This window comes from Oreochromis niloticus, linkage group LG5 (genome assembly GCF_001858045.2).
Source record: "Oreochromis niloticus isolate F11D_XX linkage group LG5, O_niloticus_UMD_NMBU, whole genome shotgun sequence".
NCBI lineage: Eukaryota > Metazoa > Chordata > Actinopteri > Cichliformes > Cichlidae > Oreochromis > Oreochromis niloticus.
Genome location: NC_031970.2, coordinates 34,155,496 through 34,226,788, shown reverse-complemented (window position 1 = coordinate 34,226,788; position 71,293 = coordinate 34,155,496). Strand labels below are relative to the sequence as shown.

Here is a 71,293-nt window from a genome sequence, read left to right as displayed (position 1 = left end):
AACACCCATCCCCCAACCCGAGGATCACCACAACATAACCTAATAGACCTTCACCGTAGTTCACAGATTCGCTTTGTCTATGGTGTATTTCTGGGATTTTGAACAACCCAGGATTTAAATAATGAATACATAATGGGCTTGGATTTACAGCATTATAAATGAAATGTGCTCTATTTGGAAGCAGCCGGCCCCCTCCCCTTTCGACGGGTTGTGTGTGAGACTTTAAACTGTAAATTATAAATTTTAAATTGTTATTGATCCCTTTAGCCCTAGTTCTAAAGTGTATATTTATTTTCTTACTCTACTTATATTTATTGTTTGTTTACTTGCACCGCTGTAACTGGAGCCTCGCCGTCTCGTCTCTCTATATACTGTATATAGCGGAGATGACAATAAAGTTTACTTTGACTTCAGCAGCAAGCAGGCGCACCGAGGGCTCTCGCGCTCACTTTTCGCGTATAGAATTCCGAAAAAACATCGGTGCAATTTATAAGTCGGTATCATTATGCCTGGTGTTTTCGTATTTGTTTGTTTTTTGTTTGCTTGTTTGTTTTATTTTGCGAGTTGGTTATTAGATGCTGCTCCAGCCAGCCAGAGAATCCCCCGCCGCCACGCCCTCTCCTCCCTGTGCCGCAAGCAGCAGGCGCACCTCGCAAACGGAGGGCGCCCTTACTCCCCGCAAATGGCCGCAAGAACACCGATCGGTGCCTATGACATCCCCAAAATGCGCTGGCATGATGTCGGGGCAGCATGAGTACGAGCAACTTTTTTTTTTTTGCCGATGCCCGTTATGCCGCCGCCCTGGGGAACCGCCCATGTCGCCCATATCAAAAACCGCTACTGGCGCCACCTGATGGGTAAACTGCAGCGGTGGTGAAATTTACACCAAGGGCGTAGATTTGGTTTTGGCATTGGTGGGGACAGATGATTCAACCACTGACTGAACCCTGCCCTGTTTCTTTGTTTTTACTTTTTGTCTTTGCTTCTTGATAAAAAAAAAAAAAAAAAAAGGAGAAATATACTTGCCTACATATGGTATTCTACATTCCAAAGCCTCTTAGATTATAATGCTGTAATGGAAAGCTCTCTTTCAAAAGTATACAGTATGGTGTATGATTCACATACTGCTTAAACTTAAAAGTAGTCCCTATAGGTGCAAGATAGAAATTTTTCAATATAGATTAACAAGTTTGTATGACTTTATAGTTATAAGAACGATAATAAAGCTCATGTATATTGTAGTTGCAGAAAATAAAACAGACTGAAATAAAACAACAAAAACCCGAAAACCTGAATAACATGACAAGTGAAATAAATGAGTCAAGGAAATTGTATGATAGGAAAAAACGGAGTCACTATTTTAAAAAAAAGCTGTGAGTAGTGGTGAAGAATTTGCACAGCTGTGAGGCTGTAAGAGAAAATGCCACGTCATTTTGTAATGATGTGAGCTGCAGGAACAGTTAGGCGTGTCTGAATCAAACCAGCGGCTCTGTTAACAAAGTGAGGTGTGAGTGAAGTCATGTAAGGCTGTTCAAACAATAAAGCAAAGTTTAAAATCAATTCTATATTGAATAAGTCTAATGTAGCGGGAGTAATGTGGTCTTTGCTCTTCTCGTCTCTGGCAGCTAAAGTTTGAACAAGGCAGAAGGAATTAAAATAGTCCAAATATGATGAGGAAAAAAGCCTGTATCAGTCTGCCTGAGATTATCAAAAAAAAAAGTGAAAAAAGTTTATTCGTAAAAGGACAAATCCACTCAATGAAAGCTAACTGTCTCCCATGAGATAGCTGGTATTAGGATAAAAAATGTTGCAAGAAGTTCAGCTTTCAGGTTACTATTAAGGACATAAATATCTGCTAGTGACCATAGGAAGATGTGACACTGTCACACGATTAAAACTTGTAAGTTTTGCCACAGACAACAGACATTTCAGGATCAGAATACAATTAAATTAGAGAAAAATATCTTCAAATCACCACAAAGTCTATTTCATGGCACTTTGTAGCTATTGAGAAATGTCAGTTACAAATTTTGGATTGTGTAAGAGAATCACGAAAGGTTAGCCTTCAGCAAAATTAAACTAGACCCATCAGGCAGGATTAAGGACACACAGTGCCATTGACAGTACAATGGCAGTAAGAAACACACTTAAGTAGCTCTATATAGCATTATTATAACATTGACCTTTAGATGTCTTGACCTTGAAGGGGAGGGTCATAGGTCAAATGTGACATATTTGAAATCTGTAGACCTTGTAGACTTGTAGATCTGTAGACCAACCTTCAAGTTGACCTTGAAGACCTTTGTGGATGTAAGCCAATCACTAACATTATTATCTACACTGCTTAACTCTGTGTATTTGAAACTAATACCAAAACAAAACTGAAAAAAGTCTTAAATGTGTGATTAACAGGATCAAGATTCCGCCTTCGATGGTTTACACCAACCACTGAAGTAGATCTGTGCGGTCATGCCACTCTGGCCTCTGCAGCAGTGCTATTCCAACACATCAGTAAGATGCAACATTTACACATAAAAAGGTTTTTGAAAAAAAAAAGTGACATCATGGTGCAGTAGAAAAGGCCGCTGGAGCTATTTTTAAAGATGCCTGTAATGCACAATGCAGCTGACTGCAAGAAGGAGCAAAGAGGTGCTAGCATGTAACCGTGTAATGGATGTTTTCCTTCAGAAAATGTAAATCCCACCCTGGTGTTTGAGACCAAGAGTGGAGATCTGCACGTCACCAAGAAGGAGGAAGGGTACATCATGGACTTTCCTCTGAATCCCCCCACCCGAGTGGTAAAATAAACTTTTCCTGTTTAGTTACATGAACAATTTAATCAAATCCTGTAATGTAAAATAAACTAGTTCTTGTGTTTTATTAACAGTGTATGTAAAATGGCTTTCTTTCTGAACTCTTTTTATTTCAGGAACCCAACGACTTCAAAGACACCATCAAGGTCAGAAATCACATTTTTGTGAACAGTTTGTGAAAGTGTAACTACATTCCTGTGTGTGTATTCAGCTAAGTCTCTGCCTTTACATGTGTGACACAGGCGGCAGTCGGAAACCTCCCGGTTCAGGAAGTTTTATTTTGCTACAACACCAAGAAGCTGCTGATTCGACTGGCTGACAGCTGTGACATGTTGGTTAAAAAAAACTTTGCTTGTTGCCAAATTCAAATGAATCTCAATAGTGGTCCTACTGTTCATGGGATCTTAAACATTTGTTCAGCAACAACAATCAGTTATATTTCTCAGGTGCCCAGCTAGTGGGGCTTATTCATATGTTTAAAGCCCAAACAAATAATCAAGCAACTGCCCTTCTACACCCACTCATCACATTTTAGTAAATGTATATATGCTTTTTGTGTATTATCTCCAGCTCCGCGCTTACCAATCTGAAAGTTGACACTGTGGCTCTTGAGAATACTGAGAGAAGTGGAAGATTCTGCGCCGTCATCGTCACTATGAAAGGTAATCGGAGCTGTGCCTTTCGTAGAGTTGTAGACTTGCTGGATCGGACCACATGTAGTAATTCCATTACAATGAAGACGTAAACAGTAAAGAATAAACCAAAGGAAACAAAACATGAAGTGTTTAAGTGAGGTGTTGTCCCACCATGTACCATCAGAAAAGCTTCGATGCACCTCTGTTAGAGGGATGAACAGCAATCTGCCAAAAACATTCCCTCATTTGGTGTTTTAATGATGATGGTGATGAAGAGCACAGTCTGTGATTTCACTCATCATATAGGCCTTCACTTGGGTTGAGCTCTGGGGAAATGTTTGATCACAGGACAAATGGTGCGCTGATTTCTCCTTTGCCATCACCATCCTGTGGACTCGTTTGTTGCCCATTTTAATTTGTGTAACAACACTGACTGAATGTTTCTGCCAACAAACATTAAATATCAAACACTGCTAACATGTGGAAACAGGATCACCAGACTGCCAGCCAGGATATGACTTCTATTCGAGAGACTTTTCTCCATGGGTTGGAGTCCCTGAGGATCCTGTCACTGGTAAGATGATTCCTCTTTACTAGTATGTAATCTATAGACATTATTCCTCAAATAACATAATTCTGACCATGTTTGTGTGTCTAAAAACATTTACATATAAGCAGCTGGACTAAAGTGATTAAAGAGGATGCATTTACAGGTGTCTTATTAATGAGAGAAAGTGTTAAGCTATTCCTGCTGTGCATTCTTTGCTCTGGCAGGATCTAACCACACAGTCCTAGGTAGCTACTGGTCTGAAAAACTAGGAAAGAAGAAAATGCTGGGTACGTATTTTAACCTTCTCCGCCTTTTACTAATGTGTCATTTATCTGATAACAGATGTTGTGTTCCACTTTTATCCATTATTAATCTGCTTATTGTGTCTGTGCAGCTTACCAGTGCTCCAGTCGTGGTGGCGAGCTGGAACTTGAACTGAGAGATGATGGAAGAATCAACATAGCTGGACAGGCCATCACTATTCTGCAGGGAACAATCAAACTGTAGGCTGAGACATCCAAGAAGACAGTGTCTGATGTTCTATCACAACCGTTGTGTCCCTGCAGATAGACACTTTGTGGCTCTTGATTAAAAATGAGATGGCTCAAATAAAAAGAAAAAACACACTCAAGTCCTGACTGTTCTATTCTGAAATGATTCAGCTAACAAACATACTGTAGGCTTTTTTACAATTTCTATCATTTATTCATAACATTACAGCAAAAAAAGTTACAACCAAAAGATTTTAAAATGGTAAAAACAGAAACACAAGAACACAGCAGGTAAAATCCAAAGAGTCACGGTTAGCCTTGTGGTCGGTAGAATTTTTTGCTTTTTGCTTAATAATGAATGGGGTTCAATAAAATTAAGTACAGCTGATATGGACTAAACTGGTATAAATGATACTGTGCAGATTCGTTTTGATCCTAAATAACGTGTACATATTCCTGAAATTAAAAGTCATCATGATGACATTGTCTAAGGAGCGTGGAAAGAAAAGCGTCTGGACTTCTTTAAGTTGCTTGACGACGTTTCACCTTTTCACCTCTCATCCGAGAAGCTTCTTCAGTTCTAGGATCAAATGGTGGCAAGTCCCAGATTTGACCATTTCCCACCATTTGACCCTAGAACTGAAGAAGCTTCTTTGATGAGAGGTGAAACGTCTTCAAGCAACTTAAAGAAGTCCAGACGCTTTTCTTTCCAAGCTCCTTAGACTACGATGACGTGGATGACTGAGAACCTTCACAGACATCATGATGACATGTTTTTTTGACATGTTTTTTTGTATAATCCTTTCCTGCACATACAGGTTTTTACTGACAAAACAATGGAATAAACAATGGAATAATCTATATTAGTGAGGCCCACTAATATAGTCAAGTTCTTTTAAAGTTGACACTTCTGGTTACATACTATAGCTCTATCATAGGAAACAGGAAATGACACTACACCTAGAGCTGGAGAATGTTAACTTTTCTCACATATAGACGATGATGGATGTTGCCATATAGCCTTTTAGTTTGTTTTTATGCTGAAGACTGGGCGCGTTTCACACTGCCAGCAAACTTCCACAGGTATGTTCTCGCGAGATTTCGGGTTATAAACGTTGATTTGTTCTAGTGTTTTTATTGATACCTCCCACCCGCAGGGGCGCTCTTTCACATCACGAGACCTCCGTGCTGGTACTGGCAGAGCACGCGAAAGGAAACCCGCCATTGAAGACGTCTCACAACGTGAGAGTTTCGTTGTAGTGCACTCTTAAGAAAAGGTGCAATTTTTTTCAGCATATACCTACAGCTGGTATTTAGTTGTAGGAATGGCATACAGAGGACAAGGACAGAAGGTCCAGAAGGTTATGGTGCAGCCCATTGTATCCTTTTGTATTGCAGGACGACACTGCGCGGTTGAATTGGTTGCTACAATAGCTTAGCAGCTAGGCTAACATTTAGTCATTCGTAAACATTTGTAGTCACTCATGTGAGGAGAGGAGTTTTACAAGGCATGTAAGCTTTTGTGAAGACCAGTTTCACCCAGAGAAGTCACGCGGGTATGAAATATGTTTGCAGAAAAATGTGGTTTATTGAAATCCAGTCAGAAAACTAGTGTATAGACTTAGCCGCTTTAAGCCCGGCTCTGCTGTTCCGTGTTACAGCTGAACGCAAAAGAGGCTAATTTCTGCCTTCAAACTACTCAATATGATACCATAAGGAGGGTTTTAGGCCCACCAATCGATAGTTATTAACACCAAAATATAATATGATGTGGGAGAGTAAGGAAGTTACGGAATACTTAACTAACGAAAGTGTCTTGACAATTATTAGTTATAAAACCGGAATTACCTTCAGCTTCTCAAATGTTTTAAAAATATAATTAGTTAATTGTTAGTGGAACTTAATAGTGTTTTCTTTTATTTGCTATGGATCCACGTTTAAATGGTCTCTTATGGGAATGCCAGCATGTTATATTAGTGCTAATATTGTGTAAGAATTAAAATGACCAAAAATAAATGTAACTATATTTTAATTCTTTGTTAAACAGATTTTTATTTACAAAAGGATCAGGGGAAAATAATAAAGTTTGCCCTCAAGATATGAAGACCAAAAGCCAATTTTAAGCCAGGAAGAACCCCTGACCCAAACTCTGATTCTGAATCACATTTCCGATAACTTGGACTAAATGCGAATATAACCATTAACAATATATGTGCACATTTTAACTCTAAACATGTTGAACTCGAGTCTGTGTGTATGTCCTTGACTGTGGTTGTCAGAATCTCATTTTCAGGTACCTGCAAAATGTAAGTAGCTTGTAACTTTTTTGTGCTTACTTCTGATTAGTTTTGTTTTCTGGTAATTTTGAAGATAAAACTGTATGCAGTTTATTCTCCCTCTCATTCTCAGCGCTCACGGATCCAAGTTTGGTTGTATGAACAGGTGAACATGCGGATAGAAGGCTGCATTATTGTAAGTAACATATAACCTTTCTCCATGTTCTTGGTCAGTTTATCAAGCTTGATGTTCATGGGCAGTGTGCCATATTTTCCAAAAAACACGGTAATAACGACGGCCCACTAGCATGCGCTACCAAAAATAGTGCTTTGTTGTGTATCTGACGGACGAAAGCTAAACCAGTTCCACACCACTGAAGTTGCAGCATTTTTACAAACCAATTCTGGTTCATCCGTTTCATTCAACAATCCGCTTTCGCCCTTCTTATTCTCCGTAGCCGCCGTGCTTTTTCCGCCATGTGCGTATGAAAACAAAGGCACTGCACATGCGCGTTTTACCCAGATTCTATCATGATATTTCATTTTCTTATCGTTGTCCAACATTATACCGGTATTACCGTGAACAGTATGATATGGCCAAGCCCTACCTGTTATCAGTGTGGATGTCCAGGTACTTGTTCTCCTCCTCCACATTAGCATTCTGTCCCGGGATAGACACAGGTGGTATAGCCACCCGTTTTCTTCTGCAGTCTGTCATCTCTGTGGTCCTATTCACAATCAGAAACAGTGGATCCCTCTCTGACAACTCCACCAAATCATCCACTAGTGCTCTGTACTCCTGCTGCCCATCACTGATGCATCCAACCACTGCAGAATTATTAGTTTTGTAGGTGGCATGACTGAAAGTCTGAGGTGTGCAAGGTGAACAGGAGTGGAGATGGCTCAGTTCCCTGTGGAGCTCCTGTATGTCATCATTTTGACACCGAGCACTGCCCAGTTTCACATACTGTTTATCATATAATCAGTGATCCATGAGATGGCCAACTGTTTACTGACATTCCCTTTAGCCTTCTCTAAGTAGCAGTGGCTGAAATGTGTTATACGCACCAAAGAAATCAAAGAAGGTGATCTTCACCATGTGCGTGTTGCTATTGAGATGGAAATAAGCTCTCACTAGGAACAAACCTTTGTCACTTGCTGTTCCCCTGTATGGCCACATTATGTCCTAGCATGGCTTAAAATGATTCAGTCTAACTTGAAATGGCCTGATCTGTGAGTAGCGTTTCCACTCAGGCTGAACCTTCTGTGAGATCAGGCATGCACAAGTTCTAGTTAGTAAGTTCTAGTTGTCTTGTGTCTCATTGCCTTAGGGTTTCGATGAGTACATGAATCTGGTTCTAGACGATGCTGAGGAAGTCCACATGAAGACTAAGAACAGAAAACCATTGGGTAAGAGCGCACCACTTTTTGTAAAGCTGTTTTATTATTTTACAATTTTAGGAAGGATGTCTGTGAAAGGTAAGAATTAAAAAAAAATGTGTGTCATCAAGACATTGTTGCTTCTCAGGGATTTTTGAAAACACTTGTCCTGCATATCCCAGAAAGTGCAAACCCAATTCTGAAAATGCTGGGATGCTATGTAAAGTGTAATTAAAAACAATTACAGTGATTTGAAACAAAGAAGCAAAATACAAACACAAAACACATGTAAGAATTTCAAGACAATCGTCAGTCTGCTTTGGTGCATTTTTTTGTTTCGTGACGTACTAAATGTTTTCAAATGGTGAAAGTGCAGGCCAATTCTGTAGCTGCTACGACATTAGCAGCTACATTTGTGGATGGCACAGTGAGCTGTGTTCACAGACACTGATTTCTATGACAGAATCATGTCTGATTTTACTGCAGTGCTGCCTGAGGACCTGACCATAGGTGTCAATATATATACAAGTGATTTTATTCTGTTTTTAATTTAGAATTTACACAGCATCACAACTTTTTCACAGTTGGGATTGTAAGTGAAATCAACTCTTGGATTTTGAGGTGTGTGGGGGGGGGGGGGGGGGGTATAGGGGGCTGTAGGTGGTTGGTGAGAATTGCTCTGTTGTTGCATCATGCCCCTGGCTACTGATCCACTTTACACTGATGTTAGATTTCACATTGCCTTTATCCAGCGTTGATGGGGGGGCATGGTGCTTTGTCTGAAAGTGAACAGACACTTTGTGCCTCCCCTTGTCCATCATCTGGCAGTTCTGTTCAAATTTAGCTTTGATCTCTCCTTCATTCTTTTCTGTGTTGCCCAGGGAGGATCATGTTGAAAGGAGACAACATTACCTTGCTGCAGAGTGTGTCCAACTGAGGCGAGAATGGAGACATCTACAAACTTCAACTTTTGCAGAAGCAATTGGGGTTTTTTTTTTTCTTCAGAGATTAAGTGTTTGTGTTTATGACATGAATATTGTAATTGTTTCTTTCTACCACATGGATCTGTTTGGAGAATAAAGTTTTTTCTTCTTCTTACAGTTCTGTTAACTTTTTAGTGTTTCAGACTATGTGTTTTGGGTTAATGGACTGTACTGTCATCTAGTGGCAGACAGAACTATTGCAGTACACGTATATAGGTCAAATGCAGTACAACGGCGCAGTTGCATTTAATAGGTCTGTCTTGTAAGTGCAGGCGTTATTGTGTGTGAAATACAGAAAATGATCATGTGCTGCCTTGTGTGCTGTACATTTCTATGCTGTACATAGTATGAAAGCAGAGCTGCTACAAAGAAAATTAGGATGGCAGAATTTGGGTACATGCCCAAATTGTAAGTGCAGACTACTTAATGAATATGTACGTTTTGTAAGTCGTGTTTAGCTTGTTTATTTTATGTTAGCGTTACTAAATGCAGGGAGAGTATAAATTGAAACAATTTAAACAATGTGCTTTGTACAGTAAATGCTGTATTTACTGGTCTGATTAGCGAACGGCACAGATGCAGTATTAGATGCTGTGATTGTATCTTGAATGTTATGTTGAAAAGTTATAAAATCAGGTTATTAATTTACTGGAACCACACAAAGTTTAGCTTTTGGCCTCAGAAAATGAGCCTTAATGTAGGCAAATTGATTAACGTGATTACGTAGTGAGTCGCAACGCAACGTGTCCCTGTTCTGTTGACTGGGAAACCCCTAGCGCGGAGCTGCCAACGCCCGGCGTAAAGACACAAATAGAGGATACGGTATGGAAATTTTTTACTCTTTTCTTATTACTATATATTCTTTTGGTTAATGTTTTGGTCTAACTCTTGTCACTCTACTGTATAATGTGTATTCCTAACACGGATTGTAATTAGCACTTTATCAGTCTCATTCAGCAACAGCATCCGCTAAGCTTAGCACAGCTCGTTAGCTCGCAAGCTAATTTGGGAGGACAGTAGTTAGCTAGCGAAACAGGCAGGGTGTCTATCGTTAGACCGGTGTGTAAATCGACCTCCTAGAGTTACTTATAAAGCACATGCAGGTGTTTTTATTGGTGGTTTTGATGTTGTAATGATAAAATAAAACACCTCTTTGTTATTAAGATAAGATGGTGACGAACCTAAGAATTTACTAGTTGCGGTACGCGGTAAGTGGGTTAACAAACAGAATAAACGAGCATAACAAGAGTTTGGTTAAGTTATGATTTTGTAGACAGCATAGTCCCATCGTATAGATGGACAGCGTAATGTCTGGGTACTAAGGAAAAGATTCATAACACCGACCCTGTAAAAATAGGGGACCAGTTGTAAGTTTATCGTTTTAACGGCAGGCAGGAAATTAGGCCAGACTGAGGCCGAGGATGTGGCCGAAATATATGGCTATTGCTACCAAGCTAACAGACCTTTAAGTGGTAGTTATCTCTTAAGTGTGAGGTAAAATGTTTCATAATACGATATTTACATGCTGATCCTAACAGCTTGGCACACCACTCGCGGCTACGTAGTTAAACATGTTATAAACTCAGTGTACCAACGGAAGACAAAGTATAGTTTGAGATTTCGGGTCGGTGATGTCAGATCAAAAATACACATGATTGAGATCTGTTTTTGTCAAGAATCAGAGGGGAACATTCTTCCCCCCAACGTGCGGAAGTACGTACATGTATCAGTGGAAATTAGAAGGAAGTTATGACCAATCCTTAAGGAAATGCCGCCAACGTAACGATCATTACCGGTTTGTGTTTAAATGTACTGATATTTGATCATGTAGATGACATAAGTGTGTGCTTTAAAATAAATCCACACTGCTCATAGGATTAGCTGACCCGAACATACAAAATCACAAATTATACAGAGTTCATTTCAGTATGGCAGCTAAATATTTGGAAACTGTTATCAGGCTCAGTTGAGCCGCTTTCACTATTACTGTCACTAATACTAATACTGCAGCCCTTAGTGCTGGCTGGCCTACAAACACAAATGTGAGGATTAAGTCTGGCGGCATTAATGCAGCTGCAGTCATCCTTTGGTGTCCATTGCTGTTGGCTTACTACATTGTTACACTTAGATTTATATTTTTTACTTTTACAAGATGAGTTGAGGTTTTCATTCAGATTGATGGGACACACAGTAAAATACTTGTTCATACACTGCTGTGTTTCATGGATGTCACAGTGTTCATTGTACAGTGAAATTGACCATTCATTCACCAACCAAAGAATTGCTGAAGAGAGTGGTGGGCTTTCTCTTAGTCAGTAATTAGTTGACTTGGTCCTATGGTCCTAAGGCACAGTTTTCCTTGAAGATGTGCGTTGGAATGTTGTCAATTAGTGTTATGCTTGATTCATCTGCGAACATCTGTAATAAAAGTGTTCTTGGTTTTCGGAGACAGAAATCTGTTTGTCAGTTGTTGATAAACCAGTGGTGTGTACTCTTAAGTGGACTAGAACATGATCAGATAACGCCTGCTACTTGTCCATGGTGTCTGCAATAGTTTGCACATATATCTACGCAGGAGTGTAATCCCAGCCAAATGGAGTGTCTTCACTTTTAGGATCAAGATGTGGCATAATGCAGTTGCTTTATATATTGATTGTTTTGGGTCAACCTTGATAACATATGTACTCTGATGAATCAAGTTTTGCATGTCTGACTATTTACTTGTTCAGTAAGAGTGCTTCCTGGCTCAAAGCAGACCAGGGGTGACAGTCCAGGTAATCTTGATTAGTCTGGATGCATTTAAGGCAAAGAGTCTGTTTGACCTTACTTACAAGTCTGTGCATTTTCCGGTTATTATTGTAGGGTATGTGTTTTTACAAAATGATTTAAACTTGGAAAAAATCAAAGCCAACTTAGTCTCTGTTTTTTAGTCTTGTGTCCTGGTGATTTTATTTTGGAATGCCAGACTCTTTTTGGTGGCACCAAATTTTTGTTTATACTGGGAAAACTGCTGTGTAGCATTGTGACACACATGAAATAGTTATCACAGCATTAACAAATTCACATGAACAGACAAGCATTTATAGTTCAGCATTACAATTCAGTATTTTCAGGCAACTTGCGTATGGTCAACTTTTTTGTTTTTACATGTTAAAGTTCACATTATTCACATTATTTTATAAAATCCCTCCTAAAAGAACTGCCCTGTATTGCATCACACCTGGAACATTTCCAGCCGGAAGCGCCCATTGTTCAGTTTCCGGTAATGGTAGCTGCTCATATGATGCACTTGCGGTAATGGGTAAGCTCCATTAGCACGTACAGCTCCATTCAGTTAGATGTTTAACAGCTGTAATGTTGTTAAACGTTGTATTATAACAACGCACTGGATAGAAACATGTTGTATTTTGTGATAAGGTTTTTGTTAATAAGGGGAGATTTGACTTGCTCTCAGAAAATGGCACACATGTGGGGAAATGATTTTAGTTTAGAAATGTTCATTATTAGAAGTGGGCACCGTCATTTGATTGTGCTCTAATTGCTGGAATAAATCATTAAAGACTTACAAGGCATTTTAAACAATGACATATGCATTAGACATATGCAGTGGCATAGTGGTAGAAATCACATAAATCTGTAGCAGGCATTGCACTCATGATGACAGGGAAAAAAACTTACAGGTCTAATGTAAAAGCCTTTTTTGAAAAGGAGTGGCATGTTGAAGATATTTGGGCTGTTAGTTGGGCACCTGTTTTAGCAGGTTCTGTTTCTGTGTTAAACACTGTAGCATTTGGTGCCTGCAGTTTTGTCCCTCATGCTTCTCTCAATGACATCCCCACCCCCACACTGTGCTGCAGAGCTCTGCAGTGGCTTAGCACTGACAGACTGTAACTTACGGAGTGAAATGGGGGAATAGTGTTGCTTGTGTACTACATACAGTGCGTTGTCTCTAAAATCAGGCACACACTGAACAATGTTGTCAGACCAAGAAAGTAGTGCTGTGAGATTATACGCTACTTACCAAGAAACATGGAAAGACAGACAGCTTTAGAAATAAAAACAAAAAAGAAGGGCAGATGAAGTCAAGCAAAAACTGTAGTTAAAGCTACACATAGTCATTTAGAAGTGGTTTGAGGTGGATGATGATTGTTGAAGAACCATCAAATGACTGTCAATGAATATTGAATAGTTTTTTTGGTTGAGATTCTCATCCCTACATAGAACTTGATGTTATATATCTATGATAGCCTAATATATCAGGAGGGCCCCAATCTCCTATATGCCTGTCAGTGACTCAGTTAGCATAACAGCAAAGCATCAGCCCCATCAATTAATTTTCTTTGTTGGCTTAGTCTGGTTCCTTTTCATAAATCACTTGTTGGTAAGTTTTTATTTCACTTAAAGTTACATAACAAATTGTTTCCTAGAGTCTTCCTGTCCTCATTTTTATGCGCATTGTCTGCTCCACTCTTAGTGTGTTAGTGGGTGCAAACAAAGTGAAACTGAGAGCGGAGGAAAATGCAAATTAGAATGTCCATAATGACAACAAGTGAAGAATTCACACTTAGCTGGAAGAAAAGTAGTGCAAATACATTAGCTTAATAACATATATATAATGACCCAGTGTGCATCCTGTAATATGGACGTTCTGACATGTTAATATGGGTGTTGGTTTCAACAATAAAACACGTCAGTGTAGGTAGAGCCTTGGTGGTGTTCCTACTGGCTCAGTATCACAACTGAATTTAACAGATTTCTTGTTTCTTTTATTTGTGCAATTTGAGCTTTTCCTGTGATAACAGTCAGGAAGAACTTTGTCGGCTTTTGCATGTCATGGTTAGCTTTACTCTTGGAGTTGTGTTCACATCTACACTACATATATGTTTGATGTTTTAGTTTCTAATTTTGTATAACAAATTAAATAAATAAAATAAGATCATGAAGCCACCATTAGTGTTTTTGAGTCTGATCTGTTTCTTGGCCCATATGGGGAAGAGAGACTGCACCAGCTGATGTTTTCCCTTTTTTCCCAAATTTCCTTTCATGTTTCCTTCCTTCATTTGTGTGAAGCAGGCCTGCGCTGTGTCCAGTTGTTAAGCTGTACTGACCCTCAGTCCATTAACTGTAAAAAGCTCATTGGAGTCTTTCCAGTTTAATTCCTGTGTAGTTAGTGGAGGTTACTGGTTTTCACTTCACTTCCCGTGGCAAGTAAATCACGATTTGTAGTCAGAGTTTAGGTAAAAAGTTCTTAACCAACATTTTGTCCTTTACAAATAATGAAAAATGCCATCTGGTACTCAGCTTAGAAAAAAATAGCTAGTCCTTGGTCCATGCATTTTTCTCCTAATATGAGCTTACCTCAAACAAAATGTTCCTATCAGAAGTCCACATGTATAATGTAGAGTAAAATAATAATGATCGAAGGTGATATTTTTAAATTTATCTGTGGTATGTCTTTGGAAGTTGTTCAGCCAAAAAGTAAATTATTAAATGTGCCTGTTTTCTTTTCCAGATCTTGAATGAGTAGCAAAGACTGTAACACACAGCTATGCAGACCATTAAGTGTGTTGTAGTTGGTGATGGTGCCGTGGGTAAAACCTGCCTGCTCATTTCTTACACCACAAACAAGTTTCCCTCTGAATATGTACCTACGGTAAGTGCGTCAATCTCTACATTAGATTTTAAATGTTTTAGTTACCACATGTTCAGCGAACCACACACACGTGAGTTTATATTTGCTTGTTGCACAATTTACAGAAGATTCAGCTGGATTTTGGAGTTTGAGTACATACAACGCTGTTTGCATGTTTCCGTTGATCCTGCAGAGGTCTTAACAGGATGTTTGCTATTGTTGACTAATTGGCCTTGACCACTAAGTACGTGATCAAAGTTGTGTTCTATATGCAGCTTTACAAACACACAAAGTGAATCAGGTCTAAGAACCTGCTTGAAGATGGTTTATTTGAAGGATGTTGAATAAGAGTAATAGACGAGCATTTTGAATATATTATTTCTGAGCTCTGTAGTGTAAATAAATGTGTCTATAAATGTATCTTTAGTTCTATTGCGTTTTGAGTGGCTGAGCTGATTTTGGTCTGTGTGTTGCAGGTGTTTGATAACTATGCTGTAACTGTAATGATCGGAGGTGAGCCCTACACTCTGGGCTTGTTTGATACAGCAGGTATGTTACATTTCACTTTCTATTATAAAGTAGGAATCATGCTTTCAGAAGCAGCTTGTCTGTCTTCACACTGCAGCCACAGGGGAGTTTTAGTAAATGTGGAGTTTGTGTGATGTTTTCTTTCAGTCAGAGCTGTGCTTTCTGTTTTTGTTGCTCAGCCTCATTCTGCTGACAGTGACATCCTGCTCTGTCCAGTGTATGACTGTTGGCTTACGTGCCGACCAAACAATTAGAGTTAAATATAATTTGTGTGTGGCTTCTCCAGGTCAGGAAGATTACGACAGGTTACGACCTCTGAGTTATCCCCAGACAGATGTCTTCCTTGTCTGTTTCTCTGTCGTGTCCCCATCGTCCTTTGAAAATGTCAAAGAAAAGGTAAGTGTGACCTGTTCATTTTAGTTTTTTTCTGTTACTGTAAAAATGAACATGTTTTAACAGTTTGTTTCATACTGTATAATATATATACTGCATATTGTTTATTTTGTAAAAATGATGAATTATGGGTTGCTCAGATTTTACTGGCAGGTACAGTACTAATTAGCTGTTTGGTACAAAAAGTCAGAGGGAAGGGAACTTGGTTAAAAATGCAGTGCTTGTCTGAGGATGCAAATGCCTTAAAAAGGGGTTAAAATAAAGGGCTCTGTTCAAATTTCTAAAATAAACTTTACATTTTCCTATGTTTGTTTAATAAGAAAACCCCCCGGTATTCCGCACGTGTGGTATTGTGCTGACTCTTGTATTTGTCCATTTAGTGGGTTCCCGAGATCACCCACCACTGTCCAAAGACGCCTTTCCTTCTAGTTGGGACTCAGATCGACTTGCGAGATGATCCCTCCACTATAGAGAAGCTGGCTAAGAACAAGCAAAAGCCCATTACTCCGGAGACAGCCGAGAAGCTGGCAAGAGATCTCAAGGCTGTGAAATATGTGGAGTGCTCAGCCCTCACACAGGTACTGTATATACTTGGATATAAAAGATTTACAGTCACACACACACACTCTTGGAGATGAGTATGATTGATACTTCAGTGGCAAGAACTAAGAAAGTGGAGGAAAGAGGAACATGCCTGTACCCCCACTGTCCTGTGCATGTTTGTTCTGCATGCTGGTTTGATCTTGGTAATTGATGTAACTTGTGGGTTCACTGGTGTTGCTAGTTGGAAATGATCGTTGCTACAGTAAGCAGACCTTTATTTAGGTAAACTGTTACTTATTCAGCTGCACTGGTCTTGAGCATAGTCACATGGTAGATTAGCCAACTTTGCTTAACAGTGGGGTGGATTTTAAGTAAATGCACTAAATGTTAGAGTTTAGGATTCTGGGTGAGCACGCCTAAAGCGATTAAAGCGTAGGAAAGAGTGAGTTCATGTTTTGCAAACCTTTCCAGTATATAAGCTTGTTAAAGCCTAAGGGCTTCACACCAAATCATGGACCAGCAATCGCTCCTGGGATCAGGTGATGGTGTTTGCAGTAATAGAACAGGCACAAACACATTATTGTGTCAGCATTTTGACTAAATGGCAAAGTAAAATGTTTCTAGTTTATGAAGGCAAACCTGCTGCTAGTTAGCTGTTTGTTTGTTTGTTTTTTTGCACTGTTTCTAAAGAGGACCAAAGGTAGACAGTGGGCTTCATGTCAAATTTAGGAGCGTTTGACTTCTCTGGGGTAGATTTAATGTTGTATTATTGAGTGCTTGTGTTGATTAAATCAGTCAGTGCCTTTAAAGGCTTTACCTGCTCAGTTATGTCCCGAGTTTGTTTGTGTTGGTGTTGATGAATAACTGTTAGAAACTGAAGCACAGTAAGCATGACTCAGAGGAGCAGGTGACTTGGATCTCTGATTCTGAACAATAGTGTTGATAAAGCTGGGGTGCCCCCACCTCCCTGCTCTGCTCCTTCCTTCCTCTACTCCCCCCCTATCTCACTGGCACAAAAGTTGCATAGCTGCTGATGTCATTTCCTGTTTCCTGTTGGGGATCTCAACACCCAGGTCCCCAGCTCACTTTCAGCCCCCTGTTAAACAACTTCCTTGTCTTCATTCAGTGTTGACACGGCTGCACGGCACTCCTCGTCTTTATGCTATGAAACCTTCCTCCTCACTCTGCCATGTTCCTCTTCTTCTCCTCCTCTTCTTTGCTCTCTCTCTCTGTGTTTGCTCTGCTAATTGCACTCTTGTTCTCTTCCCTCTCTTCCTGTCGTCATAGCGAGGGCTGAAGAATGTTTTTGACGAAGCTATCCTAGCTGCCCTAGAGCCGCCCGAGACGCAAAGAAAGAGGAAATGTTGTTTATTTTAAACTTTCTGTGCCACATTGCTCATGTCTTCTTCCTGTCATTGCTGTTTATCCGTTTTTCCTTCCTTTACTCCACTTCTCTCCTCCTTCCCATCTTCTCTCTCTCTCTCTCTGCATTTGCTGCTTAAAACTCTCATCTGTCTCAATCTCAGCCATCTATTAACAAATGTACCAGTTTGATACTCACACTGCTGCTCTACTCTGCATTAAGATTGCGTTTCTAATCTTTGTTCTGTGGCTTGTTAAACTAACCAAAGGCCTTTCTGCACTTAAAAATACTTGTTGCCTTTTCTAATTTGGTTTACTAGGCATTATATATTCATATTTTTCTTCTGGATTAGTGTTACCACCTACATCATTTCACGTCCTAATTCTTGGACCACTCTGTGTCTTAAACTGTTTTCACACATGAACTCTGGACAGTCAAACACAGTTGTCCTTTCTGGAATGATAAATTCTGCACACAGATACCTCCTTCATTCTAACATGGCCTCAAACGCCACCACGCCTCTGAATTGAGCTCATTCTAAAAGATGAGATTAAACATTATTGTGTGTGTATTTAAGAGCCACTGAAAATTTATCGCAGTCAGTGACCACATTTTTTTTAAACGTGTCACTTTCTGTAGTCTATAGTGGTGCAGACACATAATGCTAGTGTGCTGAATGTGGTAGCACCAGCAGTTTTCTTTCCTTTTTAAAACACAAATGGAAAAAGAAGAGCAAAACTAGCTAGAAAATACAAACTGTAAGAACTCACACATCTGTGCAGTGCTGCTTACTCACTGCTGTCTGTAGACTCTTGACACAGTCTACAGACAACTTTCCACTTGCTATGTCAGAGTGCTACAGGTCATCCGTTTTACTTTGCATGTTGCTTGTTCGTAATTTCAAATCAAAGAGAAAGCAGAAATAAGCCTAACACCAATATTAAAATCATACAATAATAAAATGTGAATAAATAGCACAGCAAGAGCAGCAGCTGTGTACATTGCCAGTCATTCACACACTGTGTTGAAACAGCGGGGTCGGTAAAGCTGGTTCATTGTGACACTGTCTGAAAGGTTCGTGTGTGAAAACGTCTTGAGTTTTGCTCATTAACAAGACCTGTGTCTAACAATAGGTGGCTAGTGTCTAGAACAGGGGTGGGCAATCTCAGTCCACGAGGGCCGGTGTCCCTGCAGGTTTTAGATCTCACCTTGGGTCAGCACACCTGAATCACATGATGAGTTCGTTACCAGGCCTCTGGAGAACTTCAGGACACGTTGAGGAGCTAATTTAGCCATTTAAATCAGCTGTGTTGGTTCGAGGACACATCTAAAATCTGCAGGGACACCGGCCCTCGTGGACTGAGATTGCCCACCCCTGGTCTAGAAGGATATATCCTTTGTTTGGGATGGTCCTCGGCTCTCACTGCTCTGTGCGAGTAGTAGTCGGTGTGAAGGTGGTGGCTTTACAGGCTGAGATTGAGCTTACGCTCAACAGAGCTTCCATTTCTAATGCTAAAGTATTTTTTATACTTCTACAGTTATGTTTAACTTATCAGAATCTGGAGTGTGACTGTGGTTTCTCACGCAGGGCTTTTAACTGCTCAAGTCACCTATGGGAGTGTCTGACCTCAGCAGACATTGCTATGTGCTGCTGTCATGGTACTCTCATTGATCTATTTTATAGCTAAGTCACACTTGATGATACTTGTAAGCCGTGTTTAGTGACTTATTTGGCTTTCTCTACATATAACATCAGTGTGCCATTAACTGTGGTACAGATTGTGTTGTATTAGAAGTCTATATAATAATAAAAGCTATAATTGTGTGAAATGACTTGTGAACTGAATTAATAAAGGACAACTTCACTTGCGCTCCTCTGGCTTCCGTCTTTTTTCAGTGCCGTGTCAGAAGAATTTAGTAGCTTGGTCAGCTGAGATAGGCAGCGCAGTGCAGCTCTGGTTACCTCACATGACTGAGCTCATGACGCAAGCAGTTCTGCTCGGGCTAATACAAAGGTTCCCCTCTTGCGCTCGGCAAGTGCTTGGTTGTGGTCATGTGTTTGGAATCTGAACCAGTGAAGTCAAGAAAAAGGTTTTGTTTGCCGTTGTAATGTCAAGGGTTATGTCCTGTTTTTCCTCCACTTGCTTGTTTGACTTGCCTTTGATTTCAGCTGTCACAGGTCAGCTGCACTTTTCAGACATGCATGTGATTTGTGTTGTTGACACTTAATCCCTGATCTGGCTTACACAACTGAAAGCACCACAAGACATCGTTTCCTACACACAGACTTTACTTGGGAGGGTAGTCCAGGGATGCTGATGGCTAACTAAGTATAGTGTGTAACTTATTTTTTATTTACAATGTGATCTATTTAGTCACTGCTAAGCATGTAGACTAATAATATAAATTCTGCAATGCAATTGTTTGGTTCCGCAGTCAGATAAACTCCAACTAAACCATGCTGGACTGCAGCTGGTCAAAGTAGACTTTATTCTACTCAAAAGATGTGCTTGAGGGCCAATCTAACCTGACCTCACAGCAAGATGTAGCTCACTGAGGCCACAGAGCAAAACAAGGACTACAGTCAGCAGCTGCAGCTCTGCACAGGATCAGGAATTTAATGTAGAGGCAGCAATTTTTACTTATTATTGTCACAGAGAATGTGTGCTATTATTTGTTAAATTATTTTAGAAAGCACGGGTGCACCTCCCGCGTCATTTGTCTGATTCTGTGGGAAACACTACATGACAGTCTCCTGACTTGTTTATTGCAGATCCTACTTGGAAATTTTGCGTTGTTTTATTTTTTTCTTTGCATTCCCACCAGCTTCCCCTCTTTCTTATGAAACCCCTCTGAATTACCTTCAGTGCATTTTGATTTTTCACTGTTTTTTCCCCCCCAAGTTTAAGCCATTTCTGCCTTTTGTTGCAAGATCTTTTTTTTTTGTTTGTTTTAAATCTGTGTGTGTGTGTGTGTGTGTGTGTGTTTGCGCTGCTCCCTCATTCTGTTTGTATGTTTTTGTTCACAGAAAGGACTAAAGAATGTGTTTGATGAGGCGATATTGGCTGCATTGGAGCCCCCAGAGCCCAAGAAGAAACGCAAATGTGTGCTGCTATGAGAGGCTCCTACCTTTCCAAAGCACACACCCCCTTCACTCACGCATACACACACACACAGAAATACACACGTCTTTAAATACGTACATCCCTGCCTCTCCCAAACCCCCCTCCCTTGCTCTGCTAAGGCTGCTTGACAGCATTGTTTTCCTTGTGGAAGACTCGGAAGAAAACAGCCTACCAAGTTTCAGATAATTCTCTGCAATAATAACAACCAAGCTTCACCCCTGCGTCTGAGTTCGGGATAAAACATGAACGTGACATGGCCAAGAAGCCGGTGAGGGCTCAGACAGGGATCCAGATACCAAGCATACTCACAAGTAGAAATCCCTCTGTCGAGCTTTGGATAGCTGATTTCATCAGTTCAGTCAGTGTTGTGGCCTAATCGAGTTCTAGCTGCCCAGCTGTGTAGTCGTCTTCAGCCAATGTAAGGGTCTTGTGGACATAAGCCCAACCCCAGCCCCTCCCAGCTGCTTAATTAGCAGCTGCTCATGCTGCTGTTCCCGTCGCCTCAGTTGACGAGCACACTCGTTGCTCAGCCCCCCTCTATGTTCTCACTCAGCACTACCACAAGAGATGCTAACAGAGTAGTGTTGTTGTTTTTGTTTGCCAACACCTCTTTTATCCCTCAAACAGTCTGAGATATTTACTCGATGTTCCAAGTAGACGCGCTCTTAACCACTAGGACACCGTGGGGGTCTGACACAGCTCGGTAATTCAGTCAAGGCTCCATCAAACACGCAGTACCTCCACAGTACAGAGTAGCAGTCTTTTTAGAGTGTGGAAATCACTTGAAAAGCTAAAGGCATTCATTAGTAATGGGTCTCATAGTCGACCACAGGAATTGGCCTTTTAGATGGAGGAAACTTAAACAGTGTTAGCAGAACAAGTGGTTGTTCTTCATGCGTTGCCAGGGACCAAGTAGAATACTGTTTTCACATTGTCATCACCGTACACTGAGAACGGGTATAGCAGAGACAACTGTGTTAAATGACGAATGCTTATTGGCCAGACAACAGATGAGCGAATGTGAATTTTCCACCAGATTTCTGTGCCAGGTCAGAATTTGGTGCCTTCCTGTAGTGCGTTATATCCAGGCAGAGGTGTGAGGCCTGTTGTACCCGTTCACATTGTACGGTGCTGCATGTAGCTCGGCCTTGGTCTCTGTTCTAAATGATAGGTTTAACAGATGTAATTATAATGTAAGCTGGCACACAATGTTCATGTAGGCTCCAGGTGTTTTTACCAAAATCTGTTTTTCTTTATCATTTCTGTTTGTGCTGTTTTTTTAAAAAAAAATTTTAATTATTATTTCATTCATTCATATACACATATATATATATATATATATATATATATATGTGTGTATATGTATGAATAAAAAGGTTACTTTCACTCCTTTTACATTTTAGGGGTCGGAACTCATCTGAACTCTCACCCGCCAGTTTATACCAAGAAAACCTCTGATTGGTTTAGCTGAATAAAAACCTCCAGTGGCAGCAAGACTGTTTGGTAACGATTATTTGTGATTGGTTGGTTCTTGTTTTTCTTTACTGGTGGCTTAGAGTTGGGTTGATGTCCAGCCCAAGTCAGTAAAATTATTATTATAACCTGTTGTTGTTTTGGTGCAGAACCAAATGCTTTGTCTAAAGTCTTTGTTCTTTGTATATGCATTCTTTTCAAAAATATTAAACTTATACCTTAATTGCCTTTACCACTTTGTACTTGCTGTTCTTTTTTTTCCAGCCAGCAGGTGGTGCTGTCTAATCACATCTCCATCGTCTATAGCCTTCATTCGAAACTGATAAATGAAAATGTTGCAAAACGCCCACAAAAGTTCACTGAAATTTTTTTTTTCATTACAAAAACCTAAAGCGTCAATACAAAAACATATTAACTATGTTGATAGGTTTGAACAGATTTTCAGGATTGCATTGTCAGAATCTTTTAGTTTAGAGGTCCGTATGTTGGGAAGTTGTGTGTTTACCTGCTGAAAACTACTTCGCTGAGCATGTCACCATGTTATCCTGATGAGAGATGAAACCATTTTCCTACTCATGGACTCATGGCCCTTTTTTTACTATGTATCATTGGTGATGCTCTTAAATTGAGGGGGAAAATGTAAGTTGTTTCCATTACATACAGTATTCATCTCATTACATAAGTCTTACCTTACATGGTAGTAAAGTATAGCCCCTTGTATATTTGGAGGGTTCCCAGCATGCCAACTTCGATTAAGCTATTCTGTAATACTTGGCCAGTAATTAAAATACTGATCATTGTTAAACTGTCTAACCAGATTTTCATTCTTTTCAACATGAAAGTGCACTGTTACTCTAGTGACTCGATCCAGAGGCTCAGCCTCAAAGAGAGATCAACAAACCAACTTGACTAGGTAGGATTTTTTCTTTTTGTAAGATAACATATATTAATTGGAGCCTTTTTTGTTTCTTTTCTACAAACCAAGCATCCCCATTAAACCCCAGCGACTAACACCGTGTGACGTCACCTTGCTTGCGTGCACTAGAATTATCCATAGACTGTATAAAAAGATAGCTGTAGCTTCCAGATCTTACAAGTAAAACTTACATTCATTTTAATGGCCAGTAGAGGGCAACTTCTGTGAAAACAAGAATAATTCAAATTATATAAAAATCTAAAGGAAACAACCGTGGTTTTGTTCATATAGCACCAAATCTCAACAACAGTCACAAAGTGCTTTAGAAGGATACAACAGAAATATCCTTTATTTTCCCACATTGGGGAAATTCATGTGTTCCTGCAGCAAAGTGACAGGAAGATGGAGCATCCGGATTCATATTGTAAGGTATTATTTATATTGTAAAGACCTAAAGAGGAAACTCAAACAATCGGACGACCTCTTATGAGAAAGCACTTGGCAACAGTGGGAAAGAACAACTGTTTAACTGGAAGAAACCACCAACAGAAGCAGGCTCAAGAAGGTGTGGCCTCTGCAACAACTGGTTGGGTATGGGGGGAGGAAGACATGATAAGAGAGTGGTGTATAAACACAGAGAGACATAGTGGGTCAACATCCCTCTTAAGGGTTTAAATACATGAAACTCCACCATTTGATTGTAGAAGTTTCTTGGATGAGAGTTGAGATGTCTTCAAGAAACTTACAGAAATCCAGTCCCTTTCTTTTCAAGCTCCTTAGACTATCATTACCTGGATGACTGATCACCTATATCCAGGTACCCATGTCCTTTAAGTACAGTCCTTCAAAACTTCATCTAGCCAGCCAGGGCCATATTTTAAAGATGATTAAAACATAGTTAGAACGTTGCTATTTCTCGAATGTGATCTTTTATTTTCTATCAAACAAATCACTCGCCTTTCATCACACGCACACTCACGCAGGACCCGGCCGTGTGCTGATGTCAGATGGTGTTGAGAGATCGGTATTGTTTTCATACAGCTTGCACAGATGTCCCAAAATTCCTCAAATGACACCAAATGAGGGTAATCTCCCAAGTTTCATGACCTGGATCATCTGCCACAGACAGTTGGGAGGGATGTTACGCAGCAGCCCCCACCACCCCTCACCCTTGGATCGCCTATTCACCCTCATCCACCCCTGTGAGGCGTTCACACATTCCCTGAGTTTCTGCAGTGCTGTCTGTTAGCACCTTCTTCCACTAAAGAGACGCTGACAGCCATTAATTATCACACGGGCTGAACGAAGGGCATTCCTCTCTGCTGAAATATGCATGCAGACACACACGCAGATGCTCCTCAGCCCTCTGCATCCACACACACATGCTGAGAGACGCCACCTGGCCTCCACCGGTCTTCATTGCATTTGACAAATGAGTAAACGTTTTGTTCCAAGCAGTCGTCCGATCCCCGCCGAGCCTGGGACGAGCAGGCCGAGGCCGGGATGTAATAACCGCTCACCACACCAGCACGCATAAAAACACACGCAGCGCTGGCCTTCAGCTGCATATGCTGCACCCACTTTTATGAGACGATTTTATGATGATCTGCACAGATACTGATTTGTGATGAAAAGCACGCTGAGGATTTTAGCAGTTTATCGGAGCTAAGCGGTAAATCACCATTCCGACATCTCAGCTGTATACAGTATGAGGCCATGTGTGCGAAATGTGTGTGTGTGTGCGCATGGAAATAACTCTCCAGTGCTGGCTGAAGCCACAGGACTCAGTACTGAACGCTTGACAGTTTGTGTTGTTTCAGTGTCCGGAGCCGCTTCCAACACACAGAACACAATGTGGTTTTTTTATGTGGATGTTGGCTGGGGTACACCCCGAGGTGCAGGTTTGGTGTAATTGCTCTCCGGCAGGTAGAAGGGGGATGCTGAGAGAAAACTGAGGGTGGAGAGTGTGGGGTCTTTATTTTTACGCCAGCCGTGTTATAAATCATGTGGGGGAAGTGGCCCTCAGCACTTGGGTTTATTCCATCAAAAAGCTGTTTGTACTGGATAAAGAGATTGTCATCCTTGCTCAGTGCCAGACACTAACTGATGCAGCTTACAGTTACCCAGCATTGGGAGTGCTTGGCCACACCTAGAAAAATCACTGTGCAGTTAGTGTTGACCCCACTTACACTGAACCTCCCTCCTTATAGCACAGTACATTTTAGGGAATGTTGTAGGACTGTCTGAGAGAAATTGCTTAAATATAGGGATCTGCTAAAGGATGAAGAAGATAGGTTTTCATTCATTGAACTATCTCTTGTTCATTAGTAGGGGCAGAGTGATGCAGGTGATTGGCAGATAGGCTGGTGTCGCAGTCAGTTTATTAGTAAATCAATGTGCATAACTTCAGCTATGGCCATAAGCTTTGGGTAGAGACCAAAAGACAACCAGCTGATCCATGACTCATAGTGTTACCATTCATGCAGCCAGGAATCATTGCTGCTTCCCAAACTGAATGATTGGTACTCTGGATTCACAGTCCAAGAAAAAAAAAATGCAGTTAGTGTCTCATAAAGTGATTCAAAAACAGTTAACCAATGTGACACAGTAAAGTTTTCTCTTACACTCAGGTACAAATTTATTTTTTCTATCGATCGCTCACAGTTTTTTTCCTAGGGCTGGCCAGGTGGATGTTTTGACTTGGGGTTTTTTTCAGGCAAAGTATCTGTTTGTTTCTTGAACTCTGCAGGCTCTTTTAGATATATTTCTGGTAAAGTCTCACCTGGCCTTCCTGCTCTTGAGTGTAACTAGTGGTTTGTAACCCCCCCCCCCCTTATTTCCATTCATGAATGCATCTCTCTCATCACTTTGATAATGTTATGTCGACTTCCTTAAGACTGTCCTTGACTTGACTTGGATCAGTAGCTCATTATTAGATGTTGAGATTTTCTTAAACAAGAACCAACAAAATAATCTTATGCTGTCTTCCGGAGCCGTTAGGACTGGCTGAGTTGGCCAGCACATTTCCTGTTTGTTTTTTTTAAAGAGTGTACCACATTGTTGATGTGGACACTTCTAAAGTTTTTGATTTCTTTCTTGTTAATGTCTTGGTCTTTGAGCCTAATGATGTTCTCCTTCACTTTCTTCAACATCTCTTTGGACTACGAAACAGCTACCAAATCCAGGTTTAACACTTGGAAATAAGTCCTGATCTTCTATCTGCTTAATTTGTCATGGAATATAATGAATACTGTATTTGGAACAGACCTCATTGACTGACCAACCATTCCTTGTCTGTCAATGGTCCAATTAATTGTGAGGCTCTAAAAATGGGGCACTGTGTATAAAGGTGTCTGTAATTCCTGAAAAGTTAATGCAATACTTTTAAACCCCTTAAATCAAAGCTGGAGTCCTCACTTCAGTCACATCTTGACTATTTGATTTGAAATTCACTGCGGCTGTGTACAGAGGCAAAACTATGCAAAGTACGTCACCGTCTAAATACAGCACTTTCATTTTACCTTTCTGTTCATTTGGACACGGACATCAACGCATTTACTTGAAACGAGTATATTTTCACTGTCACGGTGTTTGATTGGTCCTCAATTTGAATTATAGAAGTTTTTAAAAGGTCTTTAAAATTCTTAGGCGCCCTGTGTGAGTGAAATACGTGTCTGACAGCCAGGCAGCCATCAGGTGAGGCTACCACTGGTCACCGCAAGGATTATTTTGACACGGTGGGTTGCTGTTAGTTAATAGATACATGTAACGCACACACACACTCTAACCTCTTTCGCCCGCATACACAGGCAGCTTTGGTTTTGGGAATATGTGTATTCAGTGTCCAGGTGTTAAGGGAAAGTTCTTCGCAGTTAAGCTGATGACAGACATATGGCTATAACCACACATAGAAAGTATGTGTGCAGGAGTAGACTCAGTGATCCTCCATACCAGCATCCAGAGATGAAGCTGTGTCAGCTAAAGCCCCCATCAACAGTCTGATCCACCATCTCAGTGGGGGAGATGCTGTTCACTTTCACTCCTCTCTCTGATGTTTCCTTATCTGATCGGTCCACTCTGGGATGAATTGTAATCTGAAAGATCTTAACTCGCTGTTTGGAATTTTACTACGATCTAAATAATTTTTGCATGTGAGAAATAGGCCGTGTTAAATTTCACTATAAATGCCTCAGCACGAGTCCAAAACCCTTGGTCGCACTTGGTTTTTACCTACCCTCCATTACGTTTTTATGTTGAATTGCACTATTAAAAACTAGATGTGTAGAACCTGGATCGCTAATCAAGCTTCAAAAAAAGTATTTACAACAAAATATTCAGTTACAGAATTTTATTTAGATTGTTTATCCCTGTTTTTTTTATTATTATTATTACTATCTAGTTTCCCTGGCACCTCATGTTGAATACACCCTCACTTCTAAGCGCTGAGAGGATGTGACACACATTACGTATGTCTGTTTAGTCATGGATAATTAATAAAACAAAAGCATTTGTTTCAGTCTACACCCCTCTCCATCTGTCTTTTGAGGCCTTTAAATTCAGCCTGGTTTCACTATAAAACGTCTGATTGCTGATTTGTTTGGGATTATCGTCCTGTTCCATGATCCAATTTCAGCCAACCCTTCAGCTTTCAGACACATGGCCTATAGAGGAGTTCATGGTTGACTCAGTGACTCCAAGGTGCCCAGATCCTGTGGTTGCAAAACAAGCCTAAGTTATGACCCCTCCACCACCGTGCATGACAATTGGTATGAGGTGTTTGTGCTGATATGCTGTGTTTGTTTTCCCCCCCCCAATGTGGAGCTGTGCATTAAATTATATAAATGTCATATTTCATGAACTAACATGAGACTGGGCTGTCATACCACAGACCAGAAGTTATAGGTCTTAGCGGTTTATGTGGTTTCCAGGACTTTAAGGGTGTTCTGATTTTCTTTTTAAAATCCCCAGTGAGATGCTAAGAGCATATTTCATGGAAAACTTTACTGGAGATTCAGGATTTTCTATCATTCGATTGACTTGATTTGTTTGGGACTCCCAAGCAGTAGGCAGGTAGAATACAGCACACACATTTTTAATGTGAAGTGTCAGATGTAAAACACTGATGCTGGTGTCTCAGTGGCCACCAGCATGGTTTTAACAAACGCTCTTCTTGTGTTGCACAACGTGGCCGTTTCACAGCAAAAAACACTGGAGACACTAAGAGGAAAGCCGAGAGGGAACATGAGGGGAGGAGGGCAGGAGGAGAAAGAACTGCAACTGTCATCATAAACAAGAACCATCTGTCTCATTTGTGTAACTTGTTTTCTTTTAATATGAGAAGTATGCTGAAGAGATCTGGGAGTTTGAGAGAGGCCTGGGAGGGCTGGGCCCTGGGCTAAAGCCAGCCTTCTCCTGGGTTCTCTGAGCGAGTGGCATTAATATCCAGCCAACCTGCATAGTTAACCCTTTGCACGCTCACAACACAGACTGATGGAGAAAGACAGCAAACTTTTAACAGGCTTTAACCTTTAACGTGCGTAGGTAACTGAGTGGTAAATGGAGCTGTCTGAGGGAGGAAGTGTTGGAAAAGAAATGCATTGGGATGAATACATGAATATATTCCAAATTTAATTTGATAGAGCTCCCCAGAGATGCAAGACATTGTCCCTTTAGTATGCTGTTTAATCTTGCTAACACCGTGTCTGCAGAGAGCCAGAGCTAATTCAGAATTCCCAGGCTTGGTTCCATAACTAAGGAAACTTTGTTCACTATCCAGTTGATTTGATCCCACACAGCAGCCTCGGAACAAATCCTTACCTGATATTCTGTTATGTTTTTGACCATTTTTGACAAAAGCCATTTTTAATAATGCCTTTGAAATGACAAAATTTCACTTTCGCAGTAAATGAAAAGAACCAACTCAATAGTTGTAATTTTGGTATCTATAGTAGGGTGCAAGACTCTTGCACCCTACTATAGATACCAAAAGAAGTGAGGGTTGCAGCAACTCTCACTTCTTTATGTTTTGCACGGAAAATGGGAAATGAGTGCAGCAATTTTTTGAAACGTGGAAATACAGTATATATGAAAAAACAGAGTTTGTACAACTATAACAAGCGTGAAAGTCAATTTTTGGTGTGATCATCTTTATTCTTCAACACAGCCTTAACTCTCTTAGGCAAGCTTTCTTGTAATTTCTTTAAGTAGCCTTCAGGAATAGTTCTCCAGACTTTCTGAAGGACATTCAACGCTCTTCTTTGCTCTGCTGATGATCGCACACTGCTTCAGTAATGTTCAGGTCTGAGCTCTGGGGAGGCCAGTCCATGACTCATAGTGTTCTCTGTGTTTTTCTATCCAGGTATGCTTTTACTAAATTCGCATATTTAACAGAATTACCTTTATCAACGTGTAAAAGAAAGGCCTGAAGATAGGTAGATAGATTATTTTCAAAGAAAATATATATCTTGAAAAGTATCTGACATATGAAGCTACAATTTCACAGCAATCTTTATAAATTAATAAGCAGGAGGCTTGGTTGGGATTGACCCTGAAAGTAAAGAGAAGCAAGCCGCTCTCTGTCCTTTGATATGTCGGTGTGGCTCATGTCTCTTTCTTCCTTTCACTCTCTTTGTCTCATGTGTAAGATGGATAATTTAATTACAGTTTGGATTTTGGTATTTAAGTGAGCGGATAGCCCACATTGTCCTCATAATCCACAGCAAAAATAACAATGATAGTTTGATATTGTTTTCTTAAGTTTTACAAGTGCCTGTATCTACTAGAAGCAGTAGTGATAAATCATTAACATGTAATTACAAGGCCAAGCCCAAATGACTCTAATCTGTCCAAAATCAGAATACTGGGGCTGTGCGTGCCACTCAGACTCTCTCCACATAGATCAAAATCTGATAGTACATTTCAGAAAAAAACGTGGCTGGTACAGGAAAATTACTTTTTAATATAACTGGATATATGACCACTTTGACTGAGAGGTGTCCCAACACGTGGAGCTGTAGTTAGGCCTCGCCTCCATTGATTTGGGCCAGTTCACTTTGTGGTGAAATGCTGTGTGGTACAGCTTGTTCAAGAGAGCTGCACTTCACTTTTGGTGAGTAAAATTCTGGTATTTTAGTAGTTGTTGCTTAGCTGATAAGTGTCACTGTTCATTCTGCCCATAGAGTTTATGGCCTACTCACTAGGGACGGGAATTGATAAAAACCTAATGATTCAGATTTAGCGTGTTGGAGGTATTTCCCCTTGTGATCAGTGTTGGGGCCATTACTCAAAAAAAGTAATGTATTACACATATTACACAGAACACAACGGCTTTAACATCACTCTGGGTTCTTGGCTAGCTTAGCGTTAGCAGGCACAGAAGATGTGTCAGCAGCATAATGAGGTTGATTCTGTTGTGGACGCAGTTTGCACTTTACCATTGCGCTGTTGTCCTTTTGTGCAATAAAAAAAAATTGTAATGTCAATATCCAAGCTGCAGGATGCGCCACTATTTTTCTCCTCTGGCACACAAACTAGCGCAAGTGCAAGGGGAACTGATAAGCTGAAGGTCTGGAGAGACATGATGAGGATTTCAGTCATTCAGTGGATGAACGCATGTCTCATTGCATGTCTATGAAAGGTGTGTGTATTCGACAGTGAGTGCCTCATTTTGTTTGGGGAGGTTGGTTATGGCCTGTTAAATGTTTGTGTGGATGGTATGCTAGGTATTAGTCTAATATGTCAGCTATGGTTAGCGTAAACATTTATGTCTCAGTGCTCATAAATCCAGATTTGTTGCATTTTAATTCTGACAGACTCTCTAGTGTACACAGATTAAGTGGTAAAACCCCCACTGTCAGCCTCTTGTCTCTGCCACAACCGCAGCAAACCACAAGAAGCATTAACGTTCTCTGGCTGGCTCGTTGTACAGTACATGTCACTATCGCACACACACACACACACAAATATGGTTGCAGACTTTCGCAATCAGTGTGGCCACCACCACCTACCTCATGTGGGCCATCACAGTGGCTTAATGAAGGACAGATCCGAGAGTGGTTAGAGTTACGTTTTCCGCAGAGTGGAGCGCTGACTGGGACCAGTGTTAAGTCAACGATATTGGAGAAAAACGAGCAAGCAAGCCAGAGCTGGAAGGGTGCAGTTGGGTAGCATGATACTGATAGAAGGAGGAAAAAAAAGCATATGCCATGTGGTCTGCATTTCACTATAATCCCTGTTCTAGCCTGGTGTTCCTGCTTGTGCTCCTTCTTCAGCCCAAACCCAATCAGACGGGCTTTGAAATCTGAGCAGTTGCTCTGGTTCTTCCCAAAACTGCCTTCCCCACGCTGCAGGAAATACATCCTTGGTTGATGTAGCATAAGTGCTGATATATGGTGCATAAACTGTGTTTATAGGTGTCAGGGGTGCAGGAAAGCATCTCAGGGTGTACTGCTCACACACTCATACACACACGCATGCACACACACAAAATACTGCACAGTGCAAACTGTGGCCACATAATAATGCAGCTGAAAGACACGGGAAATGGGTGATTTTATTGAAATATGTGTATGTCTGTCAGCAGAGCTCTGTGTATGTGTGTTTGGAGTTGGTGGTGGAGACTCTTTTACTTTCCATCTTCTTGTCCATTATATCTGCCTCTCTCTCTCTCTCTCCCACACACACACACACACACACACACACACACACGTGTTTTATAACAAAAAGCGACAAAAGCCTTTTTTTGACACAGCATATATTCATTATTAACATACATTCATAGGCAGTATAGTCTTCAGTGTATAAGTCTTTACAGATCTACAGTATGTCTCTATGATGATAGTAAGTTATTATAGGAAAGCTTGGCTTTATGATGGTGGTACAAGATGACAGTAGAGTCCTGAAAGTGGCATGGGAAACTGTGTGTGTGTAGTGTGTGTGTGTGTGCGTGTTAGGAAAGGAACAGGGAACACTTGGTTATGTGATTTTGTGTTTGTTGCTGTAGGGCGAGGGCTCTATGTGCGCTTGGAGAGAAAGTGCTTCAGTCATCATGTGTGATGAACATGCTCGGCAACCCTCTGGCAGACCCCTTTCTTTGTATGTCTGAATGTGTATTTACATTATGTCTGTTTGGAAATGCATGGATGTCACTGTGTATTAACTTGAATGTGTGTTGTTTGCATTAAGCTGACTAGCATTTGGCAGATGGCAGCGTGCAGCAGAAGGTCAGAACCCGCATCGATTCCCAAACGAGCACACAGGGTGATGCTGAGGACATGCGCCAAAGCTGACGTAGAAAGTGTTTTTCATGGAAGCTTTCTGGTGTGTGTTTGTGGGTAGCAGCTGTGGGTGAATGCAGGTGTGAGTGTTTTGTTTGACCGATGCCCATCACCTGCCTTCTGAAAAAACAGGACACAGCTGACAGTGGCTTTCGTACGTCCGTCATCGTCCTCCTGTTGGTAGGAAGACACTGGATGAGTGAGTAGAGCAGCATCAGGGTGTTGCGGAGGGCAAAATAAGCGACTCAGAGGCAAATGAGCCTCAGCGCAGCCATGTACACTCAGAAAGCAATTCACAAAGTGTTCCTCTTTGTTGTTTGAGCCTGTCCTGTGACAGACTCGCAGTCTCCATTTTTGTCTCCAAGTGAGTCCCTGAAGCAGCAGCAGCAGCAGCAGCAGCAACAAGGGCTGACGGCCAACAACCCTCCTCCTTAACACAACCCCCAACCCCCCGAACTGCCTAGCCGTTTGTCTAGTTTGTCCATGATAATCTCCACTCGTCGGTTTGTCTGTAGTCCTTCTATAACTGCCCCTGTCAACCCCCTCAGCAAAACTCTCAACAAATAAGTTAAACATTACAAAAATAAGGATCAATGACAAACCAAATATGACCGTGAGGGAGCGAGTCAGGAACTGAAAGATGCTCTCTACTTGAGAAGAAACAAACAGACTGTAGCTTTATAGGAAATCCCATGCCTAATCTACTGATGTCCACTAAGGTGGCAAAAAAAATAAAGGATCGGATGACCTTTGACCTCTCAGGCAATCAGTCTGTGTCTGTTGAATAGCAGTAGGAGGCTGGGATGATTTAAGGATATGAAGGAACTAAACAAGTCGTCCCTACTCCCTCTTTCCTTTAGCCGATCAGGAGTACGGGGCATTTTTTTGTCTATCAGCAGTTCCCTCTGTGCCTCCACCTCCATCACCGGCACGTGTGAATCTCCACCATTTTACGGCACTGTTTGCATTTGACGTAACAGCACCAGTGGAACTTACAGCTGCACCTGTCCACCACCTCCACCTCCTGTGTCTGGAAGCCACGGCCGCAGCACATCAGCTCACAGCCGTCGATGGCCTTGGATGTTCGGTTACACTGGCGACCCACCGTGCCCAGCATCCCTGGTGTGCGTGGATCGTAATCGCAAAAATCTGGACTTGGTTCCAGGTAGACCAGGTCTTCATCCGTGTGAGGTTTGAACTGGGAATTGCGAGGAACTAGGATTTTGGTCGTGCCCACCTTCCGCTGCTCTACCTCGGTAGCGCCGTCAAACTTCTCCTTGATGATGTTGCCCACCTTGCGAAATGGTGGCATGGCTTTCCAGCAGGTCTTCACCTCACAGGAGCCTGAGACGCCGTGGCATTTGCACTCCACGCGCATGTGAGACAGGATGGCCTGCAAGGATTGCAAAGAACATTTGGTTTGCTGAAACAGCTTTAAAAGCAGCAGATCTGGATGCCAACATCTGTTTCTACAACACTGAATTTGCTCTCAGTAACACCTAAAACAAAAAAGGAGCTTTGACTCGTATTTCTATTAAATGACTTGATACCTGACTTTGCATTTGTCTCAAATAATTTGTGTTGTCCTTTAGTTTTCTCACATTTTTTTAGATCTCTCTTCAGTAACTTCATATTTAATTTGGACATATGTTGAATGACTGAAGACCAGACTTGATGTTTTTTTCAAAGAATGTAAAACTTGACTGTAAATTAATACAGTGCAACCCTACAAAAGGGCAAATTGAATTACTAGAGACTTGATTCAAGGGTTTATCTCTTATAATTTTGGGCTTAACTTTCTATTTGGTTATGGTCACTTGGCTTTTCTCGACTGGCTGGACTAGACTACTAACATCAACAACAACATTAAACTTGTCTTAAAGAACTTGTGACATGATTTGAGGACTGTGGGTTTGACTCTAGGCTGACTTGAGAATTGACATTGACTTGTCACATATGGTGTGACACTTGGACTTGTCTTGAATAACCAGCGACTTGATCACAACTTGGCTTAAGCCTGTTTTTAATGAATATAATCCTGACTAGTTTTTTTTAACTGAAGGACTAAAAACCTTTCAACTAAAAAAAATTGTGACTTGTCTTACATGTGTGTCCAGTTACACCTTGGACCTGTCACTACTGACTTAACACTCAATTTAAACTTATTCTCAAGAAGTTAAAACCTGACCTAGATGGACTTGTCTCAAAGGACTTAAGATTTGACTGTAATGGACATCAAACCCCTAAAACCCCTCAAAGGTAAAAACTACTTTTTATAATATCTTGATCCTTTGAATGACTGGAGACTTGACTTGGGAATGCGTCTCTTATAACTTGAGGCTTCTCATCTACTTGAGAGTTGACCTTGGATCTTCTGTAAATAAATTCAAGGTTTCAAGCTTCAAGCTTTTTTTGTTATCTTGAATGACTTGATTGTTTCAAATAATTTGAACATAAGCCACGGCTCTTTATCAACAGCAGTGGATTACCTTTCTGCCGGCCTCGTTGTTGTGCAGATTCATGAGAGCCCGACTGGAGGACTGGCCTTTACTCCTCTCCCTCACATCGACAAAGGACTGAGAGAAGGCCACTCCATATGCAATGTTATCGCTGCAGCCTGACCACTGGAACCCTAATAAAGGATATTAACACAGAGACAAGAAACGGTCATTGTAAGGCCTCCAGCTTTTAAATGTTGCACTGATACTATACCACAAGCTATTTTTCAGTCAGTTTTTATTCTCTATAAACTTATAATTTAATGTGGAAATGTGTGTGGGGTGGCTTTAAAATGTCATTATTAACAGTCTGACAGTTATGTCTGCTTGGAAAACAATTTTCATATTATATAGTCTTATTTCTGCATTAAACTGTACAGGATCAGTTGGCCCTTGTGTTTCCTTTTCTGAGTGTGTGTTTGTGTAAAAGAGTGAGAGAGACCTACCCTCTGGACTGACTCCATGTACATTGTGGTCACAACCACATTTTTCCAGCTCCCCGCTGCTGCAGGCCCTCGTGACCGCAAACGCCACACTGGCTGCTGAGATGGCATACACAAAGGCTGCTTCACGGGTGCCTAACACACAAGCATAAACACAAGCACACATAGTCACATTGTGTCATTATGCAAATGAAAAGAGCTTGGACTTCTGAATGATCAGATAAAGTGTATGTATTGTGTGTGTATACACACAAAAGTGTGTTAAAATCTAAAGAATTGGGCCCAGACATTAATACGCTGGAGCCAATATAAATGGAAACAAGCTCAAACATTTCACAGTATATAAAACATGATGAGTTATTTATGTTGCAGTTTTGTAAATGCAGAACAGATAAACCTGTTTTAGTATTATAGACCAGCTTTAGTGTTGTCTGCCGTTAAATGTCTTCTGGAATCGCTGCAGTGGATAATCTTACCTTGCGTGACCACTTTCCCAAACACAGGCATCGACTCCAGAGTGGAGCAGTTCCATCGACGGTTGCGAAACTGAAACTGACACTCATCTATAGCCAGCTGGGCTCCACGACGCACCGCATCCATCACCTCCACGCTGCGCTTACAGATCTGAACCTGTAGTGGACACACAGGAGCATGTGTGTATGAAAACAAAGGCACATGCGCATGTGTGTTTTACCCACATTCTGTTGCGATATTTAAATTTTTTTATCGTTGCCCAACATTATACCGGTATTACCTTTACGGTAATACCGGTATAATGGTATGATATGGCCCAGCCCTACTTCCATCTTTTAAATATGGTCTGTTGTTACTACCTGTTTAGGCACTTCATGATGCTTATATGCTCAAACTCTCAGTATTAGCATAATACATTATAACACCTATGCTGCATGCACTCTAATAATTTAGGTTGTTGGTATGCTTGTAGTTATGTAATACCTGTATTCTGTCAGAAACTAAAATACAAGACAAATTAGATTTGACCTGATGGAGGGGCCTCATGACAAGTAAGAGGATCATCAGAATTACATTCCATTGTAAATTTTCCTGAAGGGCAAATTTCATTGTAACCAATCCAAAACTTGTCAAGAAAATTTCACCCCAAACCACAAATGTCAACTTTGAGGTGGCGCCAGAGGAAAAGTCAGGGAATCAGCAAAGTCATGTCTGGGACCTGGGAATGTCTGTAGAAAATTATGTCCCAATATATCCAGTAGATGTGGAGATATTTCCCTGGATAATGGAACGTTTGGGATTGCTGGTGGCACTACAGGAAATGTCTGGGGATTACCTAAGTCAATAGGAGTCATCCTTTGGGGAATGTCAGTGTAAAAATCAGTGGCAATGTTGCATTGCCACTGATTTTTACACTGACATTCCCCAAAGGGGAAGTACTTAGTGAGACATATCAACATGCTAACTTTACTACCTCTAAGTTCCATGAGCCTATGAGTTCCAACTATCATGGCAAAATTTTGTCCATATTGTTACCCATATGGCGATCGTGGCTCAAGAGTTGGGAGTTCGCCTTGTAATCGGAAGGTTACCGGTTTGAGCCCCGGCTCGGACAGTCTCGGTCGTTGTGTCCTTGGGCAAGACACTTCACCCGTTGCCTACTGGTGGTGGTCAGAGGGCCCGGTGGCGCCAGTGTCCGGCAGCCTCGCCTCTGTCAGTGTGCCCCAGGGTGGCTGTGGCTACAACATAGCTTGCCATCACCAGTGTGTGAATGTGTGCGTGAATGGGTGAATAACTGGATATGTAAAGCGCTTTGGGGTCCTTAGGGACCAGAAAGGCGCTATATAAATACAGGCCATTTTACCATATGGTTTTCTTTAACATATGTAAACTTCTATACTCTATATGTAGTTTTGTAAATGTATTCAGTTTTGTTTTAGATGACCTCTTGGATTTAATTTTGGAAATGGACCCTTTATGTTGTTGGTGAGGCAGGATAGACCACAGGTAACCGCTCAGTGTGCATGTCTGTGGGTTCAACTCAGGTTGTAATTTTCCAAGTTGAGGATTACAGTTTCCAAGCTTGGAGTGTCCAAGACTCACTACACCGAACGTAAACAATCAAGATAGCTTACCACGAGAAACTTTTTTTTTCATGGCAGGCAGTGCATACAAATCAGCAAAGCTTAACTGGATATGGAACAGAGGAGGGCACAACAACAGCTACAAGTGGCTGGAACAAATAATATCACCACATATCAGTTTAAATATCTGACAAAGCAGTCAACCAAATGCCATAGATGTTGCTAACAATGTTATAATGTAGCCTAGACGCCTTTGATTCATTCTGTAGATGCTACCATATCGAGTAACACGGTAGCCCTAGCTTGTTGTTGTTGGTGATGGGCTATATGGTGTTGATGTGCAAGGCCCTGGTTTCTGAATCTTCCAAGGACTCATCTATGAACTCTCGTTCTGCTAACATCTGACATCAAAAAACCAACGAGCTAACAATCCTCAAACAAAACCACTTTCTAATTTTTTTACACTCAAATTCTTTGGAATGTAGAACTTTTCAAGAATTAACAGCTTGGTTTTACTAGTCTGCACTATCAAACCTTAAAAATGACTGATAGCAGTAGTTTATAAATTCTTTTTCATGATTAAGGAGTTATATGCTTGTTAAAATCATCTCAGCTGCAACCCTCAGTGATGCAAGTTGAAATTCCTCTGGAGGTCCTTCCATGGACATTTCAGGCTGGGTCCAAAAATGATTCAGTCCCTAAAAATGATTCAATCCATGTTAAAATGGCCAACTTTACAGCCTTAGGAAGCCATGCTTGTAGGCTGGTGCAATAAATATGTTTGCCCTGTATGGATAGTATTGCTCTTTAAATATATCCATACTGATATTGGAGTTTCGAGTGTGGACTGATAGACACTGATGGACAGGTCAACTTGGCTGAATATAACTTTTTATAGTGAAAAACAAACAAGTTTTTAAACCTTTCGAACGACTCCTACAAACATTTTATTTAAATCAAAAAAGACCACTGCCACGACTCTGGTGCAAAGAAAAGCCTCTACAGCAGGGGTCTCAAACTCCAGTCCTCGAGGGCCGCTGTCCTGCAACTTTTCCATGTGTCCCTGTTGCAACACACCTAGTAGGTCATTAGCAAGAGTATAGAACTTGAATGCATGCTGAGTTGGCAATTCAGCCATTTGATTCATGTTACAGCAGCTCATGAGTGAATGAACATGGTGCAATAAAAGTATTTTAGAAGTATATGTTTCCAAATACATATATTTACTTAAATTTACTTGAGTAGGTAGGGTTAGGGGTTGCCACCTCAGCATGCAGTCAAGTTCTCTACTCTTGCTAATGACCTACTAATTGTATTCAGGTGTGTTGCACCAGGGACACATGGAAAAGTTGCATGACACCGGCCCTCGAGGACTGGAGTTTGAGACTCCTGCTCTACAGGATCTTGATAAGCCCCCCCACTGAAGTGCATTTGTAACTTCATAACTGACTTAGTAACTTATTACTACAAAGACAGTAACTTGAGTGGAGTACCTGTCTCTGGATCAGGCCTCGTAACCTCTCGCACGTCTCCTCGTCCCTGATGCTCCCCACTGATGACAGCTTGGCGAGGTACCTAGTGGAAAAAACAACAAGGCTTCTTTAGTGAGCTAAACAAGCAATATTTCATTTTACAAATACACATTGATGAAGGAGACACAGTAAATGGCCTCAGGGTGGATTTGAACAGTCCTCTGCATTAAACTTTATGGTATATGGGTTGCTTGCTAAACCGGCTCCTGCCCCCCCTTCCCCCCCCTCCTAGATCATCATTCAGTGCAAATATGATACACATAGAAATTAGTGAGTCTTGAACAAACATTTACTTGGAGCCTACAGGAGGACGCTGGTGAAGTAAGAAGAGTAAGGAGAGTCAGCCGTATGATGCAAGCAGCAACTCGAGTATCCAGCCTGAACTAACTTGCAGACTTTCTCGAGCCATGCTCATCATTAATCATTCTTACAGTTGGGAAGCAGAGCTGCAAAAAGCTCCTGTGCCTTTGTGGGAATGTTTTGGATGAACATCTAACTGTGAGGACGCTGAGAGGAGGGAAAGTGGCTTATCACACAAACACACCACCTCCAGGCCAGACAGGTCAGGGAGATATACTACACACACACACACACACACACACACACACACACACACACACACACACACACACAGTCTAAGATATGTGAGAAAATGGCATCAGTCTGGATGCCCTGACCCTACCACTTCCACCTCAGCCTCATATCTCAAGTCATAGCTTCACTTTACAGAAATAGGCTGTCTCATAACCACCCGAGCTGTGTACTGTCTGCACCCCTCAGTGTCCCAAGACGTCATATACATGTACATGTTGAGTCTAAAATGTTTTGTTTTTCTAAAACAAACAGATGTGATCCTTAGTTGTTTTCATTTTCCCAAAAAAGGGGAAAAAACCCAAAACAGGTTAGAAATTGGTATCTAATCATGATTAATTTTATTTTGGTAAATTATTTAGGGAAAATGTGAAGGCTGAATTTAACGTATTACACTTACTTTTGTGAAATACAGCAAAACGGCAATTTTACAACAAGATTTTGCCAAAATAAAGACAGAAGAAAATAATAAATAAAGAATAATGTTTTATAAACAATGATAATGACACTAACACTTTTTCCCGAGTTCATATTTTATCTCTAATTTCAAGACACTTATGAATATCATTTTCATACAGTGTAGTGTCAGTGAATAAACTGGTGTATAAAAATATTTGAAATAATAGTTGTATTCCATATGTACTTTTTGTTTGCTTTTTATTCTAATTTTTGCATCTTGCTGGAAGATGAATTCCAGCCTCATATCTGTGAGTAAATCTCTTGCAGAGGATGATTCAGGAGGTGTTAATCAGCAGTCACACAAGCCTACAGACCAGTTGGCAACCACCTTCACTAGGGAAAAGTGAGTATTCTCCGACTGGTTGTGATTGGTTTCTGGAGGTTGCTGCCAGTCACTGTATAATTGATTGCTAAAGTTTCAGACACAGGTCTAAAAACTGGTCCTCAAAAAAACTGTTATTAATGCATCAAAAAGCTTTGCTAGGACATGGAGGGATGCCAAACCGAGTTCTTTAGCAGGCGAAATCAAAAGAAAGATAACCTTTATTAGTCCCACACGTGGGAAAGCATTGATCTCTCAGTTCTCAGGAAACATTGGATTGTGATATCCCAGTGTTCTGTGTGGCTTCACAGCATCAGTATATATAGTAGTATATGTATTAACTAACTCAAAACGCTCAAAAGCTGGCATACACTTTCAAATGTGATATCATATCTAGATTTTGAAGTGAACACCCTGTTTTATCAGGCATCTTTCCACAGACCTGTGCTGGATTCTCAATCACATTTTGAAAGAAACACATGCACATTTGTTAAATGTAATTTATTTTCTTGCCAGTTTTGGGGCAAAAAAATGACCTTGAAAACTGAGGTTTTCAAGGTTTAATATAGTTAATGTTTGAAAGCATCTATTGTAACTTTTGGTCATTTCCAAAAGTTAGTAAAAAGGAGTCTAAATCTGAGATTTTAAAAAAAGAAAGCTTAGAAGCCAAAAAGTTGAAATAATGGGCTGTGAATAAGGCTTCAACCACCTGTCGGTCTCACTGTAAGGTATTTCTGAAGGGAGAAAATGAGAAAAAAAATGAGCACTGCATATAGTTATATAGTCGTATAGCAACATATTTTTTTTTAGGAGACATGGCTGATTTTACTATGTAAGAAAGAATTCAGTAAATGGGCACTGGTCAGAGTTTGAATACCAAAATGTCCCTTAATAAAGGCAAATTCCAACAGAATTAACTTTTAGACTATTATTCTGTACAAGTAGACGTGTATTTCCTTCAGGTTCCCCGAGCTTCTTTTATGAGTCTTGGGTTATGAGTTCCCAGACCACACATACCTCTGTAAAGCCCTGCTTGCCCATCTCAATCAAGCCATGGCGCACAACCAGACTGCAAAGAATTCTTCTGTAAGATTACAGACCAAACTTTAATATAACACAAAGCCAGGTGAAGTTCTTTACACTGGCTAAGGCTATAGATCGTTTAATAAAGACTTTATGTTCTCTGGTAATGGTTGGCTCGTAGCCACTGCTCAACTCTTTTAACCTCTTAACATCCACCAGATCACTGGAGACCTTACTAAGATTAGTTTTCTTTAAGTCATTGGCTAAATAAGAAAAAATCTGAAATCGTATGCATTCCTTTTGGCATTACAGCTTCCCTGTTTGGGTGTACTGACAAGCGTTCTATAAAAAGGGGTGGATGCTAACGTTACCAAAACCCTAGCCCTGACCCTAGATGGGACACAATGACCTGGCAGATGTAACAAGTGGTAATGAGCAGTATTACGATGCCGTCCTTCTTGAGGTCAAACAGCTCCTCCTCCCCCTTCACCCCCTTCATCGCCACCTCTCAACAGCTCAGATAATGTCTTCCTCTCTCTTCCTCTCTGTCTGTTCGATGAACTTTTTCTCTTTCCATCCAGACAGTGTCTGGATTAAACACTCATCACTGTGATAACCCTACTCTCTGCCACTCTGCCACCTCTTAGCCGCATCTGCTCACATCCTCCCAAACGACTGACATCATGCCCTCAGAAAGTTAAAGCACCTCCACGCTGACCTTCAGCAGAGGGTCTGTACTGTTGTCAGGTCGTGGACAACCAGCATTGTGGCTGAAGTTAGCACTGATCAGCACTTCTGTGTTAACAATGGAATATATAAAAATTTGAAATGGCTAACTCTATGAAATGTATCACATTTTAGTGTATTGCAGAAGTAACATGCTCTGATAAATAGTGACTTGCATGTTGGCTTGGACAACATGTAGCATTAAGCAACTACGGAGCCACAGAAGGTTTGAGCTGGAAAGAGAAAGTGTGAATATTCATTTGTTGAGTCAGAAAAAGTGTGGGCAATGCGGAAGTGCTGTAAACTTGCATTCTTCCTAATGACTAGCAAGTGGGAGATTTCTCTTATTGCAAACACAAGTCATGCATGAAAGTCTTTATGAAAATGACCCCCCTTCCTTCACAATTTATCACCTCATTCATTTTCAAATGTGTTCAGGGCTTCAGTAGCTACTTTCAAGTACTCTTTACAGGTTTGTTTGTTGTATTGTGATTTAATTTAGAGTAGACTAGATGATAAAGCAAGATGCTTCAAAAGACCTGAAGACTTCAAAATGAATGTTGTGTTAATCATTTAACAATATACCATCATTTTATAAAATATTTGTCTTTTTGAAGCCAAACTGAATCCATGTAAAACCCTGAACTTAAACCTTTAACAAATGACACTAAAACCTGACATTTGCAGACCTCATTATTTAGTGACATCATCATTAAACAACATGAGAGTGTGAAGGATGAGATCATGAACAGCAATCAGTAAAATAGGTAATCAGAGGAGACATTATGTATGCATTTCACTGAAATGTTTATCTGTGATGTGCTAAGATGTAATTTGGTGGCAAGAGGACTCGGATGTTTTTTGTATTGTACACAATATGGAATATAAATGGCTTACTGTTTGGACAAGATACATATTTATCATTATTATTAGAACATATTGGCTCAAAGTAAATTCCCAGCATATGTGGATTTGCACAACTCCAATCTGAACGACCTCCAACCTCCAACCTTTCTAATCAAGGCGCGTAAGTCAAAACACCTGTGTGCACACGCAGTGCCAAATCATATTTTATAAGTCACTCAGAGGTTTAAGTTTGTAAAAGGAAAATATCTACAAACTAAAGCTACCAGAGTATTTTTTAATCAGAAAAAAAGAGTACAAGGTATTTTACAAGACAGAGTAGAATTAAATCCAATACATTCAAAGAAATGTACACAGTAGCGCATATTTAAACAATAGCGTTGAAGACAAAGACACAAAGTCAGCAAATCGTATCACTAATCTGAGCCATGCGTGGTCCACCTGGGTCTTAGATCTGACGTCAATAAAGCTGAACAGTGTTTGAGATCTTGAGCAATGCTGACAATGTGGAGCTGCTTTGGTAATCATGTGTTCAGAGGGATTCATGCGCTTTCTGCGACCACTTTATGAAACACCGCTGCTGTAAGTAATACAAGCAACTCCAACCACAAGCGCTGGTGTCATACTATTAACTCACCATGCAACAAGTCACACTCCTGATTAGCTGTACTAAAATGTGCAAGTGTGTATTTTATTGATTATAAATCTAACTTCTGATTCCTCTTTGAAAGGTTAATGCTGTTGCAGAAACTGGGAAAGAACAGAAGTCCCCATTGAGCAAAAAGTGGCTGAAAAGACATGAAACACGACTTTGCCAGTTGTTTGAATAATGTTGAGATTTGGTTAAAAAGTGAAAGGTGCAAACATGACAGTTTTCCTTCTTTAATTTTTTAGAGACAACAGTGCGAACCACGGCGCCCGCGTGTGAGAACAATAACTTTGGATTTGCCCGAAGCCTGTAAAAATAAGGTCACCCTTCCTAGTCCAGCTAGGAAACTAGCAAACTAAGTGCACCCTTTGTCACGATCCTGGGTCCTTTTGACCCAGCGTTTTGTGTTTTCTACCAGTGTCATTTTGGTTCTGTTCTTCCTCCGGTTTAGTGTTGTTCTGTTCTGCCGTCTACCCCTGTGTTAAGTCCGCGTTGCTAGTCTGTGTCTTTGTGTGTATGTGTTTCCTGTTTTATTGTGACGGTCTGTGTCTTATCTCAGTGTGTTCAGTTTACTCTTCCCCTGTCTCGTCAGGTCTGATTACTCCCAGCTGTGCCCTCCTTTTGTGTCTCATTCCCTCGTTATCCTTCTGTGTATTTAAACCTCGTGTCTGCCTCTGTTAGTTGCTGTTTCGTCTGTGTTATTCCCCTCCATTTTCCTGCGTATTCTGGCCGCATTATTCTCCCTGCATCTCCGTTTCATGTTTCAAGGTTTCAGGTTTGTTTTTTGCTTAGCTTTTCCCAGTTTAGTTCATTCTTAGGTTTTGGGTTTTCGCCCACCTCTTCTCCGTTTGTGTCATCCTTTGGTTATTAAAGCTCGCTCACCACTTAAGCAGTCTGCATCTTGGGTCCTTCTCTACACTCCACACGTCTGCCACATCGGACGTGACACCCTTACTGCTTCTGTAGGAAGTAAGAGGGTAAGTAGCAGCCAGGTGCTTTTTGCAGTTTCCTCCCAGGAGTGGATGTCGCCCCAAGGTCAGACTGTGCAATGTTCATAGAAATTACAGAAAAAACCCAAACAGACCAGAAAATCTACAACAGAATGACTGAAAAAGAAAAGAATGTGTTGCAAAACCCAGTTGAAGTGTGGACATCAGCCTGACTGAGATGCTGTGGTGGGATCTTATGAGAGCTGTGCGTGAATATGTCAGCAAACCTCAATGAACTGAAGCACCCCTCTAAAGAAGAGTGAGCCAAAATCCCTCCACAATGATCGGAGACTGATAAAGTCAGAAAATGATGACTTCAAGTTATTGCTGCTAAAGGTGGCTCTTTGTGCAAATTCTTCAAATTTAGCCTGGAAATGTTTTGTTCAGGTAAAGCCGCACTGTTTCAAGGGAACCCTGGGCCTCACGGTCGACCCTCTAGCTCTCTGTGAGCTACATCCTCTGATCATTTTCAACAGGTCCTGCCCCCCATCTCCCTCCCTCCATCTGAACTGGATCGAGTCCACTTCAGCTCTTCCCTCTGATTTGCTCGATTGCAGCTGCACGGCTCTCATCAAAGACATGTGGGGCTTTTGATCTGTCTTTGTTTTTTAGCATAGTGTTGGGCATGGTCCTACGTTTGGGTCAAGGCATCCAGCTGGGAGACCGTCAGTCAGCACGAAATAATCCCCCAAAACAAAAAAAGGCCCAAAATGGCAAAACGACTGACAGCAGCACCCACACAAAAAGACAGAAGCAGCTGGATGGCATCGCTCTGGCCTGACATTCACCTTGGAAACATTTAATAAACAATGGATAAGTTGTTATTCAGGTAATTTTATAGATGTGTGTGTGTGTGTGCGTGGGAAAGCTAGTTGAAGGCCTTGGGTGTGAGTGTGTGAGTCCTCTCCCACTTTATCTGTTCATTTTGCAGTGTATACACTTCACTTCCCAGAGATGAGGTTAACAAAACACCTCTACAGAGGAGTCAACCCGTAGAAGGACAGAACACCACACACACAGACACACACACCATCATCCTGGTTTCTCCCCTTCTTCTCCCTCTGTCTCTTGGGTCTCTGGTGCTTGCGTGCCTAAATCCCAGAAGCCTAAGCCCAGTGGAGCCAATGGTGCTGTGAAGGCTGCGACGTGTAATGCAACACAAACACACAGCGGCCTGTGAACGCACCATGCTTCAGGTGGAATGCTCCATACCCTCCACCCCACACTCATGAGAGGCTGAAACGGAAAATAACAGATAAATATAAACAGAGCACCGCCATAACTGCAGGTTTATTGCAGCTACATAAAAAAGAAATGAATACCATTCAAAAACTCTATTTGTATTTCTTTAACAATATGAGCCCTATGTCACCATCAGAGACGGGCAGTAACACGTTACTGTAATCCCATTACTTTTTTCAAGTAATGAGTAAAGTAAGGGATTACCTATTGCAAAAAAGTAATTACATTACTGTTACTTTCCTTAAGCACGCTGTGTTACTGTGTTACTAAACCGTCGTGATTTTGTTTGTGAGAGTGTCTCATGACAATGGCGTACGAGCGTGCGACGCCTGTGGCAGCAACAGATGTGTGCAGATCAACAATGGATAATATGGAGTGCAGGAGAGAGTATGTCCATGCAGCACTTAAAGCGTGGACGTACTTACAATACTTTAAGTTTTAGTCCGTAAAAAGTGACAAAAACATTAGCGTCCGCTGTGCACTCTGCGTGGGAAGAAAACTTTTTTCTACAGTGAAAAATTAAACTTCAAATCTGAGCTAGCACCGAGCACGCTGCCACGGGAATGTCACTTTCACAGAGAAACCCCTCAGTTTAACTAAGTTAAAAGTAACTTAGTAATAAGTAACTAATTACTTTTGAAAATAAGTAATCAGTAAGGTAATGGGATTACTTTTTTGGAGAAGTAATCAGTAATAAGTAACTAATTATTTTTTTCAAGTAACTTGAACAACACTGGTGGCCATTAATAAAGCTTTTTCATATAACTCATTTATAAAATGATAACATTTTGTCAGTTGTAATAAAGTATTCTAAGCTCAAATATAATATCTGGTCATTCAAACACCCACGGCGCTCCTGGTTTGAAGCTGTAAAAAGTCTGTGATTTGAGATGTTGCACTAAAACCAGACAGAGTGATTTCTGAGACTGAGTCAGTCCTGCAGACCGTCACGTGTGCTTTTATTTCGCCTAGGTTCAACTTTTTTAATGTTCTCAGTGACGTCTTTAACCTCTAACCCATGTAGGTTCAGGGGTAGAGACTGAGTTCAGTTAATGTTCATCTTTTTTGGCAGAATACTGTTTGCAACACCCACAAACTGAAAAGCCAAACTTAATTGTTTGGCTCAGATGTGAGACAGATATATTTTGTACCAAAACTACCATCACGCTTTCAAGGGCACACACACACACACCCTACACGAATGCCACCAGGGAGTACCCGAGTGCAAACCAGGATATGTTGGTATGTATGAACAATCTTTGTTGGTACAGACTGTAGTGGCTATATGAGATATCAGTAAAACTGAGACGTAACTACAGACAAATGATCAGAATCAGCAAGTACCTCGAAGAGAACCAGCTGAGGTAAAGTAAGTGCAAATGCACAGATGAGAGCTGTTATTTAGACTTTCTCTCTTCTTTGCTCTCTTCTTGTATCAAATATATAGATTAGAAAGACAGAGAGGGGAATGTAGGATGACCAGTTAACCTAACACCGCTGACTGTAAGTCTTTGGACTGCAGGAAGAAGCCAGAGTACCTGGAGAGAACACACAGAAACAACCCTGCTCAATGCTAGATTTGACCTCTCTCCTTTCAAAAGTCTCTCTTTCCACCACAAAAATAAAAAGAGGGCCAAAAGGAAGAGAACCTGCAGTCAAGAGAGAGCTGGGGTAGAAGCTGTGAGCTGTGCTTCAGTAAATCTCTTCACACAAAATGACACAAATGCTTCCACACTGCAGCACACTCTCTGCACCGCCATCGTCTCCAGTGTGTATTTATATGAAAATATCCTCATGTTTGACTTTCCAGTACTGAACACACAGCAGAGGTACACAGTGACTGGTAAATATAGCATAAATGGGAAGTGCGAGGAGGAGCGCTGCAAGAAAAGAGTCTTTTCTGCCGAGGGACTGTGTGCTTGTTTTACAAGAGCCGAGACAAGCCTACTACCAGTTACAGTCAACATGCACTGACGGTCATTTTTCAGCAGCGCAGTAAAATCAAATGAAATAACAAACTTTTACAATGAGCACTGCTGGTGGAGAACATGAAGGCACAAGTGGCCCGAGCTAACCCTCAGTGTGCCCTCTGCAGTGTTTCACACAGCATGTAAAACAGATAGTGACCTGTAGAGGGCACTATTCTCTCAGTTTGGCTTCAGCCACCTTCCCACACTGAGCAACAACACAGTACTAAACTCTCCAGCTTCTAAACTTCCTGATGGCTTTACGCTGCTGTGATCAGCCAGTGTTGTACATGTGCCTGTACAAATTAGTATTTGGAAAACACTCTGGCAGTGGTAGAGGCTTCTTATCCAACATATATCCGTCCACATATCCAACTGTAATAGGGTTACAGCAGACCTTATATGGAAGCGCAAAAATGATTTACCCATGACTGATAACATTTAAAAATCCCTAACGAAGGTGTCAGTGTATGCCATATGGAGATAGTCAAGATATCCAAACATTTTCTGTCTCCAAATAAATACATTATAAACGATATAAATACTTTATATCCAGCGTGTGAAGGAACCTGCATAATCCACTTTGTCAAATCACCACAATCACATTGCGCTTGCACAGTGTTTTATAACCCAGTCTTCCAGAAACCACATTCATGCTGACTGGTTTTGCAGGAGGCGTTTTTACACCACGATCAGTAAAAATAACTTTTTTAAAATTTTATTTTATTTTGTTATTTGAGTGTTTCCAAGTGGCAACCTCTGGTGCCAAAAACAGCAGTTCCTCCAATAGCCACTTGAAATTGGGATCCTAAAGCTTCAGTGCAGAGTCTGAAAAGGCTTAAAGTTCCTGCATATGGCTTGCTGTGTGGTACAAACTGTGCCTCAGTTTTGGTGAATGAAGTTTTATTATTTTAATGGTTATTTAGCACCGTTCAGCAGGTGTCTGTTTGCACCGTATGACTGCAGCTTGAAAGTGATTCAGTGATTTTATACTTTTTACATTGCTCCTTCTGTCTCTGGCAGTAAATCTGCATGACATTTCTATTTCACGTTTGAAGCCAGCCAGTTGCTGTTTGATTCAAACCAGCGGATGGCCAAAATTGCCAAGCGTGTATAGCCCAAAGAAAAGAAGAAAAATGACATCTGAGTGCAGCGAATGGCTTCACAGTAAGTGATCACTTCACTCCGCCTACACACAGGTTTAACTCTTTTATTAGATATGTTTTTATAATATATTTAAAAAATATTATATCTGCTTAGCCAAGGCAATGGGTAAGACATGTTTATCTCAAGTTTTTAAAAAAATGTATAAACTAAAAAAAAAATACGGGTTCAAAAATGCCTTAAATGTAAATATGTGTTAGGAATGGCAGAATGTAAAATGTTTTGGGATAGCACGGCATTTGCTCAATTATATATGCAGTTAATGCTTTTTCTTCACCCCTCTTTTATTATATAATCTAATTAAGCAGGATCATATCTGCATTTATAATGGCAAAGCATTGTTAGGAAATGGGCTTAAAACAAAGAGAAGCAAAAAGTTAAAAGTAGAAGCACCTCATCACTAAAAATTACCCGCTAAATTAGTTTTTTGTTTGTGTTTTTTTTTGTTTTCTTATAAGCCCTCATCGCACGCATGATATCTCTCTCTCTGCATGTCAACACCGCTGACATGCAGTAGCTGGTTTAAGAAGCTGGTGTCGGTGTTGTTTGGTGGATGTGTCGGGTGTTGTATTCATTTTGAGACATAATACTCAAAACGTCCTTGTGACACCCACACAAAAAATAAAAGTAGGGGAGAGAGACAGTACCTTCAGTGGAAAGAATGAGAGATAAGGAGGGGAGGATGGAAAAAAGCTCAGAGGGAATCGTTTAAGGTCAGACGGTGAAGGCAAGGGAAGAAAAAGTGGCTGTGAGGCAGGGAGATGGTTAAGTGATAAAAGATTAAAGTGTTAAAAAGTGAGAGGTCAAACAGTCTGATGAGTTCAATTAATGTATGGTCTACAGTTTGCTCCGCAGCTGTGTGTGTGTGTGTCTGCGGGCCTCTGCGTTTGTCTTGGTGTATTTATATGCTGCTGGCTCCACTAGAGCTGCTCATTTCCCCCTAAAAATAACGTGCTCTGCCAACCCCACAACCCTCACACACTTGCACACAAAAACACATTTTCACACACGTTTGGAGAAAGAAGCAGTAAAAGCCATGAAATTAATCTCCTGCCTAGTAGTCTCAAAAGGCTACGAGCCAATTACTGAGTGTATGTGTGTTCGTGTGTGTGCGGGAAACAATAGCTGTGAACAGCTGATTATTTCTAAATGCAGGACTTGGCTGTGTCTGATTCCTGTGACATGTACCTGTGGCAGTTTCTGTGTTTAGGTAACATTAGCCAGCTAACTGGATGATTTTGTGTAGCTGGGTTTGGTAGGACAAAGATGATAGGCATGCATGATGATATCAGCTTGTGAGCAAGCAAGTCTCTATTTGTCGGTCAAAATTCTCTCATTCGGGTGAGAAAGCTAGTAGTCAAAGTATGCCGGTGTCAGTTTCCTTAAAAGCTGACAAATAGAGGCAGAATAAAAAAGTAGTGGATGGTACATTTAAAAAATCATCTTCTTTAAATAGCACTGAGCCAGTGTCCATCCTACCCTCCTGTATGCAAGCATATTGCATATATTTGAATGGTAACCAATTCAGACAACCTTTAGGAAGATCACATTCAAGCTAATCCAGAGGTTAGCTGTAGCAGCGCTCACAACCACAGTGGAGTTATCTCCTGAAACTGTGGTTGGATCTAAATGAAGAAGCAAAGCTCTGCCCATCAGTGTACGGCCTGCTGCATGCTTCAATCAAGGGAGTAATAAAAATAATTTTTGGACTTTTAACCACAAGTTGATCAAAGACAATCACATTGAAGAACAACAACGACATACAATTTGTCACATTCTTAAGCTGAACTTAAATGCTCTCATGCACTTCCAGAGAAATGTAAGTAAATGTGTGTTTGTCTTGAGCCATGTTTGTTTAGCATGATGCACCGTACCTGAAGACATTAATTAACTGAGTTTAGTTGTTGAAAACCACTGCCTCTCATTTTAAAGTAATCAGGAAGAATATCAGTTAATAAACCAAGACATAACTAACATAGGCTAGAAAGAGCCAGATGTGGCTAGAATGTACATCAAAAGAGATCAATAATCTGACTGCAGTTATTATAACCCCAAGATATACAATCTTCTTCCATTTATCCAATTCAGAGTGGGAAGGGGGCCTTATGGTAGGAAGTCATTGGACACTTAGTTTGGATCCCCTTTGCTTTCAGTCTTAATTTTTCAGGGTACATTTTCAGCAGATTGCTCATCAGAGATTTTGGTCCATGTTGACATGACAGAAAGAAAGAAAGTGTACTTTATTGATCCCCGTGGAGAAATTCCTCTCTGCATTTAACCCATTCACTCAGTGAAGCAGTGGGCAGCCTTTGGGCGCCCGGGGAGCAGTGTGTAGGGACGGTACCTTGCTCAGGGGTACCTCAGGGTAGCTGTTCAGGGGAATCGAACCCCCGACCTTCCGATCATGGGGCCACCACTCTACCTACTGAGCTATCCCTGCCCAGCATGGATGTGATTTGACCTTTGTGACAGGGTGTATTGTCCTGCTGGAAGCAGCTGCCAGAAAGTGTGTACACTGTGGTTATAAAGGGATGGACATGGTCAGCAACAATACTCAGGCAGGCTCATCTGGTACTGAGGTGTCCAAAGTGTGCCAAGAAAATATCCTCCACACCATCACACCACCTCCGATCCTCCAGGATGGATCCATGCTGTCACGTTGTTTGGTCCATTTTCTAGTTTTTCCAGTCTGCTGTTGTCTGACTTTGCCCTCAGTTTCTGGTTCTTAGACGACAGGAGTCACAACTTGTGTGGTCTTCTGTTGCTGTAGCTCATCTGCATTGACGTTCAACGTTGTGCGCTATCAGGTGCTTTTTTGCATACACTGGTTATAATGAGTGGTTATTTGAGTTACTGTTGCATTCCTCTCAGCTTGAAGCAGCCGGACCCTTCTCCTTTGACTTCTGGCATCAACAAAGAAACTTCACCAGAAGAACTGCTGCTCACTAGTTATTTTCTCTTTTTTGGTCCTGGAGATGGTAAGATTGCAAAATTCCAGGTTCTGAAATACTCAGAGCAGCCCACCTGGCACCATGCCATGCTCAAAGTCACTTAAATCACCTTTCTTGCCCATTCAGATGCTCATTTCAACATCAGCCGGTCATCTTGACCTCCCCTGCATGCACTGAGTTTCTACCATGTTGATTTGATTAGATATTTGAGGTAACAACCAGTTGAACCGGTGTACCTAACAAACTGGAATAAAGAGGATAGAATAGGAATAGTTAAATTATTAATGCCTTTTTCCACAGTGTCAAAGACACTTTTATGATTATTTTTTTTAATTTTCACATTCAGGTTGGATAGATAAGGAGATAAGCTGGCTTGTGAAAATGACATCCTTCATGCGGAGCAGGCAGGTTAGGACTTGCACCATTTACCGCTCCTGCTTACTGTTTACACAGTTAACACATGTGCACATAACCCAAGTATTGTACATAACACTGGATATATAAAAAAGTCCCCGTGCATGTGGTTAGCATGGTTCTTCTCACCTTTTCTGCTACCAAATTAACACTACTCTATAGATTAACCTACTTTATACTTATACAGAGAATCCTATGAACAAGTGATTGCCTGCTCCGACTTAAAAAAATTTATATTCAGTTCAGTTTTATTTACATGGGTAATGCTTTATATTGTGAGGTAAAGACCCCGCAGTAGTTTAGGGTCTCAGTCATTTGTTTCGGGTCATCTTGAATAAAACATTAAGTCAGTTTTGTAAATTTTGATCTTTCTGAGTTTCTTGCCTTTGAGACATCATTAGCAATGAGCTTTTTTACTGTCAATTAAATGAACATTAGTACCTATTAGTACCTATTGTAACGCTACAATAAGATACTGAAGATACTCATTCTATTAACATGGGCACCATTTACAGTGTTGCCAGTTGTAGCAACAGTGGAACAACTAACTTCACATTGTTTAAGAACACTTGCCTGCACCTATGACTGTCCTGCCTCTGCGTACGGTTGAGATATTTTTTGGAACATTTTCTATTCCTGCCTCACAGGAGCATCACAGACGCTGTAGTACAAAGGCAGAAATGCAGTCAGCTGTTCACACCCCAGGACCCCCCAGACCTCCAAAAGCGTGTTATGTCTTCTAAACACCCCGTGCACCTCTCTGTTGGTCAGCCAGGGCTGTCTTGTCTTTCAGCGGTGCCGGTGTTTCCTCGTCAGCCCCGAGCAGGACCGGCTGTAATCTGGTTATCCCGTGGCTCCAAGTGTGCCACGATAATTGCGCACACTCTGGTGACAAGAAGGCTTGAAATAACATGCCACTGATTTACCACATGTGCGAGCGTGTGAGAGAGAGTGCGCGTGTGAAAAGCAGTGTGAGGCGCCAGTGTGTACCGCAGTGCTTTCTCTGACTGCTGATCAGCTGCCATCTCTTTATCAGCTTACCATGCTCGTCCAGGACGCGCAGTACTCTTATATGTTCACACACAAAGACACTGAAAAACATAACCAACACTTTGCCCTGCTTTTAACTTACATTCAAGACAATAAGAAGACACTGCTGAATCTGTCGCAGACCAATGTCAAGTAATCTTTTTGTTGCCACTGCAGTTATTAATTATTTTAAATCATCCTTGGCGTCAGTTTAGCACGTTATCCTTATAAATATTTGCAAACGCTGCTCAATAACAAAAATAACACACAGTCAGCTAAACTCCAGGGATATTGATTTGTCCACTTTGAAACAATAAACTAATGTCAATCCATTTAACCTGCTTTAGGGTAAATCATAGTGACGACAGATGCAAGGAGAGGCAACGACAAGACAGCTCCCTTGTCTGATAGATCTTTCTCTTGTTTGCTTTTTGCTAGTGTCCTTGTCAGTGCTAGTAGCTTGAGACAGTGTCAGGAATGATGTGTTAGGACCAGCAAGTTAGATTCAGGTTTGGGGAACCTGGGGACCAACCAGTGGCGTCAATATCTTCGTCATCCAGGAACTGCGTACACATACCGGCCACTTGAGGTCAGGGTTGTCCAGGGCCCACTGCACCGACAGTGTGAGCGCGCTCTCATCTGTGATGAGAACAGAGTGCCAGTTCTGGTGTTCTTGAGTGAGTCTTGCCAATTGATCTGCGCGGTGCTATGCTGAGCAACGGCCCCATCTGAGGATGCTGAACTCTTATGCCGCCTTCAGTGAGTCTGTTCCCGACAGTTTGAGTCTGCTCCTGTTTGTTGCACAAACAAATACCAGCCCTGCTATTGGGTTAACCCCCGTCTTTTCATCAAATGACCCATTTCCTGGTTTCTCCTCCATAGTCTTGACACTGTGTTGGGAGTCACAGCGCATCTTTCTGCAACATCATGTGTAGAAGTGTCATCCTCGAGGATTTGCACCAAAGCAGCTGAAATGGATCCATAAGCTTCCTTACTGACATCCCTGAAGTCTAACTGGCTTTGTCTGTCTATACTCTGATGACTGAGTGTTCCCTTATAATTTTTTCAGATGATGCTGTTAGAGGAAAAGTCAGAAGCTAACCAGGGATTTTATAAGTCATCATGAGCAGGACGGAGTCTATACAACAACACCCACTCAAGTCAAAGGTATCAATAGAAGAAAAGCTAAGTCTGATCATCTGGTGGCCATGGATTTCTGCACAAAATTCCATCTGATTAGGAATTTCACTAAAAACCAAAGCAGTAAAACCGATGGAGGAAAAGCGATGGAATTTTTGAGGTTACTAATTGGAAGATGGGTCGGTGACTCTGTCAGCTGGAAAGTGTCCTGGGAGGAGAGCCGCGCCAGGTGGCTAATTTCCGTGTTTACACTCTGTCAAACAACAATATCAGATTCTATTGCAGCTCGTTTGCGGTTGACAATTGTAGCGCTTTTGCGCAATATTGAGACGATCACTAACCTTTGTTAGTGCCCAGGTAAAAACCAAACAAAAAACAAATTCCAAAATGGTCCTGTAATGTGAGCTGTATCCGGATACGTTATCTGATTAATCACATTCTTTCCATTGGTATTTGCTTTTTCTGGCTTTTGTCATCTCGATTATGGCCACAGTTTTAATTATGCAAACAAATGAGGTGGAGTTAAGTGAACTATACATCATCCCAGTTTGTGGGATGACATGCTTCTGTATGGGCTCTGGTTTTATTCCAGTGCAGAGCTGAGGCCGATGATAGTTACTGTGCCTTTGAGAGCCTAGCTTTGGTTTATGGTATGAGGCAGCTGGAGCTTGACCGCCTCAGCCTGTGGTCTGCCTTACTTTATGGCGCTCAGGTGCACAAACATCCTGCATTAATGCATCTTTTTCCTGAATGCAGATCAGTTATTCACATACAGATTATGTGTTTATACCAAGTCTAGATGGAGAATACATCTGTGTGTGCACGCATGCATGCATGCGCATGTATGTAAGTGGCTCCCATTCCCCTGCACAGTGTAGTGTGGTAATTACTGAGCGTGTGCCACTGTTGGGGGACATGCCAGCTCACATACTCAAGTTCAAAAATCACAAAGACACACACACACATACACACACACACACCCACAAGGCCAGGAGCAGTGTGCAGGTGTAGCAGAACCAGTCGGTGCAGGGTAAGAGGAAGCAGAGGAGGAGGAGGAGGGTGATGATGGACAAATTAATGAAAAGTAGCATTCAGATCCCTGTTCGTCAAATGGGACACTAAATGTGACTCAGCACCCACAGAGATCTGGCAAACGGATCACATCCTGGTGGATGGGCTAAAGGTGACACGGAGAGCTGCAGGTGAAGTAAACAAACAGCCCGGTTCAGGCTGCGGTTCAGCGTGACGTAAGAACAGCTGAGAGGCGTGACGAGCAGTTTAACCTCCTCGTCAGTCAGGATTTTAAGAGCTCTATACTGAAACACAGCCTCAGCATTCAGTGTGGCTCTACTAGCCTTTACTGCTTCAACAGAAGTTGTAGTTCACCCAGTTATTTTGTAATATCAACTAACATGCACATTATTACTTTATAGGAATGGATTTGTTCACGTAATTCATAAAAGTGAAAATGCCCAGCAGTTTACCAAAGGCTAATTTTAGCTAGATTTCATGATGTCATCCTTAGCTATGGAACAGAAACAAAACAGGCATGTGTGTGTGTGTGTGTGTTCCAGGATCTCAGTTTAGGAGTATGACTCAGCATATTCCCGATCCTAATTATGTCATAGTGATAACATCAGGGTTATTTTGGCTTGGAGACAAAGCATTGTTATGTTATTATTATTATACATTATACTGAAGTGCCTTTGTTACAAACAGGGGCCAAGTAGTTTTAAAGGTGTGGGTATTTACTGGGCCGGAAGGGTCGACTGGTCTGATAACAACACTATCAAGTTGCATTATGGGCAACGTAGGATCAAGCTCATGAAGAGCTTAATTCTCAGGAAAGAGTTAATTTCGGGGTATTCTAGATTCTGCTGCTTCAATTTTTCTAAGAGTTTGGAACCGTTTGGAAGTGTATCACCAAATGTCCCTTTAAACCAAAGATTTTCAGTGTTTCTATTTCCAGATTTCTATTGCCCGGTGCAGTAAATGCAATTAGAGTTATAAGACACATTAAAAAGGTAGGCATATTTCCTTGGATTTAGTCTGCATCCCTTCTAGTCTCCATTAAGACTAATACTTTTGAATTACTGCATGATATGTGTTGATTAGATTGAAATATATATATAATTTGAAACTTAAGGTCAAATATGCTCATTCAGCTTCTGTTATGAAGCATATTTCTATATATCTGTATATTGATATCTGAAGCAGTGCATTTGACTTCTCTACTGCTTTGGGCATTAAGTTTAAATAAAAACAAAACTAAAGTAGTGACTGGATTTAGATTTGGTCAAAGGAATAATCATGAGCTGCTAATATAACTCTTTCAGCATGTTCCTTTCCTTTCCTCCCTCCTTTAAAGCCCAAACACTTCCCTCCAGGCTGTGGAATGTTTGCTTGAGTTCACACTTATTTAATTCATTCAGTTAAATTATTAACTAATAATTGAAGCTCATTTAAATCCCTTTTTTTAAAAAAAATGTGAAGAAATCCACTGATTTGCCCCCCCCCCCCCCCCCCAAAAAAGTAAACACAATATTGAGCAAAATAATGGTAATTACTTTTTGCCATTATTGAACAACAGTAGTGGGCATCAGTCAGACTCTTCTTTCCTCAGCTTTTCAAAACCAAACACATTACAGCGTTACAGAAACACATCTGATTGATGAATCATTAGCCAGTGACCATACTGTTTTATCCTCCTATTTTGACTTTGCTTGTGATTTACAACATGAACAATGTGTAATATTTGGTCTTGAAATGTGCAGCTGACATCATAAAGTCATCAGGAGAGTGTTTATCGAGGTCACAGATCAAGACACCTGAAGATAGTTTTACCACAGAGTTCTATACAACGGGACAGCTTTTTGCAACTACAGAAGTCGCCCCCTGCTGGCTTCACACAGAATACGTGTTCAAAATTCATGCCATGTTCATCTTCTATATACAATTTATGGTTCCACATAAGTCAACTGACTACATCAAGACTACTGTATGTCAAAATCCTAGTATGAGTAAATAACATTGTATGCAACTCCCATCGTCTATCCAATCAGATCCTACAGTGGTAACCTGCTCTGTTACACAGCAGGTGTAGTTATTGCATGTTTCAGAGCCACTGTAGTAACAGCAATGCTGAAACTGCTTCTCATCCTCTGACCCTTGCTGAAGCGTGGAGGACTCACACACAGATTTTCCTCAACAGTTTAATCCTGCAGAGCAGACTGGCAGCTCGGCAGCCTGCCTGTACATGCCTGCTGTGTGCTGCTGTCACCACGCCTTCAGCCCCAAACAGCACAATTACCCTGTACTCAGTGACAGAGTTCAAGGTAGGCAGTGCTGTTTGGCAGGGCTTTAATTTAACTTACTCTGATGAATCTGTCAGCAGTATCAGTCAGGCCGTCTGCAGCACCAGCCTGACGTAAACACAGAAGGCTACTATAACTCTACCTATTATGAGGAAATAAAAATACAAACCGTCAAGTGAGTAACCACAGTTTGAGAATACTGTAGTTATTAGTCACTACATAATTCTCTGTCAGCTCGATTTCATATCAACAGAGCCTCGATTCTATGGAAGAGGGGGGAAATGAAACAGTCCCCCCTGAATGATGAGCACTGCTTGTAAATTTGCTAAAGGTGAGTGGAATGAATGGGAGTAGAAAATGGAGCGGAGCCTGCAGAGGAATGCAGAAACCCACCTAACCACCTCCCACAGGCTGCCTTGAGAGCAGGCACACACACGCGACCCAACCGACCGGCCCCCAGCAGAAGAGGTGGCACGGTGCGCTTCGGCTACAGCGTCGGGCCGTGTGTTACACCTTTTGAAAATAAATGCATGATACTGATGTTTTGCTTTTAGCGACCTCACTGAACTTCTTATCTTCAGTCATGCACCCATACCATTAGTGTTCAGCTCGTACTTGGTTTTTGTTTGCAAAATTGAAGTTGCTATTTTATTTCACTCATTTAAAAAGGTTTAAAAGGGAGTTCTTTACTTCAAATAAAACCTGCTGTTTCTCTTCAAGTTAAAGAAAGGTGTTTACAAAAGAGAAAAGGGACTTTTTATTTGTATCTATATATGCATTTATCTATCTACTTCATGCCTGGTCTGGTTTCTCAGATGAGGAGAAATTGTTCAGTTTTGCAAAAGAGAAAAAACCTAATTCAAAAACTTCCTCCTAATTTTTTTGCGCAAAATGCAATTTAAAGTCCAGTCACTCCAAAACAAACAGCTGACCAAAAAGTCAACTTGTGGGGTTTTGGGGGGTGGGGGATGGGGGTGGGTAGCCATATTAGTAAGTTATTAAGTCTGAAAGAGAGAAAGTGAGAGAGAGACAGTGTGTGCCTGATGGTTAACCATTAACCTGTGCGCCCACTGAGCCGGGGTGGGGGGTTAGACGAAGATGATGTGTAGATGAGGAGGAAAACAGGAGCACAGGTGAAATAGAAGAGCGGAGATTTGTGGATTCAGGTTTAGAAATGTGAACGTCCAACTTACAGCCAGTTACTCGCGTTGGCCGAGAGAAGCGCGCAGCAGAGCATCAGGACGCACCGCAAAACATATTCCTCGGTCATCTCGAGATTGAAGGAGGGGGGGTCAGTGAGAGCTGAAATAATCCCGAGGTGGACAAGGAGGTCGTGCGTCAAGCGGCACAGTCTAGGCTGTTAATCCATCATCCCGCATCCAGTGGGTCCTGCACCGGGGAAGACGCGCAGCTTCACGGTCCGTCTGCCCGGTTCTCCCGTCCCTCCTTCTGTCACTGCGCGCTCAGAAGGGACGGGGAGAGGGGCTCCAGAGGGATGCTTTAAAAAATAAGTCTAGTGCAGCTTTGGCTGAATCGACCCTTTTTCGGAATCAACTTGTTTGCTTTCCTTCTCTGCACCGGGGAGAGCGCGTGGAGGAGCAGTCAAGTTTAAAAGCCAAGATGAAGCAGCTCTCCGCCGGTTCTTCTTCCTCCCGCTGCTCTTCTTCACTTAAAGCTTTATCACCCGCTGCCGGCTGCCGCTCTCAGACAAGCGGGGCTCTCCTGTCAGCGTGCTGGGGGATCTCCGACCTTACCCCGAGACATGCGCACACACACACACACACACATACACACACACGCGCGCGCGCGCTCTGAGCGTAAATACGCGCGGGTCCTCCTCACACACTGCCGTCTCCTTGAGCGTCTGGCAGAAGAGAGAGCGTGTGCACTGACTTTAGCTGAGGGGCGGCGCGAGGTTATAGAGGTACGGCAGAGAGATGGGAGTTTTTTGCGGATGAAGGAGGCGGGTTTAATGCGCTGCTAAGGTACTATGGTGTGTGTGTGTTTTAGAGGTCTCCTGGGAGGATGCAATAGCACAGCCATTCACTAATGCCCTCCCCAGCCACCCTCCACTCCTGTCCAACACACACACACACACACACACACACACACACACCTCAAACCGCACGCACTTCTTGGCAGCGCCTCGCTCTCCCTGTCACACACTCAACCAAATATTCTGCGGTCAACAGTCTATTTAAAGCTTGGCTGCAAAATGTCTGCATTTGAAACCAGAAAATCCCAATAATATGACAAATGTCAGCTCCACGCTATTGATTGATGAAAAAGTTGTAGGAGGATAATAAGGTGAGGCAGCCATTCTGGGCTCGCGCAGGACTATTGAGGACTCCACATGACTCACCTGATCCTGGCGAAGAAGAAGAAGGAGAGAAAGTGGAAGACTTTTTGTTATGTAAATAATATTAAAATATCACCTTACAAACAAATCGGCCTTATTTATTGTGCACGATTCAGAACCATCACTTCAACTGACCGCTGAGCTTGATTTTTAAATGCAGCGAAAATCCCCAAAACTCCATATATGCCAAACACGTCTGAGTGAGTTATGGCGGAAAAGTGCATAAAAAGATACACAAACATGTAGAATATTTCTGGTTAAGATGCTGCAGCCATAAGAAACATGGCAGTGGATTAGTTTGGAACATTTATTCATATGGATGAAGTGATAAAACAGAGTTTGTTATGATATTGAGGGGAACTCTGAGAGGATAAGCAAATGCAGTTACCAAAGATAGCCCATATTAATAAATACTGAAAGGAAAAACATCAAGAAGTTTGTTTCCTTTTAAATAATTGCTTATATAGAGAGCATAAATATACGTATAATTACACCTCGAAAATATACTATATTTAAGCTAAAACGAGATTTGTCTTGATTGACAGCCTCATGAGAGGAAATCCAGACAGTAAAAGAGATATACAGAGAAAGTAGGACTCGGTAAAGGAACGATACATACATATAATATAGTAAAATCCTTCATATATATATATTATATAAGATACAGGTAATATGAGAGAGGTATAAAAAATTTAATGTAGAAAAAAGTAAGAACTAAGAGAAAGCACAATACATCACTTTAATTTGAATATAATAGGGATATAACTCATATGTAATACAAATAACAAAACTTTACATATTTATTAACATATAGAAACATAAGGGCATAAAAGTAAAGATAAAAAAGTGAAAGAACAGTGAATAACTTTACTGTACATATAATAAGGATGTCTTTACATATAATATATGAAAACCTTTACATATAATAAATATATTTGGAACATAAGAAACAAAATAACAATATAGATAACTTTACATTATGTGTGTTTATATATAATTCAATTATAAGCAGATTTAAGTGTTTAATAATGATATCATCCTCAGGAGTAACTCTTTACTCTGTGGACACTCATTACATAAATGATAAAAGACAATATTGTGAAAAATTACAAATGTCAGTATTTTTATGTGCATTTATTCTATGTTCATATGCAGCTCAGTAAAGCAGATTGTGGATTTGAAAGTAAAATATTACTGGATATAAATACAATGCCATGTAGTGTGGTATGAAAAGATAAATTAGCACTATTACTATGTTATAGTATATACAGGCTAATCTAATGTGTAAGAGTAATGCAATACAAATGATAAAATGAAAGTTGTGCAACCTAAAAAAATCATTTAATATGGTCACATGAATTACCCAGTTTTATAGGCTTTGGGTCTTTCTGTTTATCAGTGTCAGGAAATGACCAGGGATGTAATGTACGCAGAATTTGTGGTTTGGTTTGAAATAATTATGTTCAGTTTCAGCCATATTTCTTAATGCAACAGTTCAGGCACTCAAATGCTGCATGCTGCCAAAATGAGTATCTACTCTAAGCCTTTTACTCTCAAGTATAAAATGGTCTGAATAAATTAAAGACATTGAGACAAGTGCAATAAATTTATAATGAACTTAAATATACCATTAAAGCCAGCAGTTCCATTTTAGCTGTAAAAACACAAAGTAACTCTGCGTTTCTTTCTTTTTGTCATCACTGAGGACATGGCCACCTTGGATGAAACTGTACTTGTGAGCAGACACGCTGCATTGGGTGGCTGCAAAGAAAGGCTGATTAAAACGCGGACTCGGTGTTTAGTGTGAGCTAACACATTGTACCTGATTTTACAAAACAAGTATTTAGGCTTGTGCCCAGGTTTCAAAGTTGACCCTCAAAGTCCAACATATCGAAAGGACACTGTCGGTGTACAAACATGAGTAAGTCGCTTTAACAGTAAATGAAATTTAATACTCAGCCGAACAATTTGGGTCAAATATAGACTACCATAGCATTCCTTATAAAGACCTAGCCTTAGTTTTCATTACCTTTCCTAGACCTCGTTGGTGGATAGACAGGCGGTTGGTTTACTTTAAACACCAGTGTCATTACTCCCACCCATGGCGTGAAATGACACATGAATACCAAAAAGGCTTTTGTAATAACAAAACCAGTGACTAAGTTAAAGCAGCGTGCTGTTCAGATGGCTGCAGATTAAAGTGGTAACCTTCTGGACAACAGCATAATAAAACCTATCCATATATACTTTAATTAAATTATCACTGTCAACAAAATTAAAAATTTATTTGAATAACAGTACAATATAACTCTTTGTGACAAACAACAACAAAAGTCCAGAAACATTAAATGTTACAAAGTGACTTTCTTCATCTATTAAAATGGGTTTGAATATTCATTATGTTAAATAATGAAACAGCATTTTCTAGGCTTAAGGTACATATATAAAAAGACAGGAACTGTGTATGTAATTAGGGTAATGCGGATGTACGTGAACATATGTCATCAGTGCTGGTCTCAGTCACACACAGATGTGGACAGACAAGGAGAAAAAAAAAAGACAGGAAACTTCAGCAGTAGCCTCTTGCCTCACTGCCTGTGTGTGTGTGTGTGAGTGTGTGTGTGTAGGTGTGTGTGTGTGTGTGTGTGTGTGCGGTGGGGTGGGGTGGGGTGGGGTGGTGGTGGTGGTGGTGGTGGGGTGGGGGTGGGGGGGGGGGGGGGGGGGGTTGAGGTTTGGGTTATGTGAGTTTTGTCTCATCTCATTTCACTTACTGGGTTTTAAGGAGCTAAGAATACTCCCTGCTGGGACAAGACGCTGCAGCTGGGCCACCAGCTGTGTGCAGTGTGGTTGCTGGTTGCCACATACGCACACACTTAAATATACACGCATAGTGTAGCGCTGATCGAGACAGGTCATCTGGCTGATTTTGATACTTATAGATAAGTGTGCATTGATCCCTGCGGGGAGATCTTGCTCCAGCAGCCAAACTGAATAAATTCAGCTGTGCAAAAGACTCAAACACGAGCCCAAAATGTAGCATCAACTAAACCCTGAAAACAGTCACTGACAAGGTTCTCTGATGTTCTCTCATCATGTGAGTACAGAGTCTGAAGGTTGTTCAGAAAAAATACCCACAGAGTTGAGGCTTTGGACAGTGGAGCAAGGCTGGCATGGGAACCTGATGACCTACATTTTGGTCCTGATGGTTCCTTCCAAACCCTTGTCTTCCCACTGAACCATCCATTGCTTCTCACTGAGACACATGGCACCTGCAGCAACCTCAGGGGAGAGTGAATGTGAGAGTTGTTGTTGGGAAAGCTCCAGCATGCATTTCAGCAGAATGGAAATGGTGTGGGTGACCCACCAAACCACATCTAGGTCGTTCTCCAAGAGGTCACCTGCACCAGCTCTGCTGCTGACTGGCCAACAGAGGGAGGAAGTGAGTAAAGGAACTTGGCGATGATGAATAGGAAATCAGAAATTCACAAGTTCTTACATAATATATGAATTTTAAATGCAGCTCATTAACATATTATATTAAATTTAATTATCAAAGCTAAATAATTTATAGCTGAGGCCCAAAAAATCTTGTGGGGAGAAGAATAAAGTACAAATAAAACATGTTTTTTTTCCTTCCTTTTGTTTCTTTGGGTTGGGTCAAGTCAAATCAAGCATTTCTTTTTTATAAGACCATTTCTTATTATTATTACCATATGTTTAACAGGGAAGATAGATGAATAAACTGCTGTAGAGTAGAAGTACAAAGAAGAATAAAATGACAATATTCAAAGTTAATGATTTTAGTCCTCAAAACAGCATAGCATTTGAATGAGTTGACCACAGAGTAACTGATTCATAACTTATCTAAGCTCATTTATTTATGCTATCATAAATAAAGGGTGATTCAAGGTGGTCCGGGAGTGGGTGATCAGGGAGGGGAGGCCATCTGCTGCGACTGGTTGGGAGTGATGGGAAGAAGACAGGACAAAGACACACTGTGGAAGAGAGACAGAGATTAATAGTACACATTGAGTGGTGTATAAACACATAGTGGGTGAAGAAGAAACACCCCAGCAGCCTGGGCTTATTGCAGCATAACTAAGAGAGGATTCAGGGTCACCTGATCCAGCCCCAACTTTATCAAAAAGGAAAGTTTTAAGCCTAATCTTAGAAGTAGAGAGGGCTAGTATGAAATGGTACTATGAGGGCTTTAAGATGGGACCTGATTATTCAACACCTTGTATGTGATGAGAAGGATTTTCAATTCGATTCTGGATTTAACAGGGAGCCAATGAATAGAGGCCAGTATGGGTGAAATATGCTCTCTCTTTCAGCCCCTGCCAGCAGTCTTGTTGTAGCAATTTGGATCAAATGAAGGCTTTTTAGCGAGTTTTAGGACATACTGATAATAATGAATTACAGTAGTCCAGCCATATTTCTAATGTTTTTGGGGCTGAGTACATTAAGTTTAGTTTTATCTGAGTTTAGAAGCAGGAAATCAGAGGTCATCCAGGTCTTTGGGTGTTAAAGACATTCCTGCAGTTAAATATTGGTGTGTGCCATCTGGCTTCATGGATAGATAAAGTTGGGTATCATCTGCATAGCAGTGATAATGTATGCTATGCTCTTTAATGAAACTAGAAGCATGTACAGTGGCTTGCAAAAGTATTCGGCCCCCTTGAACTTTTCCACATTTGTCACATTACAGCCACAAACATGAATCAATTTTATTGGAATTCCACGTGAAAGACCAATACAAAGTGGTGTACACGTGAGAAGTGGAACGAAAATCATACATGATTCCAAACATTTTTTACAAATAAATAACTGAAAAGTGGGGTGTGCGTAATTATTCAGCCCCCTGAGTCAATACTTTGTAGAACCACCTTTTGCTGCAATTACAGCTGCCAGTCTTTTAGGGTATGTCTCTACCAGCTTTGCACATCTAGAGACTGAAATCCTTGCCCATTCTTCTTTGCAAAACAGTTCCACAACTGCCCTGTGACAGCCTCAGAAGTTGTCTAAGAGAATATTGGGAGCAACAACACCATGAAGTCCAAAGAACACACCAGACAGGTCAGGGATAAAGTTATTGAGAAATTTAAAGCAGGCTTAGCCTACAAAAAGATTTCCCAAGCCTTGAACATCCCACGGAGCACTGTTCAAGCGATCATTCAGAAATGGAAGGAGTATGGCACAACTGTAAACCTACCAAGACAAGGCCGTCCACCTAAACTCACAGGCTGAACAAGGAGAGCGCTGATCAGAAATGCAGCCAAGAGGCCCATGGTGACTCTGGACGAGCTGCAGAGATCTACAGTGGAACAATGGAATGGTTTAAAACAAAACATATCCATGTGTTAGAATGGCCCAGTCAAAGTCCAGATCTAAATCCAATCGAGAATCTGTGGCAAGATCTGAAAACTGCTGTTCACAAATGCTGTCCATCTAATCTGACTGAGCTGGAGCTGTTTTGCAAAGAAGAATGGGCAAGGATTTCAGTCTGTAGATGTGCAAAGCTGGTAGAGACATACCCTAAAAGACTGGCAGCTGTAACTGCAGCAAAAGGTGGTTCTACAAAGTATTGACTCAGGGGGCTGAATAATTACGCACACCCCACTTTTCAGTTATTTATTTGTAAAAAATGTTTGGAATCATGTATGATTTTCGTTCCACTTCTCACATGTACACCACTTTGTATTGGTCTTTCACGTGGAATTCCAATAAAATTGATTCATGTTTGTGGCTGTAATGTGACAAAATGTGGAAAAGTTCAAGGGGGCCGAATACTTTTGCAAGCCACTGTATAATGTAAACAGAATTGCACCCTGACGAACTAAGTTTACATTTACATGAACGACTGCAGTGCAAACCTTTATTACCTGCAGTATGTTCTAATCGAGTCACTGGGTAACAACTTGTGACTAACTTGTTCATATCAAAACATCAACTTCTGTGACCAAAATTGTGTTTGATAAAGCATTACTGGTCTCACTCGCAGTTTTCAGTTGAGGAGTCCAGAGCTACCTGTCCCAGAGGTGGCGTGTCAAGAGTGTGAAGAGCAGGACTGCGAGACTGCTTGTTGTGTTTTTAGGCATTCACAGGGTTTGTGCACCTTTTCAAACCCTGTGCAACCTTTCGTTCCGAGTGATGTAAAAATATCACAGTAGAGAGGAAACTTTCATGGGCAATCTGCTGGAGGTTAACTGAATTGTTGTGCAATGGTAAATGGACTGATTCTTACAGTATATAGCGCTTTTCTACTCTCTTAGAGTACAACATGCCACATTCACTTCCTTCTAAACTGATATTGCTTCCTAACTACTTTCATACACATTCATACTCTGATGGATGCATCGGAGAGCAACTTGGGGGTATCTTGCTCAAGGGTACTTGACATGCAGACTGGAGGAGCCAGGGATCGAACCACTAACCTTCTGATCAGTGACCTGCGCTACCTCCTGAGCTACAGCCCCCGTACTGTGTGCCAGTTTGTACACAGAAACCCAGGATATTGATTTGTGTGTGTGTGTGTGTGTGTGTGTGTGTGTGTGTGTGTGTGTGTGTGTGTGTGTGTGTGTGTGTGTGTGTGTGTGTGTGTGTGTGTGGACCTATCACCAGAATTGCCTCCCTGTCTTTTGAAGGATCTCATCAGTTTTACTCTGGAGCAGATCTAATGTGCCTCACCAAGGCACAAGCAGAACGCGACCTAATAGGATTTCTTTCCAAGCGATGTAAAAATATCACAGTAGGTGGACAATAACAATCTAAAATATGAATATAAAATCTGCTGTTCTCAGAACTTTTAAATCACACCTCAAATTGCTCAAGTACTGTTACAGTTAGCAGCAGTCACAGGAACCAGACGCTGTTGATCATGAATATGCATGCTCATTTTAAATATGATTGATGTTTTAACTCCTGCAATTGACAAGATCAACTTTTAATGTTTTTTTGAAAATATATTTTATAATATGTAAATGTTACGTGGCTGTCATTGGACATGTTGAAGTTTTGACAAACTGAGCTGAATTCCTGCGGTGTCCTGAAGATTCCTCTGCTGCACACAATCAGGACCAAATCTAATTTGTGCAAAACACACAAGCATGCAAGCACTCGTGCCAACACTCAGCACTTTCAATCATCGCTTCCTCTCCAGCGCTCTGTGCGAGTACGTGTTGTGTGTAACTCCTGCTGAGTTTGTTGAAGTCACATCACTGCAAGCATGTGCCACTGCTGAGGGAGACACAAGCTCACCACTGGTCAAAGAAACCATTATCTCCCACGGAGCCCCAGACATCTGGGCTCGCAGCACGCAGCGGCGTGTGGAGAGCCCAGACAAACACACGCACACACACAGAAACACACATCTGTGCATGAATGTGTGTGAGAGTGAAAGAGAGAAATGGATCGGCATGGATACATGAAGCAAAGAGAAACAGGGTCATGAGAGAAAAGGTCTGAGTTACCCTAACGACCTCCCTGATCTCCATGGCAATGGGTGCTGGCACACATGTCCGGTACAAAGGCATTCTGGGAAAGCACAGGTTTTATATTGCCCCCCTGTTTTTTACACTCCTTTGCCGTCACCCCGGTAACACTAATGCTGCTCAGCTCTCTAACATTTGCTCTCAGGCGACACACACACACACACACACACACACACACACACACACACACACAGAGTTTTACACAAATGAACTGTTGCACACACACTTACACTCATCATACATCTCAGTAGCAAGTACACACTGGGTCCATCCTCCAATGTCCTGTTTTCCTAAATATGTCAGTCAACAACTCTTATGGTTAGACATGGTAAATGGACTAATTCTTACATAGGGCATTTATACTCTACTTGAGTGCTCAGAGCACTTTATACAACATGTCCCATTCAACCAAGCATTATTTCCCTATAGCACTTCACACTCTGATGAACACAGCTTGAGGTTTGGTATCTTACAGAGCAGCCGTGGATCGAACCATCAACCTTCACCCCTAAATGTTTGGCATGCTGACAATATGACTCCCGAATTCAAAGCAAAGGGTTAGGATATGTGGGCTAAGCATACAGTTAGTTATACCGATGATAACCTTACCGGGCTGACCTTTTGTTCCTGTTCATGAACCAGGTAAATTTTAGGAAAACAATAGCGGCCTCTTATTTCAAAGTTCTGCACATATAGTTTAACTAATGCGCATTATACAAGGTGCCTTCCAAGCTTTCAAACGTAGAATAGAAAGAGTCCAGACAGTAAGAGTCTGGATCATAGGATATACCAAAAACAAAAGTGTTAGATCAAACCAAATATCATTTACTAAGTGGTTCAGGACATATACACACACAGGGATAACAGCCCTAATGTGAACTGTAACAGAAGTCAAGTTTCCATCCAAATGTTTAACCAATTTTAAGCAAATTTCCAGAAATTCTGCAAAGGAGAAAGCCAAATCATGTGTTTCCATCGACTACTGTTACACAAATATAAGCAGTTTGGCACAAACAAGGCTAATTCTCCATTCCGCATTGCCAATAAACCACTGCAGAAGAAGGGACTGAAATAGGATGACAATTTATCATCTCATTTATAATTTCAAAGCATACCACTCAAACCACAAAAAAAGGGAAATGATGGTGGAAAAATGGCATTTGCGTTTCATTTGACGATCGTGTATAAACATCTCAGCCTAGTATAAACAGAGTGTTTTCCACCAACCTCGTCATAGACTATCAAAGGCGGTGACAGCTCTAGTCTGTGTTTAGAGAGACATAACAATAAAACATGCACAGCAAAAGCGAGATCATAATCAGATATTAACATAAAAAATGTCTGAGAATATTATATGAATAATACATACAAAATTAAAATCAAATTGAAATTACAATATTGATACCCAAACAGAAACTGGGTTATGCTTTCAGTTGTTTATTCATCTTTGGGCCCGAAAAGAGAACAAATCTGCTTTCGCTTATGATTTCTGGCATGCTTTCAAAAGCTTTATAACTGTGATATCCTCATGCCGATTATGTCTCCACTTATGTATATATATAAAACTCTGTGAACTGCCCTTCTTACAGAAAGCAGAGGACCTGCGGTGGATTTGTCATTTATCTGTTTTCAAAAGCAAATGAAGACTGATCGACACCCATCCAGATGTGTAATTTATATATGCATCTGTAACCAAAGGAAATTATGTTTACGCCTAATTAAAACACAACTTAATCCTACCCACCAGTATGAGTCCTCAGTATAAACCAGGCATGTACAATATATTTTTTACAAACAGCCATTAGATAAAGTAAATGAAGGGCATGGAACAACGGAAAAATGCTCAACTTTGTAAGACATAACATACACAATAAGCCTTGTATTAATTTATGGATTTATTTACCTTTAGATTTACAATGATAAATCTAAAAAATCTAAAAAATCTAAAAATGGAGGACACGCATCACTGAATAAATAAAAAATATTTATAAAACACATTTATCATTTTGATCATGTAAGACTACGACAAACGTATAAGTGCCTGTGAAACAGAATTCATAGGTGGAACAATGAAGTTAATAGCAAGAGATTCACTGCAGTTTGACTCAAGATGAATTAAATTATGCTGCCTTTCACTGATTTATTAGGGAATTATTTATTTTTCCTTGGAGCATAGTGGTTGGGGGGTTACATTGAGATGCTCTGTGGGACGGTTCTTGCTCCTGGGCCCTCGTTATTATATTAACTATATTAACTGTGTATGAAGTTTCATTAGCTGGAACAAGGATATCAGCAGCACTCAGCCTAAATGTGTTACACTTCCTAATTCATACAAATCTGAGGTTGTTGTATTTAGCCTTAAAAATATGACAACCAAGTGATCTGGTCTCCATGGACTTCCAGTTATCCTGTAATGAACTTGGAGTCTTTTTTTTTTTTTTCAAAGATATGCTTATTAACAAATATTTAGGGCTGCTTTTCTTCATTTGTACAAAATCTCTAAATTTAGAAACATCTTCTCTCAGTTCTTGAAAATGTTACTTTGTGAGTGGACCATTGTAATTCATTATTATCAGACTGAGTAAAAAACCTTCATTTGATCTAAAACACTGCAGCCAGAGTACTGACAGGGACTAGAGAGCGAGATCATATTTCTCCCATATCAGCTTTTCTTCACTGGCTTCCTGTTAAATCCATCTCCTCACATTCAGACCTAAATAGTCAGGCCCCATCAATATTAAAACCTCAGTCTTCATGCTGTTGCCAAGTGCTTACTTTTAGGAAATCATCTATTCATATCGTTCACTATACTACGAATAGTGAACGATATTGAACTGAATACGATAAGGTATGAAACAAAACATCAAGAGTTGAAAATCTGTCCCTGTGGTAGCAGAGATGGGTGTTAGATGAAGTGTTCAGCTGCATGTTCAATAAATGGTTGAGAGGGTGGTAACCTCCGCCAGAGTCATTTGGATGACCTCTGCAGCAGTTGATGGAGGAACACAAACAGTGTGTGCATTCAAACTGGTTTCAAACAGCAACAACAAATTTCCCCAGCAAGTATTACAGACACATTCCAACAGCTAGAAGCTCAAGATTCAGGCCACAGAAGGGTTTCTTCATAGTAAAAGTCTCCAGTATTACACCCTCAAAATTTCTTTGAACCTCTGTATCTCTATCTGCATGAAAGGTCCTGAAGCTAGGAATGATCACATCATGGTCAGGGGAGTGTAGCAACAGCTTACTGCAGACTGCAAACTACACTCTGTGATCCCCGTGGTTTTAATCAGTTCATCAAGCTCATCTGTGTTGTCCAAACTCCCGATAACTGCTGAAACAGCTCCAGCTCTTAAACCGTGTCATGCAGCTCTTTCAGGATTACAGGCCTCACTCCCAGCAGTCGAACTGTCAGTGCAATCAGATGGGGAAGATTCTCCAATGCCAAGAGTGTAATACACCAAAAAAAAAACCCACCACTAGACTTGTAAAACGTGACTTTACAAGACTTGCAAAATAACAGTTAGCTATTGCACCTTCACATAATTCACAGTGAGCAAAAACACTCCCAGAACTTTAGCAGGTGGTAAAGTCATTAAAATGATAATAAAATATAAAACAACAACAGGAACTGCTGCAAATGCTAGTCTATTTCGAAAAAGCAGCAGGAGGTTTATTTGGTAATACAGCAGTT

The 71,293-nt window shown here is 41.0% G+C and overlaps 4 protein-coding genes across 5 annotated transcripts; 3 read left to right on the top strand and 1 right to left on the bottom strand.

Annotated features, from left to right (window-relative positions):
• The first annotated feature begins 2,355 nt into the window (after positions 1 to 2,355).
• Positions 2,356 to 4,629, top strand: LOC100693149 (phenazine biosynthesis-like domain-containing protein 2). Its single transcript, XM_025907510.1, has 8 exons — positions 2,356 to 2,511; positions 2,689 to 2,798; positions 2,930 to 2,959; positions 3,056 to 3,144; positions 3,384 to 3,475; positions 3,939 to 4,022; positions 4,223 to 4,285; positions 4,393 to 4,629. The coding sequence occupies exons 2-8, from the start codon at positions 2,766 to 2,768 to the stop codon at positions 4,503 to 4,505; spliced, it is 504 nt and encodes a 167-aa protein (XP_025763295.1). The 5' UTR covers positions 2,356 to 2,511; positions 2,689 to 2,765; the 3' UTR covers positions 4,506 to 4,629.
• A 914-nt stretch (positions 4,630 to 5,543) lies between these two features.
• snrpe (small nuclear ribonucleoprotein polypeptide E) lies at positions 5,544 to 9,245 on the top strand. The gene is made up of 5 exons (XM_003442778.2): positions 5,544 to 5,868; positions 6,769 to 6,795; positions 6,899 to 6,961; positions 8,097 to 8,175; positions 9,027 to 9,245. Exons 1-5 carry the CDS (start codon positions 5,815 to 5,817, stop codon positions 9,080 to 9,082), a joined length of 279 nt encoding a protein of 92 aa, XP_003442826.1. The 5' UTR covers positions 5,544 to 5,814; the 3' UTR covers positions 9,083 to 9,245.
• Positions 9,246 to 9,794: 549 nt separating this feature from the next.
• cdc42 (cell division cycle 42) lies at positions 9,795 to 22,417 on the top strand. 2 transcript variants are annotated; one of them, XM_003442786.4, is made up of 6 exons: positions 9,795 to 9,950; positions 14,641 to 14,781; positions 15,237 to 15,309; positions 15,575 to 15,684; positions 16,062 to 16,259; positions 20,616 to 22,417. In XM_003442786.4, the coding sequence occupies exons 2-6, from the start codon at positions 14,677 to 14,679 to the stop codon at positions 20,703 to 20,705; spliced, it is 576 nt and encodes a 191-aa protein (XP_003442834.1). In that variant the 5' UTR covers positions 9,795 to 9,950; positions 14,641 to 14,676; the 3' UTR covers positions 20,706 to 22,417. The 2 variants fall into 2 exon arrangements, with proteins under 2 accessions (XP_003442834.1, XP_005450160.1); XM_005450103.4 differs by lacking the exon at positions 20,616 to 22,417 and adding an exon at positions 17,512 to 19,461.
• Positions 22,418 to 31,050: 8,633 nt separating this feature from the next.
• Positions 31,051 to 59,647, bottom strand: wnt4 (wingless-type MMTV integration site family, member 4). The gene is made up of 6 exons (XM_003442618.5): positions 58,944 to 59,647; positions 38,868 to 38,949; positions 35,794 to 35,947; positions 35,321 to 35,452; positions 34,866 to 35,008; positions 31,051 to 33,769 (listed from the first exon to the last, which is right to left on the bottom strand). Exons 1-6 carry the CDS (start codon positions 59,018 to 59,020, stop codon positions 33,299 to 33,301), a joined length of 1,059 nt encoding a protein of 352 aa, XP_003442666.1. The 5' UTR covers positions 59,021 to 59,647; the 3' UTR covers positions 31,051 to 33,298.
• Positions 59,648 to 71,293: the final 11,646 nt, after the last annotated feature.

What these genes read in the sequence shown, in the direction of transcription:
- LOC100693149 (XM_025907510.1), top strand. Translation starts at nt 2,766, where the DNA reads ATGGACTTTCCTCTGAATCCCCCCACCCGAGTG. An exon ending in CTGGCTGACAGCTGTGACAT is followed by an intron (nt 3,145 to 3,383) that starts GTTGGTTAAAAA and finishes TATTATCTCCAG; the next exon opens with CTCCGCGCTTACCAATCTGA. An exon ending in CGTCATCGTCACTATGAAAG is followed by an intron (nt 3,476 to 3,938) that starts GTAATCGGAGCT and finishes ATGTGGAAACAG; the next exon opens with GATCACCAGACTGCCAGCCA.
- snrpe (XM_003442778.2), top strand. Translation starts at nt 5,815, where the DNA reads ATGGCATACAGAGGACAAGGACAGAAGGTCCAGAAGGTTATGGTGCAG. An exon ending in AGGTTATGGTGCAGCCCATT is followed by an intron (nt 5,869 to 6,768) that starts GTATCCTTTTGT and finishes TGTGGTTGTCAG; the next exon opens with AATCTCATTTTCAGGTACCT. An exon ending in TTTTCAGGTACCTGCAAAAT is followed by an intron (nt 6,796 to 6,898) that starts GTAAGTAGCTTG and finishes TCTCATTCTCAG; the next exon opens with CGCTCACGGATCCAAGTTTG.
- cdc42 (XM_003442786.4), top strand. Translation starts at nt 14,677, where the DNA reads ATGCAGACCATTAAGTGTGTTGTAGTTGGTGATGGTGCCGTGGGTAAA. An exon ending in GGGCTTGTTTGATACAGCAG is followed by an intron (nt 15,310 to 15,574) that starts GTATGTTACATT and finishes TGGCTTCTCCAG; the next exon opens with GTCAGGAAGATTACGACAGG. An exon ending in AGTGCTCAGCCCTCACACAG is followed by an intron (nt 16,260 to 20,615) that starts GTACTGTATATA and finishes TTTTGTTCACAG; the next exon opens with AAAGGACTAAAGAATGTGTT.
- wnt4 (XM_003442618.5), bottom strand. Translation starts at nt 59,020, where the DNA reads ATGACCGAGGAATATGTTTTGCGGTGCGTCCTGATGCTCTGCTGCGCG. An exon ending in GCCAACGCGAGTAACTGGCT is followed by an intron (nt 38,950 to 58,943) that starts GTAAGTTGGACG and finishes TTTTTCCACTAG; the next exon opens with GTACCTCGCCAAGCTGTCAT. An exon ending in GAGGCCTGATCCAGAGACAG is followed by an intron (nt 35,948 to 38,867) that starts GTACTCCACTCA and finishes TGTCCACTACAG; the next exon opens with GTTCAGATCTGTAAGCGCAG.